Here is a 72,089-nt window from a genome sequence, read left to right as displayed (position 1 = left end):
TGGATTATTGATAGATTTTACAGATTCTATGACTCCTAGTACAGCATTCAACCACTCAGTTGGTCTCTAACTTTGTAGATAATCAATGGAGTGTGGCCTATAGTCTTTTTAGATTCAGCTGGGACACTTGCATGGAGGAGTCCTGGGCTAGTTTGGAAAGTTCAGGGCCCACAGGTATGGTGTGGTTCTAGTCTATACCCATGGATTTATCTGAATGTTGCAGTGATGAAAACTGTAGGCTTTCTGGGTACTAGTTAATCCCAACTGTAATCCTAGTTACTCAGGAGGCTGATATCTGGGGGTCACATTTATAGCAAGCCCAGGCAGGATGGTCTATGAGACACTGACCTGCCATTAATCACCAGCAAACAAGAGGTTGAGCATTGGCTAGAGTGGTACAGCATTTTCCTTCATTGATAAAGCTCAGGATCAGCAATTTGTCCCTGAGTCCAACCCATAGGGTAGGCTCAAAACCAGACAAAAAGACCAGTAAGCATACATGTAATCATAGCTATTCAGGAACCTGAGGACTATGGTTCTAAGCCAGGAAGAGTAGAAAAATCTGTGAGGCTCTTATCTCCAATTAACCAACAGAAAATCTGGAAAGTGAAGTGTGGCTCAAGTGAAAAAATGCCAACTTTGAGAGGAAAACCCAGCAGAGAGTAGAAGACAGCCTGTCAAGGATTCTGAATCATCTAGAATCATCCCCATGACTCGAGATCCTTCATCTACTCACTCCTACAAAATCCTTTCTGCCATGCAAGGGGAAGTCCACTGGTTCTAGGAATTTAGTCACTGATGTGTTTGGGCTTTCTTTTCTATAGAGAAATCAGGAGAATCAGCTTGGGAGAATCAGAGGAAAGCAAACATTAGTTTTCTTCCCAAGTCTAGGGCTCAAGGAGACCTGGTGAGCTGGGAACCATGACTTTGTGATTTCAGATCCTTTCTGGCTGTGACAAGACCAAATCCTAACTGATAATGGATTTGTCTGGGGCCTGAGGACTTGTGGGATTCTCTGCAGTGTGAAGCCAGGCATTCTGACACTGGAAAATGTGATGAGCACAGGAACTTCTGTGAAGGAGGCCAAGAGCTCCACTCAATGGAGCATCTAGGAATCTGTGTATCTGGGATGTGGTGGTGTAGGCATGAGGTGAGTCCAGATTCAAGGTTGTAATTCCAATGATGGTGCCACCGAACCCGGCCTCTGGAGCCCATCATGGATTTTTTTTAATCACCAGAACAATATATGTTTCTAGAGGAAGATTATTGGCAAGGTAGCCAGTATGGGGACATGGAGATCCAGCTTTCATCTAATTGTCCTGGGGATGTGATTTGGTGCGATGAGGAAAGAGCTGGTGAGGTCTGGGGAAAGGAGAAGTGATGGAGGGAAAGTGGTTTGGGGTCTGCACATGCGCGTTCAACCCTCCTTGATCTTTGTCAGACCATGTTCAGCAAATGTAGATGGTGGGGAGCTTGGCCTCTTCAAAGATCCCATATGCAAACTCAAGGGAGGAGTTGACAGTATCAAGGAAAATGACCTTCAAGTCTTTGCACAGTATCCTTAGCCATTGCTGTCATCACAGTCCATGTGACAGAGCAAATATGAGACTATTGATGTAGTTATTCCAGAATGAGAGACTCTAAAGGTGCATTAAACAGCAGGTTCTAGTTTGTTGGCTCTCAAACTGGCTTTTGGGGTCCCTTAGCATGCTAAGGGGTAAGGATTGGTGTCCTGTGCCTCGCGTTTCCACAGGTGCCATCAGTGGTAGTAGAAGCTAAAGTGTTGGGAGGATGGGCAGGTTGCCATGAATGTGGAATCACGTCTGGTTCTGAGGATGTGAATTCTCCTCAACTGCAGTCATCCCCACACATGGGTGTGCCTCTTCATTGTGTGGATCTGAAGGGAGAATTAGGAGTTGTCTATCTTAACCCCTTCCACTATCAAAGACAAGCCCATGCACACCTTCTCCAGGGAACCACAGACTCATTGTAAGCAGGGTTCTGAGAGAAGGCCTCTTCAGAAAGGATCATTTCCAAAGAGGATAGAATGCTTTCATTCTGTGAGGCACTTCACTAGTTAGCTAGGTAAATTTGGAGATGTATACCATATTTGTCTCATTTGGGAAGCTCCCACAGGATGTTGTTGGAAGAGACATGGTGATTTCCCAGTAAATATTACCTTTAACGCAAACTGTTCCTGATAAGAGGAAATGGAATAGATCCTCCTGCCTTCCAGTTTGGGCTTTTAAATAGCCAGTTTCCACTGCTTAAAACTTACAAAACAAAACATACTTTCTTCCTTCAATTCTTCCTTTCTTCTTCCTTCTTTCCTTGCTTCCTTCTTTTTTCTGTCCTTCCTCCATCCCTCCCTTGCTTCACTGCTGTCTACCTATTTTGCTCTTGTCCATCTTTCCTCCCTGTCTCCTCCCAACTCCCCTCCCCCCCCTCTCTCTCTGCTTTGCTCCTTTTCTCTGTCTTCCTCACTCTTCTTCCTTTCTTTTTGATGTCTGTTCTGGGGCTTGATTAAGGGCGTCTTGTTCTTTCTTTTATCAGGGTTGGCCCTTCTTACTTGATCTGTATCTCCACTTCCAACTTGTTGGTGATTACTTGTAGACAAGACGTTCCTGTCTGAGTGGGTTTGAGCCAAGGCCTCAGGTATCAGCCTCCTGAGTAGCTAGGATTTCCAGTGTAAGCCTCCAGCAATTGTGGCTGAGTTTGATGGTGGGGCAAGTTGGCCTACACGTGTCCTGTGCTGTTCTTCATCCTTCACTGAATGGTCATCAGGTCACCTGTTTGAGCATTTATTTGGGATAACTTTCCCGTATATTGATTGCCAGTCCCTAATCTCACTTAAGGGGGGTGGTGCTCTCTTCTTAATAGGAAACACTCATAACACAAGCTATTGAGGGTTTCTGTGAATGGAAGTTCAAAGTCAATCTGGACAGAAAATTCTTGAGAGCCCTTCTTCAATTCATGAGCAAAATGCTAGACTGGAGGCAGATTGAAGTGCTAGAGCAGCGGCTGTGAACTAAGAACACACACACACAAAGACATACACCCATAAACTGAGGGAAGAAGGAAAAGTCTGGTGTGGTGGACTCCTCTGTGAGTGGCCTGGTAGATGTCCTGGTCACCTTTCTCTGGGGATGAAGTACTGGGGATGTTTGGTATCCCATAATGCCATCCTGCCTTCTCCATGCTGGGATCACCTGCTTAGCCCTCTCAGAAAGCACCATGTGATCTCCAAAGCACACTCCTCATCTGTCTCTGACTTCAACTCCTGGAGCTCACAGCAGATGTCAAGATTACTACAGTGAGACTGTGAACTCATACATTGTAGGACCCAACGCTGTCCCCAAAGTCAAGTATTTCTAATATTCACCACATGTGAAAGCCTTTGTGCTCACTGAGATGTTAATTTTAAAATTGTTTATCTCAGGCTGAATATGTTTCTATGAGTTTGTTTATAGTTACAAAACCTTTCATTTCCTAAATGTGTACCTGGATGAGCTCAGTGTGTTTTTGTAGTATATAAGTTCATTTTAGCAGTATAGAACATCCCACGTAATAGTAAAAACTAAATTTCAAGTTTCTATGTTTTTAAAGTGCTCTGTGTGCTGATATAGTAGAAATCCATTCTGACCAGTAATTTTACAAAAAAGACATCACTTAAGCATGGGTTTGTTCAAGTATGCATAGATTTAAACATGCTAAAATCTAACAGCACTAGCATACATAATGGAAGATGGCAGAGATGGTGAGAGGGAATATCAAAATGCCAGCCTATGAGGTAATAAGAGCATAAACAACGATTCTGCATGTTCTGATAACATTTGTTGGATGAAACAGGAGTAAAAGTAAGATAGGTAATTCATTCCTTATCAAAAATAAAGCAGAAGTCAAGTTCCAAATGGTAAGAGATTGTACCAAAATGTTGAGAGATTTTTTGGCTGATAGGTTGCTTCTTTCATGTTGTCCTCACTGTCTGCACCAAAGTCTTTCCCTGGTTTCAGGATGAGTGTAATATTACCTTCATAAAATGAGTTTGGTATTGCTCCTTCTGCTTCTATTTCTTGGAATAGTTTCAAGAGTATAGGTGTTTACTTCAACTTTAAATGTCTTGTAGAATTCCGCAGTGAAACCAGCTGGACCTGGGCTCTTTTGGTTGGCATTTCCAATTGCTTCTGCAATTTCATTGTATGAAATTGGTTTGCTCAATTTGTTTACCGCTTCATTGTTCTATGTGGATAGCCTATATTATTTAAGAAATCATCCATTTCTACTAGATTTTCTTGTTTCTTTGAATATAGGACCTGGTACTATTTATTCATAATTGACTGAATTTCTTGGATATCGGTTGTGATTATTCGCGTTGGGTCTCTAATCTTATTTATTTGAGTCTCCCCTTTCCTTTTTTTGATTAATCTTGCCAGGGTCTGTCAATTTTGTCGACTCTTTCCAAGAACCAACTTTTTGATTTATTAATTTTGTGTATAGTAGATCTTATTTCAATCTCTGATATTTCTGATTTTATTTTTGTTATTTCTGTTGTTCTAGTTGTTTCAGAATTAACTTTTTCTTGCTCCTCTAGGTGCTTCAATTTCTTCCTTAGGTTATTTACATGCTCTTCTGTCCTTTTAATATGGGCTCCTAGTGCGATAAATTTGCCTCTTAGAACTGCCTTTGCTGTGTTCCAGAAGTTCTTTTGTGATCTCTTGATTGTCATTACATTCAAGAAAATTTTGAATTTTTTCTTTGATCTGATCTGTAACCCAGGAGTTATTCAAAGTGTGTTGTTCAGCTTCCAAGTGTTTAAATGTTTTTTTTACTTTTACAGCATTGTTCAGAACTAGTCTGACTCCACTTTGATCAGATAGAACATATGGGATTATATCAGTCTTCTTGTATCTGCTTAAGTTTTCTGTATGAAATATGATCTATTTTGGATTGTGTTCCATGTGCTGCTGAGTAATATGTAAAAAGTTTCGCTGTTGGATGGAAGACTCCATGTATATCTGTTAAACCCAGATGGGCTATAGTGTCATTTAAGTCGATGGTGTCTTTGCTTAACTTTTATTGAGCTGACCTGTCATTTGGTAAAAATGGCGTATTGGAGTCTCCCACTATGACTGTGTTTTAGTCTATCTTGTTCTGTAATTCTAAGAGAGTTTGCTTGACGAATTTGGGTGCTCCCGTGTTGGGGGAGTAAATATTTATAACTGTAATATTGTGGGTATGAATTATACCCTTTACTAATATGTAGTGGAAGTCTTTATCTGTATGTACTGATTTTACTGAGAAGTTAATTTTGTCAGAGATTAAGATTGCGACTCATGCTTTTTTGCCTGGTGCGTTGGAGTGGAAAATTTTTTTTCCACCCTTTCACTTGGAATTTGTTTCTGTCTTTGTCTCTTGGAGGCAACATATGGATGGGTCTTATTTCTTAATCCAGTCTGCTGTTCTGTGTCTTTTGATTGGATTGTTCAGCCTGTTCACATTTAGGGAAATTATGGAAAAGTATTCGGTGTCCTTTGTCATCATTTAATTTTACTTCTGAGTTTCTTTCACTCTTCCCCCCTTTTGTGTTTAGTGATTTATAGGTAATTGCTTCTTGATGGGAGTTCTAGCTGTTCTGCAATTTGTTCTTGATTGTTTAATACTTTTTGTAATGTTGGTTTAGTGTGCATATATTCATATAGCTTCTCTTTGGAATGAAATATTAGTGTTTCACCCTCAAACGTAAATGCTAGTTTTGCGGGATAAATCAGTCTGGGTTGGCAGTTGTTGGTCTTCAAAGTATGGATGATGTTTTTCCAAGCTTTTCTTGCATTTAGGGTTTGCGTGGAGAGGTCTTCAGTTATTCTATTTTTTTTCTCATTGTAGGATAGCTCTTTCTTTGTTTTTGAAGCATTTAAGATCAGCTCCTTGGTATTCAGGTCTAGTGTCTTTACTATGATATGTCTAGATGAGTTCCTTCTAGGATCTTGACTGTTTGGAGTCCTGAAACCTTCAATAATGTATTTTCCCTTATGAGGTTGGGGAAGTTCTCTGCTATGATTTTGGTGAATAAGGGTTGCAGTCCTTTATCAAGGTACTCCTCCCCTTCATAGATCCCTATGATAAGAAGATTAGATTTCTTGGCTGCATCTGCCAATTTCTCTTTGGTGAATTCTCACTGATTTCTCCAGGCTGATGATTCTCTGTTCTAGCTCTTGTGTTTTATCTTCCATTCCTGATGTCCTATTCTCCATCTCAGTCAATCTGTTGCTTAATGCATCCATTTTTGCTTGAATTGTGGACACTGAGCTGGATGTCTGCTGAGAGGGTATTAATCTTTTCTTCCTCTTCTCTTTTGAATTCGAGGAGCTCCTTGGTAATTTCCTGCTTTTGTTTTTGGAATTCTGCTTTAATCTCTTTTTTCATGTCCACAATCATCTCCTTGAATAGAGTCATGTTTCATGTTTCTTCAGGTGTCATTTCTTGAGATGGTGACATCTCTCCTCACTCTTGTTTCCTTTTGCATTTTGTGTGGGACTTTGATTATTTACATATGTCATAATTCGTCGTTGTGCTTTCCGAGGCATCGAGGACTGTTGTTGTAGGTTCGCTCTGTGGTGGGTAGGTGGTAGTCTTTACTTGGTTTGGGACTGGTGGTTCTGGGAATCTGTGTATACATGTGTTTCTCAGCCAAATTAGTTCCACTGCTTACTAGGTCAGAGTTTGCAGCTTTTACAGGTGTTCAGCCTGTTTCCAGAGGCTGTGTGTGGTTGCACGGCTAGCTCTCAGCCCAACCAGTGGCCCCACAGTGTGCCCTAGGATTGAGCTGCGAGCTTTGGTCTCAGCTAGCCCCATGGATGGCTAGTTTTCCTGCTCTGTTCCTAGGGTCGGGGCCCTCCCAAGGCCCTGGTGGTTGGGATTTTCCTGGAGCTCTCAGCTAAATCAGTCCGACTGGTTTCTGTCCTCTTCCCAGGGGCTGGGCCCAGCTGAGGACATGGGCTCTGAGGGAGGAGCTGGGCCTTTCTGGCTCTCAGAGGGCAAGCTCGACCCCTGATGGTCTGCCCTTCAATTCCCTGCTGTGTTTCAGCTGCTTTGGCTGAGAGTCTTTTTGTGACTCTTGGGTTGCCCCTCAATGTTGTCTTGCTGGAGGCACCCAAGAGTAGGGCCCCCCTCTTTGGTTTGGGGCATTCAGATGATTGCTCCTAGATTCCCATACACTGCCACCCATTGTTGGAAGGAAGGGTCTCAGCCCCCCACAGTCTCCAGTTTCAATGGCCTGGGAGAGGAGGCTGTTGGGTAGGTGGGAGCAGGGACACCTCTGCCCCCTTTGGTGGGGTGCTAGGTCTTAGAGCCCACCCAACTGTCAGTCTCCAGTCAATGGCTAGGGGAAGGGACCTGTTGGGGGAATGGACAGGATTCTGTATTCCTTCCCCCCTGCACTTGCCAGTCTTTCTTGGGAAGGGTGGGAGGGGTCTGGGTTAAGTCCTGTAGCCACCAGCTCTGCTTTCCCGATGGCTTTGGGGAACCCACTGGACTGATTACTCATCTCAGTTTGGCTGTGAGCTGCTCTGCTGTGTTAGAGGGTCGTTTACCTCCCCTTTGGTTTCCACTGCCATCTGTGCTGCTAATGTCAGGACTGTGTGGGTTCCTGTGTCTGGATTCTGCTGCTTGCTGGCGTTGGTGGAGGATGGGGCTCCCTGGGGCAGCGCCCTCTGCTGAGGCTTTCGTGGCTTGGAGCTGGCAGCGAGGGGTGGGGGAGTGGTCCTCGTGTTTAGGGTTCTTTGAGAACATTGGATATAAGTTTCATCTGGATGTCTTTTCCAATTTGTGTACTTCTCCATTGCTTCTTGAATATGTAGTTGTGGGTTTCTTAGGCTAGTTGGCTCGCAGGATTCTCTGATTCTCCTTTTTTTGTGGGAGAGAGCTAGGCTGGGTCCCTATTGTCTTGGTGCCATCTTTCTCCCTCCTGACCTTCGTTAATTATGTTTATTAATTGCATTTGTATAGCATTTAAAGGACTCTCCTCTAGTTTTGCCATTGATTGCTCCATTGCCTGTTTATATTGGGTGAGAGATGCTATTCCTTGATTTGCCATTTTTCTTGAGTTTCTTGTTCTGCCCATTTGAAAACAGGTGCAAGATTAATACTGCAGAAGATTGCAACTTTTAAGATATAACCAACCTAGACCTCTTTAGCTGGCCAGACAATAGATGCTCAAATTTTAGATTGGTATTAGCACTCTCTCTCTCTTTTTGTGCACTGACAGGCAAATCCAATATCACCATCCATCACCATTTTACGACCAAAAAAATCAACCCTTCAGTCCAATCTCTATTGTATTTAAGTCCATCTGGACCTACAGTATAATTGAAAACCTAGATATATAGGATTGCTTAACAGGCATCAGTTGTAGATCCATGCACTATAAAAGTTGAATGATGAACACAGAACCAAAGATAGAAAAATAGTATGAAAGACAAGAGGCGAGGTAAGAAAAGAGTAATGTAGGAGTGTAACATTAATATAGTAATGAAGAAAAGGGATAGTGTAAGGATAACTGACCGAAGTTGGTAGAAAATTAAAATAGTTGAGTACAAAATTTAGAAAAAATAAAACTTATGAAAATAAGAAGAGTAATAAGAAGAATATATAGAGAAAAGAGGAAGGTATATATAGGAGAGCTCATTGATGAAAATTTTAAAAAGTAAAAATAAACAAAACAGAAAAATAAAAACATAAAAAAGGTGGGGGGACATCAGACACAATTGTGAGTTCTTAGACAAGAAATGCTAGGGTAAAGAACCAACAGATTAAAAAGCAGGTGACTGTATCAATATAAATATCATTTGTATCCAGTCTCTACCCAGTGCTGTCACTATGTTTCTAGGAACGACCACAATGACGGAAGGAAAGCAGGCAGGGAGGTTTGGGTGGGGGGAAAAGGAAATAATCATAACATTAAAAAAAAGCAGGTGGAGGTAAAATGGAAAAAAAGAACATTAAAAATGCAAATGAAATACAGTAGAAAAAAAGGAAAACAAGAAAGAAAGAGAAAAAAAGGGTATTCTTCAGTTCGTTTTATTTTTTTGGGGGGTGGACAGGGTAGGAAACTTGTGTCTCCACTAAATTTGGGATCCAAACCCTTCAAAAAGTCTTTTTCTATTCCGATTTGGCTTTGAGGTGTTTCTGATCACTTTGCTTGATTGGGCAAAAAAAAAAAAAAGCGGGTGGAGTCACACATGGCTTTGTTTTTTTTATTTTATTTTTCATTTATTTATTTATTTATTTATTTATTTTTTATTGTAATTAGTAAAAGGGTTACATGATATTTGCCAGATAGAAGGTGCATTAATTCACATACATTGATACCCTTTCACATGTCTTGGTACCCATTTCCCTCCCCCCTCACACCCCCCACCCCTCTTGGTTTTCCCACACATGGCTTTGTTTACCAGGACTGTGTCCCGCCCATGGGAAGGAACTTCTTCTAGGACAGATGGTGGCCTGGCTAAGTTGCCTCTGGGAAAACCTTTGCCCTTTTGAATGATGGCATCGTCAGCATACTTCTCAGGCTCCAGTTGTTTGGTAGGGTCTTTGTCAGCAGCAGTCAAGATGGCACTGCTATACAAAAGCTCTGCAGTTTAATGCAGTCCCGCTTATCCAGCATTTCTCTGATTTGTTGTGATTCTTGGTCCTTATTAAGAAAGTTTCGACCTGTGCCAAGGAGGCCTCGTGTGTCTCCTATTCCTTCTTGTAAAGTTTTCAGAGTGTCGGCTTTTACCTCCAGGTCTTTGATCCATTTGGAGTTAATTCTAGTGCAGAGTGACAAAGAAGGATCCAACTTTAGTTTTCCGCATGTGCTTAACCAGTTCTGCCAGCACAACTTGTTGAAGAGGCTATCTTTCTTCCATTCTATTTTTTTGGCTCCCTTGTCAAAGATTAGGTGGCCATAGGTCTGTGGTTTAATATCTGGGTCTTCAGTTCTATTCCATTGGTCTTCAGACCTGTTCTTGTGTCAGTACCAAGCTGTTTTGATAATTATAGCTCTGTAAGAGTCTAAAGTTTGGTATTGAAATTCCTCCTGCGCTGTTCTTTCTTCTAAGAAGTGTTTTTGCTATACGGGGTCTTTTATTATTCCATATGAAATTTTGGGTTGCCTCTTCTATTTCTTTAAAGAATGATATTGGGATATTGATTGGTATTGGGTTGAATTAAACTAAGTAGGAAGCCTACAGAGTGGGAGAAGATCTTCACCAACCATACAACAGACAAAGGCCTCATATCTAAAATATAGGAACAGCTCAAAAAATTGAATCAATCCAAAACTAATCTCCAAAGTAACAACCATCCCATGAAAAGATGGGCCAAAGACTTAAAGAGAGTCTTCTCTGAAGAAGAAACAAAAATGGCCTAGAGACACATGAAGAAATGCTTGACATCTCTGGTCATAAAAGAAATGCAAATGAAAACAACTCCAAGATTCCACCTCACTCCAGTTAGAATGGCCAGGATCAAGAAAACTAAGAATAACAGATGCTGGAGGGGATGTGGCCAGGAAGGATCACTACTACACTGTTGGTGGGAGTGCAAACTCATTCAACCACTATGGAAAGCAGTATGGCAGTTCCTCAAAAGACTAAACATAGAACTCCCCTATAACCCAGCAATTCCACTACTTGACATTTACCCAATCATCCAGAAACAAGGACACACTAAATCCACCAGCACAACAATGTTCATTGCAGCATTATTTACCATAGCAAAGATATGGAACCAACCTAGATGTCCCTTAGTTGATGAGTGGATCAACAAGATGTGGTATTTGTACACAATGGAATTCTATGCTGCTGTCAGAAAGAATGACATTGCCCCATGGAAAGACTTAGAAAAGATCATATTAAGTGAAGTAAGCCAGACTCAAAGGAACTTAGGCTCAATGGTTTCCCTCATTCGTCATAATCAGTAGAAACCTTGGACTCTCCTAGCAGAGATTTGCAATAGAGCAAAACCTTGATACAAAAGGCCATATAGTAGGACGCTAAATGAAAGGATCTGTAGGATATAGAAACATAAGCCATATAATGAGTGATTGTTGTTCTTAAGGTACTATGTTATCTCTCATCTCTTTTGCTGTCCCTTAGTTATCTCATATTGTACAGTATCTCACTTTGTTACCTGATATATCGTATATATTTGTATTTGGTTATTTGAAATTGGATAGGGAATGGGGGAAAACAAGATGAGTGGTGGGGGTTGCGGGGAGGGAAATGGGGACCAAGACATGTGAAAGGGTATCAATGTTAATGCACCATCTATCTTGCAAATATCATGTAACGCTTCTATTCATTACAATAAAAATATATGAAAAAAATTAAAAATTAAGAAAAAAAGATGGCACTGCTCTCCGCTAGTGGGGGAAGGGATTCCTTCCCAATGCCATTCTGCGAGCAAAAGTGGAAACGTCTCCACAGAAGTACTCACAAATTGCTGGATTTTCTGGTTCCGTGAAGCTGGCTGGCCCGCGCCATGACCGGGTGATGGCTCTGGACTCACTCATGCTCTGTCTGCCTCTGGAGCTGGCAGGTCTGCGCTGCTAAGAAGCTCTGTCTGCTCAGGTCCTGGAGTGAGGCTTTGTCACTGTGGCAGCTCCAAGAAGCTGGCGCTGCTCCACACTGTCGCTGTATTCTTCCTCTGGTTTCCTGCTTTTCTCCTCTCTAACAGATCTCTGTGGTGCTAAAGCTTACTTAGGATGGATCTTTGGGTATGAACTTTTTCCTATGATGCTAGAACTTGTACATTGGAGAGAGCTCCGAAAGACTCACACTCAACCACCACCATCTTCCATCGATCCCCTTCTAATAGACTTTTGAAGTTGATATTCCTCCAGCTCTGTCCTGCTAAGGATTGTTTCTGCTATTCTGAGTCCTCTGTTATGCCACATTAACTTTTGGATTGCTTATTCTATATCATGGAAGGATGTTCTTGAGATTTTAATGGGTATTACTTTGACTCATAGAACACGTTGGGTAGGAAGTAATATCATTTTCACAATTTTAATTTTTCCCAATTCAGGAGCATGGAAGGCTTTTTCAACTTCCTTGAATCTGCTTTAATTTCTTTTTTCAGGTTTTGAAAGTTTCATCATAGATATGCTTTACAACTTTGGTGAATTTCTAATATTTTATTTACTTATTTATTGTTATTTATTTATTTGTAGGGCTTGAACTCTAGGCCTGGGTGTTGTGCCTGAGCTCTTCAGTTCAAGGCTATTGCCTTACCTCTTGAGCCACAGTGCCACTTCTAGCTTTATGGTGGTTTTTTGGCAATGAGTCTCATGGGCTTTAACCATGATTCTCAGATCTCAGCCTCCTGAATGGTTTGGATTACAGGCGTGAGCCTCTGCCCCTAGCTTTTATTATTATTAATATCATTGTTTTTTGAAGCTACTTCAGCTTCTTTTGTCTCATTATTCGCATACAGTAAAGCTACAAAGTTTTGTATATTAATTTCTTTATTTTCAAATTGTATTTTATTGTCAGGGTGATGTACAGAGGGGTACATATGTACATTAGTTCTTGAACATTGATACCCCTTCCCATGTTTGTCTTCCATTTTCACTCCCGCCACCCCTGGCAGTCATCTTCTTTTTATCCTTCACTTCCCTATTTCAAACAAACAAATAAACATATACACAATGTACTAGGTACCAAAGACAGATACAATAACAAAGTGAGATAAAGCATAAGGGGAAAAAAGAGAAAATACATAACTTCACATAGTACATTAAGAGAAACAAATAGAAAGACAAACCTCTTGTTTCCATACCTTGGAGTTCATTTTGGGAAGCCTCATTCGATATGGCTGTATATATATAGCTTTTGAGCTGCTGTGATCCTCTGCTGGGAGTGTTGATTAATTTTATACACTGCTCTCTTGTCAAAGTTTCAGATGAGCCCATGTAATTTGGAGAGGAGTCTTTGGGGTTCTTTAAATCCTCAGTCATATCATCTGCAAAAATGGAGCATTTTACTTCTCCTTTTTGTATTTTTATCCACTTTATGGCTGCTTCTTCCCTTAGTGCTCTGGCTAGAAATTCCAATAGTAGACTTAAGAGGAATGGAGGGATTCATCGTCCTTACCTTGTTCCCAATTTTAGCAGAGATGGCTTTTACTGTTCACCTGAAGTATCATGCTGGCTGTGGGTTTCTCATACATAGACTGCACTGTATTGAGGAATGTTCAGGGAACATAGATTCCTAGCTTCTCTAGAGCTATTTTTTTTCGCTAGTCCTGGGGCTTGAACTCAGTGCCTAAGCACTGTCCTTGGGTTTTCTCAAGGCTAGAGCTCTACAATTGGAGCCTCAGCATCATTTCTGGCTTTTTCTATGTATGTGGTGCCGAGGAATCAAACCCTGGTTTTTGTGTATGCTAGGCAAGCACTCTCCCAATAGGCCATATTCATAGACCCTGTGTGTATTTTTTTAATTCAGTTTTATTGTCAGGGAACAGGAAGTTCATATACAGAAGAATTACAGTTACATATGTAAGGTGGTGAGTACATTACTTTTTGAACATTGTTATCCCTCCCATGATTTTCTCCCATTTTCCCTTCCCCCCAATACACACATATTTGCACAGGTTTGCTCTAAAATATGGTCTATTTTGGAAAATGTTCTATGTGATTCTGAGAAAAACATATATTCTGGTGTCTCTGGATGGAATGTTCTGCTGATTTCTGTTAGGTCTAGTTGGTCTATGCAGTTGTTCTGTTCTGAAGTTACTCTGTTGAGTTCTTTTTCCAAATGTGGCAGTGGTGTCTTAAAGTCACCAACAATCACTGCCTTTGGATCTAGGTATGTTTTAGTGTAAATAATGTTTAATGACACGGGTGCTCCAGCTTGTGCTGTATAGATATTTAGTATGGTTATCTCCACCTGTAAGAGAGATCTTTTATTATTATGTAATAACCTTCTTGGTCTATTCTTACTAATTTATATTTGAAGTTAACTTTATCTTATATTAGAGTTGCTACCCTGGCCTGTTTATGGACATGGTTTGTTTGATAAATCATATCCCAGCAATTAGCTTTTATAATATTTCTTTTGTGAGGAAGATATTTCTCTTGAATGTCTCAAGAAAGATATGTCTTGCTTATTGATCCAGCTATTCAGTCTATGCCACTTAATTGGAGATTTAAGTCCACTAATATTGAGAATAGGATTGAAAGTTTATAGTTCCTATCATTTTGTCTATTTTTAAGGGACTGTGTCCATTCTTGGTATAATTAGGTGGTACTCTGCATAGGTGTCGTATCTCTGACGTTTGTGTTGATTTTCAATGTGTAGAACATCTTGAAGAATTTTTTGTAATGCTGGTTTGGAGGAGATAAATTGCATCAATTTTTCCTTGCTGTGGAAAGTTTTCATTTGTCCCTCAGGTAGGAATGAGCACTTAGCTGGGAACAGTATTCTTGGTTGGTAGTTACTTGTCTTTAGTGCATGGCCCAGAAACACACAAAAAATCAAAGAAATGTTCTACAAATGACACTGTATTTAAACTGCATTGCTTCTTTATGGCAAAGGATATAGGTAGCAAGATAAATAGAAAGCCCACAGAATGAGAGAAGATCTTTGCTAGCCATACAATAAATGAGGGTCTCATATGTGAAACATACCTACAGCTCAAAAATTGAATCTCACTAAAACAAATCCAGAACAAGAGAAAGATAAATAACCACTGATATATAAGATAAGTACTTGTATCTTTTATAGCAAAGAAGAGGGATTTCCTATGATGTGCACTTTGCTCTCTACTGTGAGCGGCTGCCTCAGGCTAGAACTGTCATACCAGCACTTAAAAAGAAATGACAGTGATACAGACAGGGACATTTTCTTTTGTAATAGGAATCAGGTAGTTTGCTAGAATATCTTGAAGTTATGTAAGTCCTTATGTTTCTTTGGTATACACATGTATTAGTGAGACACTCAATTACAGACCAAAATGCCAAGAATATGCAAGTGCACAAGTAAACAGAACTCTCCTGGGCAGATCCTCTTCTCCCATATGGGCTCTTGGATAGTGCTGAGCTCCCTGGACATATCTGGGCTGTTGAGAATATGTGACATAAAAGAATGACACAAGGATTAGTTGGAAACAGCAACTACTACATCACAGTACTTATGCACGTGCGTGTGCGGGTGTGTGTGTGTGTGTGTGTGTGTGTGTGTGTGTGTGTGTGTGCCCATCCTAGGGCATGAATCAATGCCTGGACACTGTCTTTGAGCTGTTTTTACTCAAAGCTAGTGCCGTGTTTCTTGAGTTACAGCTTCTCTTCCAGCTTTTGGCTGGTCACACAGATTTTCCTGCCTGAGATGGCTTCACACCTTGATTCTCAGAGATCAGTCATGTAAGTTCTTATGATTGCACACATGAGTATCCAGCTTGCAAACAGAATTTTATCAATGCTTTCAAAATATAGGTTTTTCAACAGAAAGTTGTCAGACTGCTGGCCTAAGGGCCTTTTAGGGCAGATCTCATGACAGTGACTCCTTCTGATTTTAATAACATCACTTCATTGTCTGCAATGACAGCTGAAATGGAGGAGATATGGGAAGGCTGGAGTAAAGAATTCACCGACTTGGAAAGTCAAGCTGTCTCGAAGGAAATGGAGTCCTAGGCAGAAGAAAATCAGTCAACAGTACACAGAAGTTAACATAATGAAATTGAACGGTTCCTGGTGTAATAGGGATAGAGTTCAGTGTAGAGGACACAGAGAATGTTGATGTGTCTACCCAAACTTCTCTCACTCATTACTGTCCTCCTGACTCTCTAGCCCAACTTGTCAAGTTCATTTCTAGTGTCGCTCTGGAATTGGTTCACTCTTTGTCCCAATGCTTCCGTTTCTTTCTGTAAACCATGATTCAGAGGCAAAATCCAGCCTGTTTTGATGAATAAAATTTTACTATAAGACATAAATAATCATTTCTTATGGCTATATTTTCCTTGTTCTCTTCCTCTTCCTCCTGTATGTCTGTTTATCCAAGAAATTCTCTCTTATGTGTCATAAATTCTCTTCCTGCCTGCCTGCCATACTTCCAGTTTTGTTTCAACATATAAGTTCATCCATATGTACATTCTCTTCATTCCTTCACTGAAGAGAAAGGAGTGTTGTCTAAGTTCACTGAAATCTCATCAGAGAAGAAATTAGCAAGGGATGCAAAATGGTACGCAAAAGCACTGCAATCTAATATTCTCCCAATATTTGTCACAAAATGAGGACTCATATTTTAATGAATAATATGAAAATAGTCTTAATAATGAAATTCCTCATATAAATAAGATCATGGAAAAATCTCAATATAAACTAATAAGTATTTTGATCATATATTGATTAACATACTGAGTTACTAGACATACATGCAGTATAATTACATTTTCATTTGTTAACTATATGCCTTCAAAAATAATATGGACACAATATGTTTGCAACATATTCTTATATTTTGTATGACATATTTATTTAATAGAAATATACAGTTTTTTAATTAGAAATATAAACATGAAAAGAGTTCAAAGTCAGCCTAACCTGGAAAGTTCATGAGACTATTATTTCTACTTCAACACAAACAAGCTAGAAATGGATTTCTGGTCATGGTAATGGAGCCTTAAGTGCATAAGCTAAGGCAACAAGTTTAAGGATACATGAATACTTTTAAATAGTAACAGAAGAATCATGGGAACAAAATCCAACAGACAATAAATGATTGCAACTGTGTCCATATTTCATAAATATGTAATTTTGTAGAAGTAGTAAACTCAGTAAATCAACATATTTGAAACAATAACTGTTTTCCTTATCAAATTAAGAGATTTTGAATGTGACGGTTAAAAATGCTCATGCTTCAACAAATTGTAAATGTGGCACCATTACAAGACATGCTCTCATGTATATTTAATGAACACATTTCTATATACCAAATAAGGAAGAGTTATTAAATAACAATAAATTAGAAGGCCTGTCCAGGAAAAGAAGAGCAGTCTATGATGTATTACATACTTTAACCTTAACAGAAATTCAAATATTTTATACATTGTAATCCTAAAATGAAGACTATTCTTGGAGTGTATGGACACAAGGAGATATCCAGACAGACATGCAGAAAAAAGGCCCAGAAAAGACACTCAAGATTAATACAAAAGGAAAATCCATGACTTAAAATATAGAACTTTTGAACAAAACAATCTCTTAAGGACCATACCGAAAAGTAAAACTTTGTGAAGAGGAAAAATTTAAGGAAATGTATTAGATATCTATACGGCAGAGAACTCTGCAGAATGGAATTTGCCATAATGGAAAATTTAGAAAACTGAGAATAGACAACATTGAAAATTAACATAGGAGAGGAAGAGAAGATCAAGTGCAGGGTAAATAGAGGAATAAAAATTATATAAAAGTATTTGAATTTAAATTGTGATCACCGCCACATGTGTATAAAACTGCCTGAAAATTGAGGAATAGATTCTTACTCAGTGAACTAAATATCCCAAAATACAAACTAACAATGGAAAATCCTGAATATTTAAACCGCACAATCTATACATCATGAGTTTAATCATAAGAAAGCTAATGTCTACTACTATGTCTTTTATCCCTGAAGCCATGCAGAGACATTTTATGGGGTATTAACATGATAATGTAACACTTTGGGGCAAAAATGCAGCCCAGGAGGCCTGCCCCAGAGGCCAAGATGGAGAAGACCTCCACAGCCACCATCACTTTCCCCTTGGCACTGTGGTAGACAGGCAGGAAGGTGAGCCACACACTGCAGAACACCAGCATGCTGAAGGTCAGGAACCTGGCCTCATTGAAGGTGTCAGGCAGGTTCCTGGCCAGAAAAGCTGCCATGAAGCTGGCCAGGGCCAGGGAGCCCAGGTATCCCAGGACACAGTAGAAGGCAGTGAGGGAGCCCTTGTTGCACAGGATGATGATGTGGCCATGTTCAGAGTGTGCATCTGTGTCCACAAAGGGAGGAGAGCTTCCCAGACAGAGGCCACACAGACTCAACTGGATGAGGGTGCAGATGGGGATGATGAGATTAGGAGCCCCAGACACCAGCAGCCGCCTCATCCTTCTCCCTGGACAAGTGGCCTTGAAGGCCAGGACCACAGTCAGCGTTTTGGCCAACACTGTGGAAACAGCCACCATGAACACAACTCCAAATGTGATCTGCTGCAGGATACAGGTGACTGTGTTGGGTCGGCCAATAAAGAGCAAGGCACAGAGGAAACAGAAGATGAGGGAGATGAGCAGGATGTAGCTGAGAGCCCGGTTATTGGCCTTGACAATGGCAGTGTCTTGGTGTTTCACAAACATCCCCAGAACAGCAGCAGTGAGCATAGAGAAGCAAAGAGCCATGCAGGCCAGAGCCATGCCCAAGGGATCTCCAAAAGCCAGGAAACTTGCAGCTCTCAGGAGGCACTGATCTCTCTGTGTGTTGGCATACTGATGATCTGCACACATCACACACTGCTCCATATCTGGAGAGAAGTGTAATCTGCCATTAATCAATATTGTGGGCTTCATTTTCTTCAAAGAAATTTGGAAAGTATTCATTAGATATAGTCCTGATATGTCAGTATTTCCTATTATAAAAGCATTTCAGTTTCTTTTCTAAACCATAAACACCCCCCTTAGATATTCTTCTTTTTTCAGAGTTTTTGTTCAACTTGCTTTTTCCTTCATTGACTATTCCTTGTATTTATAATGTGCCTTTGGGATATCCTAATCTCCTAACTGCTATTTTCTACACATTTTCTCACATACTTTAACATGTGGAGCTCTGTGTTGTTCTGCAATCTAATTGAAAATTTTAAACAATACAGATTATGTATATGTAACATGTTAATTTTATCCCTGTGGCACATACTTGAATTCTTCTCATTATATTTTCATTTGCAATTCATTTATGAAGCTGTAGGAACAGAAAAAGTACTCTTAGATACTCTAAGACGTTTCCACTTCTAAAAGTGTATCCAAATTTCCGTGCACTTGCTATGTGGCAAGTGCAGAGAGAAATATACATGTTATATTACAATGATTTGTGAAAACCAAGAAATCAGCTACAGACCTATGGCCACCTAATCTTCCGTAAGGAAGACAAAACAATAGGATGGAAAAAAAGACACACTCTTCAACAAATGGTGCTTGGCAGAATTGGATAAGCACCTGTAGAAAGCTAAACGTGGATCCTTATATGTCACCCTGCACCAGAATCAATTCCAAATAAATCCAAGACTTGGAGGGAAAGTAGAAACCTGAAAACTTTATAAGAAGGAATAGGAGACACATTAGGGCTCCATAGCACAGGTTGAAACTTTTTTAACGAAGGCTAGAAACACAGGATATAAAAGGAAGTTTGGACAAATGGGACTGCATTAAACTGCTGATCTTGTGAAAGGCTGAGGACATGGCTAGAAAGATAAATAGAAAGCCCACCTGATGGGGGAACAGCTTCACTAGCCATACATCAGAGAAGGGCCTTATATCTAAAATATAGCCAGAGCTCAAAAAATTAAATCTCTCAAAAACACACCCTCAATGAAGAAACCATCTCTTTTAAAGGTGGACTATAGACTTACAGACGTCTCTGAAGAGGAAATAAGAATGGCTTACAGACACATAAAGAAATGCTGTATATCTCTGGCCATAAAAAAATGCAAGTCTTACCCATTAGAAATAAGAAGCATTTCTGAATGTAACTTTGCCTGAAATAGACTAGAAAATATTACTAAAATAGATAATTCAAGCCCTTAGTGTATCACATTTCAAATAGCAATAGAACCACTTGTCAATATTGAATTACTAACAGAGGGAAAGAAAACAAGCTGTGCAATCATAATGTACAAATTTTTCATTGACTTGGTTGGACTGAGGAAAACTAGGAAGAAATGCATCATTTTTTCATAAGTCATGGCTTTACCTGTCTCATTAGCAATCTCATTGTGTGGGCAAGAGGTACAATCAAAGCAACAGGCAGCCTTTCCCTCCTGAGGAGATTTCCTGAATCCAAGACCACAACTCTCACTGCAAACAGAGTGAGGAGTCTGGGGAAAATTAGGGTTTGTCAGTAATTGTGCAGGTTTACAGAGCTAACAATCCAGAGATGCAATGTTAGAAAGAATTGGATTAGTAATCTTAATGTTTTTATGTAGCTATGTGCAGTCTGTGTAGCTATGTGAATTCTGTTACAAACTACCTATCTCACAATTACCATAGGCTTATGTATTACAACCTTGATTTCTAGCCTATTAAAATATTGACTAGTATGGTAATTTTAAAAGGTGGAAAATAATGGTGAGGAAGTCAGTGCTAGTGCAAAGCCCTATAGAATTTCTTATATTGCTGTCACTATCTGTTATCACTACACATCTGTGAAGTGGAGAATAGCACGTAGGAAGTCCTCCTTTTCATAGCATTTTGAGAAGCCCAGGCCCATCGTATTTTCCTCTTAGTTTAACCGTGGCCATGAAGTGAGCATCTTCTCAGAGCTGCCTTCTATTTTTTCCTGTCCCCAAAGGTGCCTAAGTCAGAGGTCAACTAAGCATGGAATGAACCTTCCATAGAAGGGAACAAAGTAAACCTTTCAAGCACGTAAAGGGATCCTCGGGTACTTGATCACAGTGTAGGAAACCTCCTAGAAAGATATAGTGAATATTTTATGGCCATACTCTAAATCAGTATTTAGAAACACATTTAATCTTTCATTGCTAATCCTGGGGTTGAACTTCAAGGTCTGGGCAGCTTTTTTGTTGTTGTTTTTCTCAAGGTTAGCATCTACTACTTGACCCACAGCTCTATTTTCAGCTATTTTTTGATGGTTCATTGGAGAATAGAATCCCATAAAAGTGTCTCTTTTGGGTGACAATGGTATTCAGTTCTTATCTCTCTGAGTATCTAGAGATAGAGGAGAAAGTTGCTGGGACTCAGCCAGCTATAAGTTTAAAGGAACATGTTTGTAAAGATAAATAGATAGATAGATAGATAGATAGATAGATAGATAGATAGATATAGATATATGTCTTTAAAATCATTATGATTAGATCAACGCACCTCTGTAGTTCCTATGGCCCACTCTATCATATCTTCAGATATGATAGACCTTTAGGAAAATTCCAGATGTTCAGAATGTCGTACTCTGGCTCTAATTTCTTTTTCTCATCCAAAATCACTTGATCTCCGGCAGGATTGTAAAACTGGATATTCTTCAAAAAAGGATGCAGCTAAAATGGATGGAAAATATCATGGTGAAGAACATTCCAGAATGAAAGCTTAAAACCTGAACTAAGGAAAGCTCCTGCACACCTGTAATCCTAGTAACTCATGAGGCTGAGATCTGAGGTCTGCAATTAAAAGCCAGTCCAGGCACTAAAGATCAGGAGACTCTTACCTCCAATGAACCACAAGAGAACCAGAAGTGGCACTTTGTCCCAAGGTGTACGACAGTAGCTTTAAGCTGAAGAGCTCAGGGTCAGTGCCCAGGCTGAGTTCAAGTCTCACCACTGACGGGCCACCAAAACTGAAGAAAGAAAGAAGGAGAGAAGGAGAGAAGGAAAGAAAGAAAGAAAGAAAGAAAGAAAGAAAGAAAGAAAGAAAGAAAGAAAGAAAGAAAGAAAGGAAGGAAGGAAGGAAGGAAGAAAGGAAGGAAGGAAGGAAGGAAGAAAGAAAAAGGAAGAAAGGAAGAAAGGAAGGAAGGTAGGTTCCTGTTTACCCTTAACTTCTGATTTAGAATTCAAGGATAGTTCAGATATCTAATAAAGAATTCCAGAAGGAAATCTATGGGGAAATGAAAATGTTTTGAATCCTGGTTACTCAGAAATGGACTATAAGGCATGGGAAGGGATAACAATGTTTAAGAAGTAATGTATGTACTTCCTAATGAATGTAACTGTAACCCCTCTGTACATGACTCCAACGAGAAAATGAAAGAAATAAAGAAAGGAATTATAAGGCGTTCTTTGAAGAGAAACTAATGCCCAGTGAATACCAGTGAATGAATCCATTCTGAGTTGTCTAGCTACAGTTTGTAACAACCACTATTTTCACGAATATCTATAGATTGAACCTGGTAAACTCTTAATACCAAAGTTGAATGCAACTAGATGACATGAAAAGATTAAGGAGAAGACATGTATAATTCTGTTCATCAAGACATCCTTTGCTAGTGCTGAAGATATGTAGGGAAAAGCTAAATTTACAGATTTGAAAACATTAGATATAAGTATGTGCAGAATATGTGCAAGTAAACAAATTCAAAATCTGTGTGGGGGTGATTCGCACCTGTAATCCTAGGTATTCAGGAGGCTGAAATCTGAGACTTGAAGTTCAAATCCAGCCCAGGTTCATATGTGATACTCTTGTCTGTAGTAAAGTACTGAGAAATAGCCAGAAGTAGTGCTGTGACTCAAGGGGTACAGTGCTATCCGTGAGCACAGAGTCCCAGAAACAGCACCCAGGCTCTGTTTCACACCCCAGGACTGGCCAAAAACGCAAAAAAGGAGGAATTTATGCAAAGGAGTAGACATTATATCCTTTTTACAAACCTTCTATTTCATGTGAGAAGATATAACCACAGATTTGTAGTATCACACACATTTAAACAAAATAGTTTTCTGGAAATTGGAAAAACATCTCAAATATTTATTTTCACAGAGTGATGAGACACAATCTAGGAAGTATCTTTGCATATAGTGTGTACCTTGTAACATAGACAAATTACCTGTTCAGTGAAAGACACTGTCCCTTCTCTCTTTCCAGTTGTTTGAACTTCTGTTTGATGAAGCAGCATCTCATGGAGAGCCTGGGCCACTGCATACACAGTGTTGTAGATGGTGTAACTGTCTGCAGACATGGTCATGTCAAACATATGCCCTGGCAACAAATCCAAGGAGGCGTCAGGAGGACAACTGTCCCATGTCACACAGTCAGACTCAGAAGCTGAGCAATTAAAAGAGAGAAACCACAGCTTGGCAAGGAAAAAGTCTTCAGGGTATTTAGAAGGGTTAGCTGCCTTGGCAAAATCTGTGAATCCAGAAACATCTGCATGATGGTGTGAAAAAATGAGAGGCACATGCAATGAGCCTAGCATGAAATAGCTTCTTTTCATGGTTAAATCCCACTGTGAGTTCATGATACAAACTTTGCCTTTTATTACATGTTGCTCAATACATATTAGCAGAGCTAGTAGGGACTCATTATCACCATATATGATTAGGACATTTGCTGAAGACTTATTTATCTGATTATATACTGCCATTAAATTGAATATATGTGACAAGTTTTGGGTTAAGATCAGTAGTTCATAGGCCACACAAACTCTGTTCTTGATCATCTCTTCTTTCAGTTCAGAAATAATCCACGAACCATTCTCATCTTGTGAGGTCAGCAGCCCCACCCAGGTCCAGCTAAAGTGGAGCAATAAGGAGACCATGGTGGCAGCGATTGATGTGTCCTTCTTGGCCATCTGATAGAGAGCAGGAAACTTGTTATGGTCACTCAGGGCATGATCAAAAGGCCCAAAGGTTAGCTAAAGTGGAAGAGAATTGTATGCTTTACAAATGAAAAGATTGCCATCCATCACAGTCTCAGTCTTGAAGTATTAAGAACCAGTTGAAGTAGATGGGAGGTAATTTTTATTCCATTTTTTGATTCATTTTTAAGAGTTGTATAATATATCAACTTATCCCTAAAGTGCCTTTTGATTTTTCTCAGTTGCATCAACTCCTCCCATCTACATCAATCTCACCCACTCCCTAGTTTCCCAATTCCATTTTTCACATATGTACATACAATGTTGTGTTGTTTTTCCCATGCATCCATCCCTTGTTCCTCTTCAAACTTTCCTTAACATCTACCTTTGGCGTGTATTCAGCTTTGTGGTGTGCATTATGAAGATTGTCTATAGATCAGTAAGGTTTCACTATGAAGTTTGACCTCTATGTTTACCATACTTCAGTCAGATTGATCATGTCTATATGTACATACTTACATGCATGTTTCCTTTTCAATTCAAACTATTTTTCCTGTTTTAGATTTCACTTTCATAGTGATAGAATACTTGCCTCTATCTTTTTCTCAGCCTAAATAACTTTATACAGCATATCTTGCATTCTTGTGTGTATTGTGTGTATATATATATATGTGCATGCCTGTACAAGTGCACAAACTCAGAGCCTCCTGCACATACTTGGCTTTTTCCATCAAGAGCGCTGCTCTGCACATTCAGCCAGACATCCTCTTCTTGAGTTTTGCTATTTAATTGGAGATAAGACTCTTGAGTAACTAAGATTACTCCTGTCAGCCACCAGTACCATACTCAACATATCTTGACATTTGAAAGTCATTTTCCATTTCCTTGCTTGTGTTGAAGAAAATTTTTGAATAATCCATTTGCCTGACAAATGTTTCCATCTTGCTTTCCAGACAGAAGTAATATACAGATCCCAATATATTTGAGTCCTTACTTGTTAATATCACAAAATTTGATAGGTTCGTAAATTCATTCTCTTCCTATCAATATAATTCCCAAATTGGATTTTTTATATCCATCCACCCCTCCAACATTCACCTGTGGAAACCTGTAGAGTTCCATCACTGTTCCAATCTCAGCAGACATTATTCCTAATGGTCCTGTAATTGCTGCGATAGACTTACTCTCTCTCATATAGGAGTAGTTTGGAAATGTATATTTCCCAAAGAGCCAAATGAAGTGATTCTTAAATACGCCCCAATATGCATGGTGAACATTGTAGACATCAAATCCCAGAGAGAGGTTATATAAAAGATCAGGATTTTTGTTGATCTCCTCAATAGCAAAAGCCAAGGCCAAAACCGACTGGTAGTTCTTGAAGATAACCCTGCATAGTGAGTGAACATAGACACTGAGAAAGAGTATATCAAAGCTCATGACATGGATGAATATTTATTTTTTTGCCAGTAAATTTGCTAGAACATTCCCCTCATTGGGATGGAATGAAAGTGTAGTGTCTTATGCTGGTATATAGGGTCAGGTACAGACTTGAAGGAAATTATGTCTTGCATGAGATTCAAAACTTATTTAAGCTGAGAGAAAGCTTGCTTTTCCTTACTGCCCAATTCACCAAACAAAAGGTTGTTGTCCATTAATTATAGATTAGAATTTCAGAAGACATCAGACATGCTGTTACCTTTATCTGAGGAAAACCAGCTCAACCTGTGGAAAAATTAATCCTTCACTTAAATCAGCAGGTATGTGTTATGTGTCATCTAACTAATGAATGTTCGACTTAAGAGCAACTTCAGAAGCAAAAGTTCATGTAAGGAAGATTCTATAGCAAGATCTCCTCGCAGACCCAGCATATTCAACAACTCTTCCAGCAATATCAACTAGAAGAAGAGCTCAAACACAAGCTGCTGAATTTCTCTCATATTCCTGTAACAAAATCAAAGAGGTACATCCAAGTCAAAGAACTTCACCCTGGAGAGAGAGGCTCCAACTTGGATGAGGAAGAAATATTGTAAGCAAGCTATACATGGGAATTTCAGTGCCAAGGTCAACACACGGTAAAAAGATGCTGAAGAGAATGAATACTAAGGACTAAAAGTGATCAAAGTACCTTTCTTTTTTTCTTCTATCTTTCTTTCTTTCTTTCATTCATTCATAATCCAGGATATGATAAGGATACCTGCTCAGCCATGTTCATCTTTGCACTATTCACAATAGCCTAGTGATGGAAGCACCCCAGATGCCCCAATACAGATAAGTGGATTCAACAAATGTGGTACATATATACAGTGGAATTCTACATAGCCAACAAGATAACATAATAGCAGTCTCTGGCAAGTGGATGAAACTAGAGTAAATCATGTTGAGCAAGATAAGTCCAGACAAAAGGAACAAAAGGCGCATGGTCTCTTTGACATGTGGATATTAGATCCAAACAGTACAAGAGTGATGACTCTATATTCATGTATCCAAGCTTATGGACATTGTCAATAAGCACAACTATACAGACATAAATATCTATGATGGGATATATACTCTATAGATATAATGATATATAGATTGATAAGTAAATATGACATACAAACTCTCAGCTTAACTTCAATTATGTTCTAAAATCTATATACCAGTGATTACATATAGAGTTTTCCTTCTTGAATACTTATTTGTTAAACATGGCATTTGGAATATGATGTAAAAATCAGTGCTAATAAAATCTTTCCAAGAAAAAAGTAACAATGTAGGCATGATGGAATTACATATGTTCATCATATAGAAAAACAGAAACAAGACACAGCAAAACCAGTACATGTAAGGAAATAATTAAAATTAGAGGAAAATTAAAAGAATTAGAGACTAAATAAAAAACCACGCAGAGAATATGCAAAATGAAAAGGTGGTTCTTTGAAAAAAATTGGTAGGCCTTTAGCAACATAACTAAGAAAAAAAGGGAAGCCACCCAAACAAATAAAAATCCATATGAAATAGGAAACATCACCACAGACTCAAGCAAAACTCGAGAATATTAAATGGGAATACTGCATAAGCATCTGTGACAACAATTATGATATACTAGTCTGACAGAGATGGGTATATTACTAGAGAAAATAACAATACCCAAACTGAGTCAGGAAGGCATAAATCAGTTAAACAGACACATCACACGCCATGATATCAAATTGCCAATAACAAACGTCCCTTTTACAGCCAAACTCTTCTTATTTTACTTGTATTATATTGTTAGGGTGAGGTTAAGAGAGGTTTCAGTTACATTTCTCAGGTAGTGGGTACAACACTTGTCCAACACTGATATCCTTTCTGATGTTTTTCTCCCATTTTTCCCTCCCCCACATACCTCTCAGTCATCTTCCTTTTCACCTTCCTCCCCGATTTCAAATAAACAAATAAATGTATGTACAATATATCAGGTACCAAAGTCAGGTACAGTGACAACATGACAATATGAGATAAACCATAAGGAGAGTAACAAAATGAAAGAGAGAGAGAGAAAGAGGGGGGGAAATAACCTCACATAGTAGATTGAGAACAGCAAACACACAAACTAAACTTTTGATTCCAGATCCCAGAGTTCATTTTGCTTCTCCTCATCCTTTATGGCCACATGTACATAGCTCTTTACTATTGTGATCCTCTGCTAGGAGAATCCTGGATATGTGTTACTTACTGCACATGAGGGAAACCAAGAAACCTATCTTCCTTTGGGTCTGGCTTACTTAACTTAGTATGATTTTTTCCAAGTCTTTCCATTTTCTTACAAATGGGGCAATGTCATTCTTTCTGATGGCAGCATAGATTTCCATTGTATATAAGTACCACATTTTCTTGATCCAATCATCTTCTGAGGGTCATCTGGGTTGGTTCTGTATCTTAGCTATGGTGAATAAGTCCAGCCAAATTCTTGGAGACTTTTAAGGGAGAATTATCACCAAATAGTTCTCAAACTCTTTAATAAAATACAAAGGGAGGAAATACCACCAAATTCATTCTATTAGCCAAAAATACATTTCTTTCAACTGCTGAAGGACATATTGAGAAAAAGAGAACATTAGAACTATTTCCTTTATGAGCACTGATGCATCTCTTCTCATCAAAATGCTGAGAAGTGGAACATAACAACTGGTGGAGAAAACCTTACATAAGGATCAAATGGTATTCATTCCAGGGATGCAAACACAGTTTTCATCTGTAAGTTAATTAATATATTACAACCCATCAACAGAAGCAAGGACAAAATGACATAATTATATACAAACCTACATGAAAAACCTACAATCAGCATGATGTTTAATAGTGACAGTCTAAAGTCATCTCCCCCCAAAATCAGCAACATGATCAGGATGTCCACTCTCTCCACTCCTCTTCAGCATATTACTGGAATTCCTAGCAAGAGCAGTGGCAAGGAGAAAGTCATTTAGATAATCAAAGTAGGGAAGGAACATTTAACACTCTTTCTTTCTGACTTAACATAGAGCTCTCCTATGACACTGCAATTCCACTCCTTAGTATTTATCCAAATGCCCAGAAACAAGGACATACTAAATCCACTAGTACAGCAATGTTCATTGCAGCACTATTTACCATAGCAAAGATATGGAATCAACCCAGATGCCCTTGAGTAGATGATTGGGTCAAGAAGATGTACTTATACACCATGGAATTCTATGCTGCCATCAGAAACAATGGCATTACCCCATTAGTAAGGAAATGGAAAGACTTGGAAAAAATCCTATTAAGTGAAGTAAGCCAGACCCAAAGGAACATAGGTTTCATGGTTTCCCTCATTTGCAGTAATTAGTACACATCTAGGACTCTCTTAGCAGAGGATCACCATAGATCAAAAGCTATGTACATATGGTCATACAGGATGAGGCTAAAGAAAATGAACTCAAGGACATGGAAACAAGATGTTTATTTTATTTTTTTGATACTTTTTATTGTAATTAATAAAAGGGTTACATGATATTTGCCAGATAGAAGGTGCATTAATTCACATACATTGATTGTTGTTCTTAATATACTGTGGGAAGTTATTTCTTATCTCTTTTTCCCCATATGGTTAATTTCATGTGGTTATTGCACCTGACTTTATTTCTTGGTATATTGCATATGTTTGTTTGTTTATTTGAAATAGGGAAGTGAAGGGGGAAACAAGATGATTGGGAGGGGTTGGGGGGAAATTGGAACAAGAACATGAGAAGGGGTATGAATGTTTGAGAAGTAATGTACCGACTACCTGATGAATGTAACTGAAGCACTCCTATAATTATCCCTATAATAAAACAAAAAACTCTCTCTTCTCTCTCTCTCTTTTTATAGATAATGTGATCCTGTCTGTAAATATCCCCAACATCTCCTCCTGAAAACTACTAGAACTGATCCAGAGCTGTGGGGAAAGAGTCAGGTAAGAAATCAATCCATAAAAGTTATTAACAAGGGCAGGAATTTGGCCTAGTGGTAGAGTGCTTGCCTAGCCTGCACGAAGACCCGGGTTTGATTCCTTGGTACCACATACATAGAAAAAACCAGAAGTGCTGAGCTCTAGCCTTGAGAAAGTCCAAGGACAGTTTCAGACCCTGAGCACAAGACCAGGACTGACAAACAAAAAGAATACTTTTCTTTTTGAAAAATATCACTCCTTCCCTTGCTTTCTCTATTTTTTCACACATCCCTACCCACAAGTATACAGTTCATTTTAAATATATTGTTCAGTGATTACTGCTGCTACATTTATTCATCCTTTGTCCCACAATTTCTCTGCACCCTTTACCTCCTAAAGACACATGAATGAACAGTAAGGAAAGGAAAAAAGAAACACCATCAAAGAAAAAAAATCTCTTCTTTCCCTTTCAGTGAGTTCATGTTCCTAAATATTATTTTACATAAGATGCACACTGATTTTTTCCTACCTTAGCTAGTTTCAAACCTTGCTCCTCAGATTTAAATCTAATGAATAGTAAGAATATAGAATGATCCACAAGCATTCAATAAGAAACATTATCAATGTCCTGAAAGTATTGCTGCTCGTAAAAAAAAAAATTCTGACACTTGGTCTAGGGGTGAAGAGAATGTGGCTGCAGCCTTTTAGATCAGAACAAGAGGCAGTGACTCAGGTTGATTTTTAAGAATGTCACTTCATTTTCAGCAGTGACAGCTGCAATGCAGGAGATACAGGGATGCTGGAGTAAGGTGAAGAATTTACCAACCTGGTGAGAAGAAGCTGCAGGGAAGGAAATGGGTGTCCTGTCCTTGTAGCATGCAGAAAATCACTGCACAGTAGATGTAAGACAAAATAATGAAACTGAGCTGTTCCTGGTGCAATAAGAATGGAGGTCAGTATAGAGGAGACAGAGAACATTGATGTGTGCACTAAGATTTCCCTCAGCCCTTGACCATGCTCAGAACAAAACAGGAAAAGGGAAGAAAATGATGAGTTACTTACAGCTTGTGCTCTTCTTGACTGGAAGCATCGCTGTTACCACGTTCTGTTCCCAAAGTGTAGAGAGGGAAAAACCCAGCAACCATCACATCTCCATCCATGTGTGCTTTGTTCTTCAGGGTAGAAAAGCAGCTGGTGCCAGCCAAGGACCTGACAAGGTGGGGAAGCTGGAGGAGAAGGAGTATTAAAATCACAGGGCACATCTCTGAAGCATCTGCTAAGCTGCAAGTCTGACTGGGAGTGAGGCCCAGAGTTTCAGGTATGTATATTCAGATATCTCCTTCCATGTGTATAAGTGTCTTTTTATTGATAGAGATTGGTACTATAGCCTAACTTTTATCAAAGCCAGTTATTGGTCTCCCGAAGTTATGTGCAAAACTATTTCCTGGGGTTCTACATCTGTGGCCTTCATCCAGGAGAAAACATGAGCTAGAAAACATGTTTGTGGATTGGAACCTCAGGTGTTATGAGTTCATCCAAGACCACAGAGAGTGAGGCCCCAGAGACAGAGTTAGCTTGGATGATTTTGTTGTTCATCATCTTTGTCAGGAAACTTGGCCTGAAAGCCATTTGGGATGATGCAATTGGATTGCCTCAGCCTGAGCAGGAAAGTGCAGGGTGTTCTCATCTCCAATTAACCACTAAAACTTTGAAAGTGGAGCTGTGGCTCAGTGGCAGAGCACAAGACTTGAGCACAGAAGATCAAGGACAGGTGAATCCTATTGGCCCACCTTCAAGAATGATTCAAATATTATACAAGAGACTAAAGCCAAGTAGTCTCCTAATATCCTCATCAAATATGTCACAGAAATGAGGATTCTTTAATACCAGGAAGGAATATGAAGAATAAGATCATTAGAGGCAAATATTTTCTCCTAATTTGATAAACATACTGAGGATATTGCAAACATAAGAATACATTTTCATGTGCTAAATCATACCACCCAAAAGGCAACATTAATACATTTTCCCTAAAACATTGCTATAGTTCCACAAGAATCAATGAAAAGAAATCCATACTTGGATATCAGATATTTAATCAATCATCATATTAATAATATGAAACAGAAAAAGAGAAAATGATGAATAGAATAGAATTTCCATTATGTGAACATGTGTGATAATCTTAGGATTCTATAAACTAGCATCCAATGAATTTGTTTGAAATGCTTTCCTTAATAAGTTATTTGAGTTGTTGGAGATAAATATTTTTAGGTTATTAGCATAGACTAAAATATTAATTGATAATGTGATAAGCAGTTTCTATAAATGGTATTTAACAAGTATATTTGTGATAAAATAAAGGGTACTTTTTGAAGTATAAGTTGAAAAGTTTCCAATCATAGTTGAGCAGATTAGTACTATCTTGCTTGAATAACTTTCATCAAGTAGTAATCCATAAATTCATTTTATTGTGTGACTGAATTTAGGAGAACTTTTGTAGAATGTACCCGACACGGCTGGAATTCTATTCTTATAATGTATATTTTATTGTAAACGTGCTGAACATAGGGGTTACATCTATGTCAGTAAGGCAATGAGTACATTACTTTTTTAACATTGTTAGCCCTTCCCTCAGTTTTTCCCCTTGTGCCCTGTCTCCCCTAACCCCAAGTGTCAAGTTCATTTCTAAAACAGTGTCCAGTGACTTTCACTGTGGAATTGGTTCACTCTTTGTCCCACTGTTTCTGAGATTCCTTTGCCTTCCATAATTGATAAACCTTTTTACATGGCAAAAGGAATAGAAATAAATAAAGTGACAACAGGGAATAAACCAAAGGAAAGAAATGAAAATTAAAAAAGAAAAGAAATACCTGCACAAATTACAATAAAACCCCTCTTGTTTCCTTTTCTTAGATTTCATTTTGGTCTGCATCATTTTATATCATCATATGTACATAGCTATTGAGCCACTGTGATCTCTACTAAGAATACCCTAGACATAATTTTGTTATTATAAATGAGGGAAATTGTAGATTTAACTTCTGCACATATATAACCGATTCTGCCACTATTATTCGTTGAAGAGGCTGTCTCTTTTCAATCCTATGGGTTTTTTTGCTCCCTTTGAAAAGTTTAGTGACCATACATCTGTGGGTTCATTTCTGGCTCTTTTATTCTTACTGTTACTCCTCCGGCCTGTTCATGGGCCGGTACCAAGTTCTTTTTATAACCACAGCCTTCCTATTGACTTTTGAAGTTAGTATTGATATTCTTCCAGCTCTGTCCTGCTAAGGATTGTTTCTGCTATTCTGAGTCCTCTGTTCTTCCACATTAACTTTTGGATTGCTTATTCTATATCATGGAAGGATATTCTTGAGATTTTGATGGGCATTATGTTGACTCATAGAACATGTTGGGCAGGAAGTACTGTCACTTTCACAATTTTAATTTTTCCCAATTCAAGAGCATGTAAGGCTTTTTCAACTTCCTTGAATCTGCTTTAATTTCTTTTTTCAGGTTTGGAAAGTTTTCATCATAGATGTGCTTTACAACTTTGGTAAATTTCTAATATTCTATTCTATTCTACTTTATTTATTTATTTATTTATTTATTTATTTATTTTGTTTGTTGGTCATAGGGCTTGAACTCTGGGCCTGGGTGTTGTGACTGAGCTCTTCACTTCAAGGCTATTGCCCTACATCTTGAGCCACAGGGCCACTTCCAGCTTTCTGGTGGCTTATTGGCAATAAGTTTCATGGACCTTAGTACCTGAAGTGGCTTTAAACCATGATCCTCAGATCTCAGCCTCCTGAGTGGTTTGGATTATAGGTGTGTGCCTCTGCCACCACCTTTTATTATTATTATCAACATTAATTTTTGAGGCTACCACAAGGGTTTCCTGATTTCAGCTTCTTTTGTCTCGTTATTTGCATACAGAAAAAGCTACTAAGTTTTGTATATTAATTTCTTTCTTTATTTTTAAATTGTAGTTTATTGTCAGGGTAATGTATAGAGGGGTTACATTTATCAGGTAGTGGGTACATTAGTTCTTGAACATTGATACCCCTTCCCATGTTTGTCTTCCATTTTCCCTCCCGCACCTCCTGGCAGTCATCTTCTTTTTACCCTTCACTTCCCTATTTCAAACAAACAAATAAACATACACAATGTACTAGGTACCAAAGACAGATACAATAACAACTTGAGATAAACCAAAAGGGGAAAAAAAGAAAAGACACATAGTACATTAAGAGAAACAAGTAGAAAGACAAATCTTTTGTTTCCATATTCTGGAGTTCATTTTGGGAAGCCTCATTCAATATGGCTGTATATATACATAGCTTTTGAGCTGCTGTGATCCTCTGCTGGGAGTGTTGATTAATTTTATACACTGCTCTCTTGTCAAAGTTTCAGATGAGCCCATGTAATTTGGAGAGGAGTCTTTGGGGTTCTTTAAATCCTCAGTCATATCATCTGCAAAAGTGGAGCAAATTACTTCTCCTTTTTGTATTTTTATCCACTTTATGGCTGCTTCTTCCCTTAGTGCTCTGGCTAGAAATTCCAATAGTAGACTTAAGAGGAATGGAGAGATTCATCGTCCTTATCTTGTTCCTGATTTTAGCAGAGATGGCTTTTATTTTCATCATTAAGTATCATGCTGGCTGTGGGTTTCTCATACATACATTGCACTATATTGAGGAATGTTCCATAGATTCCTAGCTTCTCCAGGGCTTTTTTTCTAGATTTTTTTTCGCTAGTCCTGGGGCTTAAACTCAGGGCCCGAGGACTGTCCTTGGGTTTTCTCAAGGCTAGAGCTCTACAATTGGAGCCACAGCACCACTTCTGGCTTTTTCTATGTATGTGGTGCCAAGGAATCAAATCCTGGGTATTAGTGCATGCTAGGCAAGCATTCTACCACTAGGACAAACTCCCAACCCCTCTCCAGATGTTTTAATAAAGGGCTTCAGGATCTATCTTGTCAAAGGCTGTTGTTTATTTTATTTTTTCATCTATTATGTTATTCATGTGTTTCTTACGTTGAACCATTTTGTGTGCCCAGAACCAATGTTTTTTGATCATAATGTATGATTTTCTTATGAGTTGTTGAATTCAGGTGCCCAGAATTTGAGAACTTCAGAATCAATGTTCATTAAAGAAATGGGTGTACAGATTTCTTTCTGTGATAAGGCACTATGTGTGTGTGGTTCTTGGCCAGTCCTTGAAGTCATGGTTTTGAGCTTTTGTAAGGCTCCTGTACTACCAGTTCATTCACAGCACCCCTTCTGGCTTTTTAAGTTTATGTGGTACAAAGGAATCAAATTTAGGTCTTTGTGCATGCTAGGCAACCACTCTTGCACTAGGACACATTGCTAGCCCCTGTGTGTATATTTTTAATTCAATTTTATTGTCAGCGAGCAGGAAGTTCATATACAGAAGAATTATACTTACTTAAATAAAGTAGTGAAATGTTCCATGTGATTCTGAGAAGAATAAATAATCTGGTGTCTCTGGGTGGAATATTCTGTTGATATCTGTTAGGTCTAGTGGTCTATGCAGTTGTTCTGTTCTGAAGTTTCTCTGTTGAGTTCTTTTTCCAGATGTGGCAGTCTTGTGTTAAAGTCACCAGTCGGAAGAAATGGAAGAGTTCACGTAAGGCAGTCAGCTAAGCAGCAATGGTGTTTCCATGTGTGATACCACATATCCCACATACAATTTATAAAGAGTTGAGCCAGGCGCCGGTTGCTCACACCTGTAATCCTAGCTACTCAGAAGCCTGAGACTGAGGACCATGGTTCAAAGTCAGCCTGGGCATAAAAGACCGTGAGACTCTTATCTCCAGTTAATCACCAAAAAACTGGAAGTGGCACTGTGGCCATATGATAGAGCACCTTGAGCTGAAGAGGTCAGGGATGATGCCCAGATCCGTAGTTCAAGCCCCACGACTGTAAAAAGAAAAAAAAGCATGAAGTCGTGGTGGTCTGGTCTTTGTTACTTGATGAAAATAATGACAGAATTGGCTATTGAGGTACACATTTTTGGATGTCATTTTCTTTTCCTCCAGTAGACTAAACTAAACTAAAATTATATTACTTCTAAGTTTAAAATAGTAAGTATAATTATAACAGTACTTTGGGACATTTTTATGTTAAATAGATATTTGGAAGTCATCCATGCACATTCACTGAGTAGTTAGTGAGCTACCATTCTGTAATGCAGGCTGTGCTAAGCAGTCAGAACCCAAAAAGAATCTGTGGTGTTGCCATTAATAATGGGAATGAATCTGAATCTTTTGGTTTTAGCTCATTCATATATAAAATAAGAAGTCAGACCCGGTATTTTATGAGATTCTGTCTCGCTTTAAAATTTGTATACTTAATAAGTGATAAATCTTTTTAATTTTACATTAGAATCCAGTTCTTATATTCATCTAGAAAGAGTAAGTAGCTTAGGAAATAACTCTTCATCATTTTTCCTTTACTTTTAGTTTTATATATGCTCTAAAAATCTGGCATACACAATATACAAAAATGTTCTATATTTGCTTTCAGAAATCTTACATCTTCAACTATTTGTGTGTCTTTGTGTGTGTTGTTGTGTGTACGTGATGTGTAAGACAAAAGTTTGGATTTGGTACTTATTTTGCTTTTATTTTTTTCTCTAGATATCTGGACGTAATCATGAGTTTTCTTGGTACTATTGATATCAATCAGTTGACTATATATGTGGCACCATCTTTGAAATTTTTGGTACATTTTCTATGCTTAATACATTATCTAAGTCATCATAGCATCCTGTAAGATATTAATAGAATCAGGAAAGGTCCTAGAAGGCAATTATTTCTACTTTTTCTTTTTTTAAATTTTATTGTCGGGATAAGGGATAGAGGGGTTAAAGTTACATTTGTCAGGTAGCAGGTACATTACTTCTCATACATTGATATCCCTTCTCACGTTTTTGTCTCCATTTGCCTCCTCACTTCCCCTCCCAATCATCTTGTTTTTCCCCATTCCCTTCTCTTATTTCAAATAAACAAATAAATGTACATACAATGTACCAGGTAACAAAGTCAGTTACAGTAACTACATGAGGTTAACCATAAGGGAAAAAGAGAAATAACGTATGTACATTAAGAACAACAACCACACAAGATAAACTACCTGTTTCCATTTTCTACTTTTTCAAAACAAGTTTGGTTATTCTTTGTATTTTCAAATAAACACAGACACTTGCAGACTCATCCCTTTAATTCCAATTACTTAAGAGGAATAGGAAGTGACAACTGGAAAGATCAGAAAAAAATAAGACTTCCTTCTCTGCATCTCAAACAATGAGGAAAATGTAGTGGTATACATTTGTTATCCCCATAATAGGAGGCATAAATGGAAGATTTACAATCCAGGATGGCCTAGCAAAGACATGAGACTCTATTTCAAAAACCATTAAAATCAAAAGGGAACATGCATGGCTTACCTGGTAGAGTGCCTGCCTCACAATTGTAAGGCCTTAAGATTAAATACATATAACACTAAAACAAAAGCATATTATTACATATTTCACCAAGTATATTTTAGAACTAGGTAGTCAGTTTCTATTAAATAAGTCTCATTGTTTTTCTTTTTATCAGACTTGGGTTGATTCAGTTGATCAGAACCAATAACACAACAATGTAGGTCCTTCCAATAAACATTTCTAATATTATACTGATCTTTAATTTTTCTCAGTTTTCACTATGGAATTCTTGCTTATATTTTATTAATCTAATTGCTAAGTGCTTTTTTTCATAGTATTCTAAAAGGTTTTTTGAAATTCGATTGAATAGTTATCATAATATATAAAATACAATGAATATTTCATATATTGGCTTTACATTTTGTGGCATTGATAAGTTCAGTTATTATTTCCAATAGTTTTGAAGACCTTTAAAAACTGATGTTTCCTTAATCATATCTTTTGTGAATAGAATTTTACTATTTGATGATAATCTGCATTCCTCTTTCTTTTTCTTCCTTATTGCACTAGCTGATTAAATGTTTGCAGAAACATTTTTAAGAGCAGACAAACTGCCTTATTCCCGAATTTACACAGGACATTGATCACCACTGAATATGTGGTGTATATTTTTCTTTGATTTTATTTATCCAGTAAATAATCTTCCTTTCATTTTTGCTCTCTCTCCTCCCTTTCTCTCCCTCTCCCTCCCTTTTTCTTTTCTGGCCAGTCATGGGCTTGAACTCAGGGCCTGGGCACTGTCCCTTAGCTGCTTTTGCTCAAAGCTAGCACTTTACCACTTGAACCATACTGCCACTTCCAGCTTTTTCTGTGTCTATGGTACTGAAGTATCTAACTCAGGGCTTCCTGCATGAGCACTCTAGCACTAAGCCACATTCTTAGCCCCCTTCCTTCCTTCTTGTGCCAGTACTTCACATTATTGCTTGGTATTTTTTTGCTCAAAGTTGGCATGCTCCCATTTGAGCTACAATTCTACTGGCCTTCTGCTAGTTAACTGTTGGTGAGAGTCTCAGGGACTTTCCTGCTTTGGCTTGCTTTGAATTGTGCTTCTCAGACCTCAGCCTCCTAAGCAGGTAGGATCATAGGTATGAGCTACCAATACCCAGCAGAAATTTCTATTTTAGTGAAAAAATTTATTATAGATTATTGATGAATTTATTGAAGATCTTGAGCCAATCACATACATTTGTCTTTTATTTGAATTCTATTTGAATTGATTTTTAAATATTAAAAAGCCTTATATCTCTGATAAACATGGCATGGTTATCATATATATGCATATATATTAAACATTTATTACAGATGTATATAACATATTCCAGAACTATATTCCACATTATATACATATACAATTCATATATGGTACATGTCCATATATAAATATTAATAATGCCTGAACTTTATGCATACATTTTGTTGTTGTTGTTGCCAGTCCTGGGGCTTGAACTTAGGACCTAGGGGCTGTCCCTGAGCCTCTTTGTGCTCAAGCCTAGTGCTCTATCACTTGAGCCACAGCACTACTTCTGGAGTTTTCTGAGTAGTTTATTGAAGACGAGAGCCCCATGGACTTTCCTGCCTGGGCTGGCTTCAAATATCAGTCCACAGATCTCAGCCTTCTGCGTAGCTAGGGTGAGCCACTCAGGGTCCTGGACCTTATGTATAAAATTTTGAGGATGATTGCACACTTAAATTCATGGTTTGTAGATTTTTGCAATGCATTTGTACCAGGGTAGTGCTCCTTTTGTAAACTGAATTAGAAGAATTTTCTCATCATCCACTTTCTGAAAAAGCTTATAAAGAATTAAATCACTTTATTTTTTCTTCCTAAGTATATTTGGGTTTTTTTTCTTGGTTAGAAGATTTTCAAGTATAAATTCTCCTAGTGGTGAGACTGGAACTCAGAACCTAACACTCTAACACTGAGCTACACCCTGAGGCCTTAGGGTTTTTAAATTATTTAATTAATTTACTTAATAAACTTTTTTACTTTATGTATGGTGTAGTCACATATGCATCCTCAGGTGATTACGGGGAAGATACAGAACAGGGAAAAGGGTAAAAAAGTACAGCAGTGGAGATCACTGATCAATGAAGAAAATGACACTGGTAAACAACTCATGGGTAGGCTGGGAGTTTGGCCTAGTGGTAAAGTGCTTGCCTAGCATGAACTAAGACCCAGGGTTCCATTCCTCAGTACCACATATATAGAAAAAGCTGGAAGTGGTGCTGTGGCTTAAGTGGTAGAGCTCTAGCCTTGAGAAAGCCCAAGGACAGTGCTCAGGCCCTAAGTTCAAGCCCCAGGACTGGCCAAAAAAATTTCAGGACAACTCATGGATACAGATGGGAAGGAGGGACTGGGAGAGAGCAAGGAAAAGAAGACACTGCCTGGAAGGAAATGGACTCGTTATCTGACCTGTGTAACTGCTCCATCTATCGCCTTTATAATAACAATAACGTAAATTAATTATAAAATTAAACTTTGCATTTAAATAAAAATCTTGTTTGTGAAATTTGAATCAGTGGTCTTATCTACCCTTTCTATAAAGGTTGACTCATCAACAAGTATTTGTTACACACAGAACTCTACTTAAATATTTGTAGAATCCATGGTGATTTCTTTTATCTTTGACAATGAAAATTTTTGTCTTTTCCTCCTCTTACCTGTAACAGATCAGTCTTAATAAAGGCTTAACAATTTATTGATTTATGTTAAGAGATTGAAACTGGCTTCAGTAGTTTTCTCCTTTTTTATATTTTACTTTTCTGAATTAAAAAAAATAATAAAAAAAATTGTAGGGAGCCAGGAGTTTGGCCTAGTGGTAGAGTGCTTGCCTAGCATGCACGAAGACCCGGGTTCAATTCCTTGGTACCACATACATAAAAAAAAAAGCCAGAAATAGTGCTGATGCTCAAGTGGTAGAGCTCTAGCTTGAGAAAAAGTCCAAGGGCAGTGCTCAGGCCCTGAGCTCAAGCCCAGGACTGGCAAAAAAAAAAATTGTAGAAGGAAATGTATCAGTGGAGGCAGAATTACGTTTTAAAAATAGATTGGAAAAACAAATGAATAAACAATGAATAAACTTTAATTTTCTCTTCTTTCCTTTTGCCCTTTAAAAACAATAAAATTCAATTTCTGTTAGTCATTTGACTTGGAATATCATATACCAATTATTGCACAAATGTGTAGAGAATGTGTTGCTACATTGGACACTGCAGTATATCTAGTTTTTTTAAAAAAATTTCTTTTCTTCTCTTTTTTGTTTTATTTCCTTTACCTACATTGGATTTAACTTTTAAAATAATAACTTGAGTTGTCAGCCCAGAAAGTGGCCAATAGTCCACAAGCATTTAATATAAGGATTGTTTCTTCTGTGTCTTACACATTTTGATATTTTTCATTTTTATGAATTGGGGCACACACTCAACCACTTTCCAATCCATAGCACTCACACATGTGCCTTGCAAGACCATCGCGGCCATGACATCAGCCTCAGCCTCTCCCTGCATGGTGCCATCAACATAGTGAACCAATGTACATAAAATCTGTGGGGTTGTGCAGGAGAGAGATGACAGGAGATGGCAGTCTCTGATGATTAACTTGGGTATGACAGGGAGCTATCACTTGACATGGATATGGGAATGAGAATGTATGCAGTGGTACTGATATTTTAGAGTAGTGAAGAATTGGATTCTTGTGTTTGCTGATTATTGCTACATGAGAGAAACCCTTCTTCCAGGTAAAGAGCAGCTTACAACATCTGGTATTTATGGATTCCCTACAGGAAAGATATCAATAGGGGAAAGCAGATGCATTTGCAATTAAGATCTAATCGAGTTTATGATAAAGCCACTCTATTATTCAGGACTTTGCAATTAAAAATGCAGCAAAATTTTGCTAGATTGATTTTATTGGCAACATCGGGTTGCATTTTGTAATTGATTCCTAGGAGATGGAGGAACTTAACTATCTGTAAGGACCTGGAGGAGCGACTGTTGTTAGGTAGTTTAATCATTGTTAAGTGCTATGAAGCACTGTTAGATACAGTGTTCAGCTTCAATTCTTGACTGTAAACACTCTTCAGTGTGTGTGGATGGGTGTGGGCACACAGGTAGATGTGTGCCCATGTAGATGTGCGAATGAGCAAAACAGCATGAAACTGGTCGGTCAATTCTTTTAAAGGCAGAGACCCTTCCCCTCAGCCTGGCACTGGGAAATGTCAGCTGTGAATCCTCTCTTCTGTCCACAGCAGGGTTTGCCCTTGTGTCTTCACAGCTGTTTGGACACTATGCCTGTCATCAGTTTGAAAACTGCCAGGACTCCTGCCAGTGAAGCCACCACACCAGCTTCGGAGGCCTTGTCTTTGTTTCCTTGCTGGACTTCCTGCACCAGCCTCTGTGTTCCAGGAAAGGCAGTCCCAGAGGACATACGATGACCTTGAAGCTACTCTCAATCAAGAATAGGGCAGGGGACTCAGGGACCTCCCTCGGGGACTCAGCCTAGACAGTGAGCCATTGGTGAAACCTGGGCGGGGGGAGGGGGGAGCTGGGAATCAAAGATGCCAAAAAAATCAAGCTCAGTTAATTCTTACTTGTTGTTAGCCTCAACATGCATTGACAATGTAAGTTCAGATCTAAGCAGATAGGCTTAGTGACCGTGGACACAGTTTCAAGGCTTCCTACTCCACTGTGGTCACCAGCCTGGCTTCTCTAAACACTTGCTTTGTGCAATTCTATCTTGGTAAGCACTTTCCTATGGGGCAGCTAAGATGCCACTCATCCATGCATTGACCCCACACTGTGCAGAAATCCTGCAGAGGCCATTTCTCAGTCACAGTATGGTTCCTCTAACACTTTTTTGCTTTAAAATCACTCGTAACAACTCCAAGGGACATCAGCGTAGATAACACCTTGGGACCTCACAAAAAGCATTGCCCTAAGGGTCTCTCTGTTTGTCTCCATCTGACTGGATATGTATGTGTCTGCCAGTTATATGTCACATCATCTGTTAAGGACAGAAGGGGTTCTAAGGACCACAGTTTATGATACCCAGAAAGCCGTGGGTAGACCTATCATAACTGGGCAGTGTTGTTAATTCAAGGTAAACTGAAGACTTTTAACCTACTAACCATCTTGACTCAGCAATCCAGTACTCTGTAGGCTCTCATGGCTGACTATGGCTGGGTGCTGGGACTTACTATTTCTGTCCAGTAATGTGACAGGACTGGCATTCCTCTACTTACCCTGGGGTAAAACATCACAAGTGAAAATTAGAGAGATAGTTTCTGTTTAGCATTTGTTCCTGTCATACTACTGTAAAATTGAAAAGTGGAGCTTTTACTGGAACCATGAGGCTGGAGCAAGGAGGCATCCTACCCTGGAGGGTAGGTGTGGACCTGACCCTCGGGTGTTATCTCTGAGGACAAGATCTTCAGTTTTTGGAGTCTGCAACATGAGTCGATGGAGACACATTAGTGTTGAAGTAGCCGAGCAAGGAGTTTCACAGAGGAAATTGAACGAGCAATAATGCACAATTAAGGGAACTGGTGGGTTCGAGCCAGGTGGCTCAGAGATGCTGAGAATGGGCCTCTGTAATAGGCTCAGGGAATGTGGGAGGAGTCTGAGGCATGGGAACGAATTGGTCTTAGGGAGATGAGGGCTCAGGATTCAATCAATACTTAAAAGGGATCTGTGCATGTACACTCCCATAATTTTCAGTATATATGCGAAAGCTCTCATATGCAAGAAGACATAAGAAACTTTTCTGAAGAGGCAAGGCTAAGGACACACCAGTCTTCACTGAGTTAGAATCTGCCTGACCTTTGCTACAACCTAGAAAAGAAGTTCTAGCCATACAACTGCAAACTAAATACAAGGAGGAGGGTAACAGCTTGTTCTATGAAGGAGACAGAAACTTTCGGGTGCACCCCAGAGTATGACAAAGATAAAGGTGGGTTGAGATTTACTGGTAGCTAACCTGCCCCCAAACCAGGTTTGGAGTATTGAGTGTTGTCTCCTAAGGAATTCAAGGGATCATGACTCAACCTAAATAATAAAAAAAAAGAATAAGGACACAGCAGAGGTAAACACCAAGAAAAATAAAGACACTTAAGACATGACACTAAAAAAAAGCAATGAAAGGGAAAATGGAATGTATGAGGAATGGGTCTGGGCATATCTGAACAGAGGCTCATCAATTGCTCCAACACAGAGGTGTGTTCAGTGCACAGTGGGTCAGGGCTTGGGTAGGACTCGCTCCAATGAATGCTGGTCTACGTTCTGTATGCCTGGTACAGTTAATCATCTCGCTAATGCAATTGCTTTGACTGTCAGTTGGATTTAGAGTTATAAAGTGTTGCCAGTTTGCTAAATTGAGGTCACTGCGACATAGATGTCTATTTCTTTCAAATAACTATTTCTTCTCAATTAATCTGCCTTAGTACTTTTGTCATAAAGCCATGGATATAGATGTAGAGTTATCTCTAGGCCTTCTATTAAGTGTCATTGATCATTTTGTCTATCTTAAGTTTTATTTTTAATAATTATTCCTTGAAATTAAGGATGTAACTTCTCCACCTTTGTCTACAACTTGCTTGGGTTTATTTGGTATCGATTGTTTTTCCCCTGTGAATTTTACTATTAATGTGACTATTCCTATCAAACAAAGGGCTTGCTTATGTTTATTTTGACTAAACTTGCATGGAATTGATATATCATTTAGACAAAACTGGAATGATAACAAGGCTTTCCTCCAACCCATACACAAGGAATACATCTCATTTCAGCAATATTTACAATATTCAGTGTGCATTTCTTATGTAGTTTTGTATTTTTCCCAACACATTTTATATTACCTTTACTATATATAGTTGTTTTTCAATTTATGATTGGTATATAGGAATACCACTGAATTTTTGTCATTGTTCTTTATATCTATGGGTGGGGTGAGGTGGGGCATGTATCCTGGGACTTGAACTCACAGCCTTTCCTGCCAAGGCTGACGTGGAACTGTGACCCTCATGTCTGGGCCTCTTGAGTAGTTAAACACACAGTGGCTCAGCCTTTTTGTCATTGTTCTTGTATTCTACAACTTTCCTAGCTTTATTTTTTATTCAGAGAAATGTAAAAATACAATTTCAATTTACTGCCCAGGAATCAGATTTTTCTTATTCTTGAGTAAGCCCTCACCTACTTTTCACTATTAATATGTTGGAACAGTCCGTGTGCCTCTGCTCAGGTGTAAGAATTGGTATTATCTCTTCCTAAAAGATGCCTTTTAATTTATCTCTATCACCACAATGTGAGAGTCGTATAGTCCTCCATATCCCACCCCCCTGTCTCCTTTCTATTCAGCGTATGTTCTAACAACAGTAAGGGCTTGCTTGCTTTTTTTTTAGATCCCTCCCCTCTTTTTTTTCTGTTAGTTGTAGGATTTGAACCCAAGACTTGGGTGCTATCCTTAAGATAGTTTGCTCAAGGCTGGAGTCCTACCAAGTTGAGTAACAGCTCACTTTTTGGTTTTCTGGTAGTAAATTGGACATAAGAGCTTCACGAATTTTCTTGCCTTGGCTAGTTTTGAACAACTATTCTCACATCCTAGCCTCCTGACTAGCTAGGATTATGGGCATGAGATATCAGTGTCCGGCTTTTTTAGACCCTTTGAAAATCTTGGTCTTTTAACTGGAAACTGTTTACATTTAATGTGATTATTAGTGTGGCTAGGTTTGTGGCCATGATGTCCTTCTTTTATAATCTTATTTGCTTCTTATCTGTTTTAAAAGTCTTTTATCTTGTCTTTATTCTTTTATCCAATTTGTTAAATGGTTTGTGTATTGTTTGCCTTTTTATGTTATATACTTTATTGGATGTAACACAAATTGCTTAATGGTTGAGTTAGGATTTATAATATATATTCTAAACATATATGTGTTATATATATGTATATATACATACACACACACACACACACACACACACACACACACACACACACACACACATAAAGATCACCATCCAATACTCAGGTCTTGGGTGCTGGGAAATGATCCTGAGGATTTCAAGAATTCACTCTTTTTCCTTTAGAAGTGAATTAATTTGTTCCATATGAAGTTACTTTAAATAGCTGATCTTTATTTAGTTCAGGAGACATTCGGTGGTGTCCATAGGAAATTCTTTCCATCCTGTTGCTCCATTTGAAATTCAGATGCAAAATATAAAGAAGATATCAAGCCAAGGAGGACTTTTAAGTGTCTCATCCAAAGTTAATCTCTTGCCAATGCCACTTGCCTTCCAGAGTAGTAGACTGTTATTAATATGTCAAAAAAGACAAACCTTCAACACATCCAGGATGGTTTAGAAACCAAGGCCAGAAAAACTAATTGAGGAACAGCTGCTTTTGCTTTATCAATTTTAATTAAAAATTCCAAAGATGTCCATCTTAATTTCCCATTTTTTTTGCTAGTCCTGGGGCTTAAACTTGTGGCCTGAGAACTGTCATGGGGCTTTTCTCAAGGCCAGCTCTCTACCACTTGAGCCACAGCACCACTTCTTGTTTTTTTTTTCTATATATGTGGTACTGAGGAATTGAACCTGGGTCTTCGTGCATTCTAGGCAAGCACTCTACCAGTAGGCCAAACTCCCAGCCCCTCTTAATTTCCCATTTTTAACTTTTGGCATTCCAAATTTAGAGACAATAATAGTTTTCAGGTTTCCTCCACTTCCATGAGGCCAGGGTGCATGCTCGCTCACAAATGGAAGTTAGGTGGAAGAACATGCTGAGAAGAATTTTCCTCAGTAAGTATATGTGTTTACCAAGAAAGAGAATCAAACTATTAATGATCATATCTGTGTACATGTATAACAATAATTTAATTCATCACTAAGTATTCACAATGGAATTTTATGCTTCCATCAGAAAGAATACATTGCCCCATTCATAAGGAAACAGAAAAAAATCATTTTATGTGAAGTAAGCCAGACCCAAAGTGACATAGGTTCCATGGTTTCCCTCATTTGTAATAATTAGTATATAGCTTAATAGCTATGTACATATGGCCATATAAAATGAAGCCAAGCAAAATGAACACCAAGATATAGAAACAAGAGGATGTTGTTTTAATGTACTATATGAAGTTATTTTGTTTTCTTTTGTATTTTTCCTCTATGGTTTATCCCCTGTTGTCACTGTATTGGATTTCAGTACCATATGCATACATCCTTGAAACTCCTCTATACATCACCTTGACAATAAAATTAAAATAAACAATCTTATCACATGTACATGAAGATAATATTTTACATTATTTTAAGATAATGAATAGGTATTTTGAGACGTTAAGGACTTTGCTCAAGATTAAGTGGTAAAGCTAAACTTATAAAGATATGCTATCAAAATGTACAATATGGACCAGGAATTTGGCCTAGTGGTAGAGTGCTTACCTAGTATGCACAAAGACCTGGGTTCAATTCCCCCATACCACATACATAGAAAAAGCTGGAAGTGGTGCTGTGGCTCAAGTGGTAGAACTCTAGACTTGAGAAAGCCCAAGGATAGTGCTCAGGCCCTGAGTTCATGCCCCAGGACTGGTAAAACAAGAAGATGCACAATATGATGTCATAAGAGCATCAGATAAAATGGTTACTAAATGGACACAATTAACATAGCTGTAATCTCACATTCTTCTCTTAAGTGCACATTTAACAAAAGTCCTGAATAGAATAAATACACTGTTAATGGCGTCAGTCCTACTATTTTAGACATTTGTGTTTCTGGCTGTCAATCATACACATTTACTACTCTGCATATTTTGACTTACATATTCACAGTTTCTCCCCAGCCCCAATCCTGGATTGGGATTTTATTCTCTATCTCTATATAGTTGACTTTACAAATCCACATATAATATGATTATTACAGTATTTTCTCTTATTGATCTGACATTTAACTTGCATGCTCTGAATACCCATTCAGATGTCAAGTTCTCTTCTTTTTCAAGTCTGAGCCTTATTCACATGTGTGTATATAATGTATATACATATGTATACACACATGCATATATGTAAATATATACACCTGCATATGTGTACATATATGTATATATATGCATGAATTTAAAATTGTACCAAAGTATCCTCATCAATTCGTCCATTATGGAAACTTTGGTTGTTTTGATATCTTGCCTTTGTGAGTAACGCTATCAAGAATGGAAAGGGAATATGTCCTGACAGGGATCCTCACTTCCTCTGTGTACACATGGAGGCAGTTGTTGAGCCACAAGGAGGCTCTGCTGTTAATTTCTCGAGTTTCCTTACTATTTTCCGGAATGGATGCACCAATTTGCATCTCCAGTGTCATAGCATGAGACTCCCCTTTATTCCCTGTTTTCATCAACACTGGTGATTGTTCATTTGTGTGTGTGCTTCTCCTATGAAGTTAAACTTGTGTCCAATTACATCTGAATGCCAAATCTATTCTTTTATTACTATTCTATATTCCCTGTAATTAATACTTCGAACTCAATCTCCCGTGACTGAGAAGTTGCCTGACATGCGTTAGCTGTGTTCTCATCACAAGGGAAGCCTCGATGACTGTTGGTGTGATCCGAGGGCCTGTAGCAAGATCCAAAATGTCTAAACACTCCAAGAAGTTGTTTCTGGTAAGAAATTGAACAAGGGGGAAGATGGTAGAAAATTAACAGTGGACCAACAGAGCTCCCTCTGCAGAAGTAGAGTTATGGGGTCCCACTGAATTTTCTGCATCTAAACAGTCACACCGAATACAGAGATTTATATAAAAAATTTACAGTCACCCTGCTTAAAGAAGACCTATTTAAGAACCCACTGGTGGTGGAGGTAACCAAAGGTAGCCAGGAGAAAAGCAGAAAAGACAGTGTGTGTGCTCAGGCTTTCCACTCACTCTCAGCTTAAACTTAAAGACCAGGAATGGGAATCCACATCCCAGCCTACCCCAGACAGATATAGAGACAGCTTGTTACACCACAGATTGTCTGAAACACCCCTAAAAGACTTTCTCATTCCCTCCCAGAGAACAACATCTGGAAGGAAACCTTCCCTCTACCCAAGAAGAAAACCATTTTTGATAATGGCATAGAGCCTGCCAGAGCAGTTAGCTAGTAACACGGGACAGAGAAGTCAATGACATTTTTCAAGAGGGCAAAAGATCTGATAACCTAGAACCAACCCTCTCTGGCAGAAAATGAAGAACTGAGCCAGAGAGAGGCAGCTCCAGCCAGTGGAAGGCAGCTCCACTCAGGGGGAGAAAGCTCCTTTCAGGGAGAGATAGCTCTACCCAGGGTGGGACATCTCTGCTCAGGGGGAAATAGCCTTGTCCTGGAGGATGCAGCCTTAGAGAGATACCTCTCTTCAGTGAACAAAGACAAGCTCAATGCTCTAGACATATAGCAGTTCAACCTATAGCCAGCCTGGACCCCTGGAATTAAAAAACCAAAAGTCTGTAAAAATTTCACTGGGAAAATAAAAAAAAAACACTCTCAACAGGATGTAAAGCTGAGGGCAGCTCCAGGCAGGCTAAAAGGAGAGTCTCTAGAGCTAGTTCCTCCGTGAAAAGCCACTGATTCCCAACAGGCCACAGTCCAACATACACTCAAGATCACTTACAGAGATTCTAACCAACACAGTACAATCACCTCCTTCCTGATGTACCACACAAAGCAAATCCCTTTTCCCACTAAGTTAGGCTGGGAAGAGTAGTAAGAAGACTCCAACTTTGTAAGGCAGACCTAGGCCAGGATATAGAACCAACCTAAATGCCCCTCAGTAAAAATGGATCAAGAAAATTTGGTAAACTACACAATAGAAATCTATGCATCCATCAGGAAGAATGACATTGCCCCATTTGTAAGGAAATGGAAAGACTTGGAGAAAATTATATTAAGAGAAGCAAGCCAGACTCCAAAAACAAAATCATAGACTGCATATTTCTGTCATTTGTAATCATTAAAATGTGCCTATAAATTGACAAGTAAACCCAAGGGATAGTAAAGGACAAAAAATTACACTTGGACATGAGTAAATAGGACTCTGAACATTCACATAGTAAGAACAAAGGAGGATATTCTTAGGAGAGGATTGTAAAAGCTCAATATCTATGTTTCCTGGGAAACCTGTTCTGAAGGCCCTCCTCTTACCAGACAGAGTAAGTGGTGCTCACATGTATGTCATATTACAGTGTTTCTGGTGCACAAAGTTAAGCAAGAGATCTAGACACAAGTCCAGAGTTTACATGAATGAGGCACTTTGAAGTGGTTTACAGAGTTTTGTTTTTTGTTTTTGTTTTTGTTTTTGTTTTTGTGTTTGCCAGTAATGGGGTTTGAACTCAGGGCCTGAGCACTGTCCTTGGACCCTTTTTGCTCAAGGCTAGTGCATTGCCACTTGAGCCATAGCACAATTTCTGCCTTTTTCTGAGTATGTGGTTCTGGGGAATAGAACCCAGGGTTTCCTGAATGCTAGGAGAGCACTCTACCAACTAGACTACACTCCCACCCCACAGTATTTTTTTTGGTAGAGGAAAAGTTAAAAAGAAGGGTCAACCTAAGTCAGATTAATTATTCATGGATTTTATTGTTCCTGCAGAAGTCTCCAGCCCCGTCTAGCTCAGGAATGCTTCCATGAATACTTAAGGGAAATAAAACAACATTACTCATGCAGCAAATGGCTCCTGGAGACTGGTTCCTGTAGCTGCTTTCTGAGTTGAGAGTGAGCTGACTGAAGCCTGCTGTTAATGCATGGGAAACTCAGATCCATTGATGGTTTGCATACTCCCGTCTGAGTTATTGCTGAGCCTGTGCTTTATCTTGTAATTGATAAGTTTCCTTACATTTTCATCTTCTTATTTAATACACAAGAATTTAAAATCAACCCTTTGATACAGTCAAACTATCACTGCCAATAAGAAAGTTTCCTTCCCATAAAGGGATGGAAGTAGAACAATCGAGTCGATGAGATAAGCCAAGACCAAAAGAACAAAAGGTACATGGTCTCTTTGATATGTGGGTATTAGAATGAAACAATACAAGGGTGATGGCTCAATATCCAGGAACTCCAGGTCCTTAACATGAATTTGGAGATATACATATATCTATATAGCCAGGCACTGGTGGCTCACTCCTATAATCCTAGCTACTCAGGAGGCTGAGATCTGAGGATCTCCGCTCAAAGGCAGCCGATCACTAAAAGACCAAAAGACCATGAGACTAATTTCTTTTTTTTAAGCTTTTGTTTTATTTCAATGCATAAGGCATTACAGTTATATTCATCAGATAGAGGGTGCATGACTTCTCACATATTGATATCCCTTCTTATGTTTTTGTCCCCATTTCCCTTCCCCCACTGCCTCCCCTCATTTTCCCCTCTTATTTCAAATAAACAAGTAAATATCTATATAATATACCAGGTAACAAAGTGGGATACTGTAACAATATAAGATTAACCAAAGGGCAACACAAGAGAAGAGAGAAAAACATAATACATAAAGAATAACAGTCATTTATAATTAAGCTCTTGTTTCCATATCCTGGAAATCTGTTAATTTGGCCTCATCCTATATGGCCTTATGTATCTAGGGTTTGAGCTATTGTAATTCTATGCTAGGAGAGTTTTAGATATGCACTAATTATTACAGATGAGGGAAAACATTAAGCCTGTGTTCCTTTGGGTCTGACTTTCTTCACTTAATATGATTTTTTCCAAACCTTTCCATTTCCTTACAAATGGGGTGATGTTGTTCTGATAGCAGCATTGAATTCCATTGTGTATAAATGCCATATCTTGTTGATCCAATCATAAACTGAGGGGCATCTGTGTTGGTTCCATATCTTCACTATGAAAAATAGTGCTGCAATGAACATCCTTGTGCTAGTATATTTAGTGTGTCCTTGTTTCTGGACCAATGGGTAAATGCCCAGTAGTGGAATTGCTGGGTCATAGGGGAGCTCTAGGTTTAGTTGTTTGGAGACTCTTATTTCTAATTAACCACCAGAAAACTCAAGTGGTAGACTCAAATGGTAGAGCACTAGTGTTGAGCTGAAGAGCTCAGGGACATTACCCAGGCTCAGGCCCAGTGTTCAAGCCCCATGACTATTATATATGTATATATATATATATATAGTGCATATATAATGTATATATAAATACACATGTGCATATATGTCCATATGCACACTATATGTATATGTGGTGTGCATATATAGTGTATATATAGTGTATACATATACTATATAGTACAGGGCTCCTCCACTGGTCTTTGCACTGATTGGTGAATGGCTCCTGCATACTTTGCCCTCTTTCCATTGGCTGAGCAGGCACCCACAGCATGATGGGAAGCAGCAGCTCAGCAGGCACCATAGGAACAAGAAATGTCACGATGGATCACAGTATTAGCTATGTGTTATGTTAACCACTATTTTGCCCTATCTCCCTAACAGTTCCTCTTCCTCTTGCTGTGACTGTGGGTGTTTGCTTGAAGTGATGTGGGTACTGTACATCAGCTCAGATGTATTGTTGCTTGTTGTAGGGGACCTGCTTTGCTTGCTCTCATTTTTTTGGTTCCTGTTACAATGTTACATGGCTTTTGTTTTCAGTCTTCTTGGAGAAATGGAAGTGGACTCATAGGTGTAGACACCTCGGCTCTCATGGAATCAGCAGGCTCTCTCCATGCCATTTGTTTTCATCAGCATTGTGTGAGTATCTCCGACAGCCCTTATGTTGCTGTGCGTTGCACATCTACAGCTGCTAGAGAATTGAGGGCTCTCTAATACTTGCCTAGTAGCAAGTCAGGATGGTTTGGTGTATGGTTATGTTAAAGAATGACAACCAGAGCATCTTTCTGAGCCACCACCACCTGTATTGGTTTGCTTTGTATTATGAAATCATTTCTCTTAAAATAAATTACAGAAAACCCACAGCATCTCCAAGATCCCATTGGATGTGAGTTTTCAACAGAACTTCAGTTAATGGGCTTTCACTTTATTGTTTGGTTCCATTTGTTGTGGTGGTTGTTTTTCTTTGGCACAATGACAGATTACCTTTCCCTGCAGCTCCCACAGTGGTGCGCTTGGGCTGAGTCCCTTCCTGTGAGGGGCTGATAGACAGTGAGCTCTAGAAACTGCACTTCTCTCCAGAATTACAGCCAGCTCTCACTTTCCGCTTTGTTCAGAAAAGAGTTGTGGAGAAACCAGTTATTTGGAGTGAGGCCAGTGACCGGTGTTCTTGATTTTGGAGATTTTTTTTCATTTTTGGTTTTTAACTCAAAAATTCCCTAGAGACACATGAAATCATATTTCTTGAAAGGTTGTTTCCTCTACCAAAAAAAGAAACTCAAATACAAAACACAGCCTTTCCAATTGTTTTGAACCTATGTTGATGACATTTCTGATGTTCTGGAGACAAAAACAAGTACCAGAAGCTCAAAAGTTGACTTTTAAACAATTTATTGTCAGGGTGATGTTTAGAGGGGTTACAGTTACATTAATCAGGTGCTGGGTACATTATTTCTTCAACACTCTTACCCCTTCCCGAGTTTTCCTCCTACGTTCCCTTTTCCTACCCCCTCCCAAGTTAAAAGCTTTTTTTTCATGTATTTTTATTGTAATTAATAGAAGGGTTACATTATATTCACCAGATAGAAGGTGCATTAATTCAGATACATTGATACCCTTTCTCATGTCTTGGTCCCCATTTCCCTCCCCCCCCCACCCCTCATCTTTTTTCCCCCTTCCCTATCCAATTTCAAATAACCAAATACAAATATATCCAATGTATCAGATAACAAAGTGAGATACTGTAACAATGTCCCTCAGTTGATGAGTGGATCAACAAGATGTGGTATTTGTACACAATGGAATTCTATGCTGCTATCAGAAAGAATGACATCGCCCCATTTGGTAGGACATGGAAAGACTTAGACAAAATCATATTAAGTGAAGTAAGCCAGACTCAAAGGAACTTAGGCCCAATGATTTCCCTCATTTGTCATAATCAGTAGAAAAGCTGACTTTTAAGAAGATATTCTTTTCTCTTTTTCCTACGTTCTCTTTCCCTGCTCTAGGTGATTCAAGTGTTATCAATTTGATGCTGTCCAGATTTCTCAAAGCAACCACTAAGAGTAGTTTCTATGTTCTATGCGTGTAATGAGTTCTAAGAAATGATATGCTAGGGTGTCAGTAGCTCTCTTCTGGATTTTGTCAATGAGCAAAACAAAGACCAATGATGGAAAATAGAAATCTGCCAGTGGCTTGTGAGATTACATGCTTTGGGAACTGGGCAGTTTTTAGGGCTAAATTTTAAATGTGATTTGGGGAAGAAAGTGATTGGGGATACATTGGGGCACTAAGAATACAGACAGGAAACCCTAGAATATGGTGTTTTGGGGGAAATCTTTCCTCCTCTAAAGCACTCTAGAGAGATGTGGAAAAGGAAGGATTTTGAGTATTCAGGTTAGCAAAATAGGGAGGCCATGTTTTTTTTTTCTCTCTCTATCCCAATAAATTGAAGAGAAGGGTTTCAAAATGTCTTCTTATGCTATTTTCTTTTGCAGTGTATTTTCATAATATAAAGGAATGCATTTACCTTATGTAGCTACCAGTCATAGCCACGATTATTTATCACAGGATCCCACCAAGATACATATACATTTCACCTTCCCTTCCTTTCCCTTCCCACTCCTTCTCCCCCTTCCCCTCCTTTCCCTTCCCCTCTCCTCCTTTCCTCTCCTTTCTTTCCCCCCTCCCTCACTTCTCCCCCTCACCCCTTACCTCCTCTTCTTCTCTTCTCATTCCCATTTCCCTTCTTCCTCCTCCCTCCTCTCCCCTCCCTCCCCTCCCCTCCTCTCCTTTCCTGTCTTCTCCTCTCCCTTCCCTTCCTTTTCATTTCCTTCCCTTTCTTTCTGCTTTTGTGTGGCTGATTTTCTGCCACTTTAATTAACTGCTGTAGCCAAGAATTTTACTGGCCAATTAGAGCTAGAGTCCTATCTGGCTTTGAACAATGACCCTGTGAATCTCAACCTCCTGTATTTAATTTAGCTCAAAATTCACTTGATGAAAATATCTTTGCCAGCAAGGCCCTACTGAGGGCCATTGAGTCCATAATGGTTTCAGATCCTAAGATCCTCTGAAAAATGAGACACAGTGAACATTTTAGTTCTTCATAAAAGTAATCCCTCCCCCTGCTAGTATCAGAGATGAAACCCTGGGTTTTGTACATACTAGACTGGTGCTCTACTATTGAGCCCTCAAATAAATATTTCTAGTTTCAGATTCTTCACCATATGAGCTGAATGACACATATAGTCAGTCCTGTTTGTTTCTGACATTAAACTTTTTTTTCCTAGTCCTGGGGCTTGAACTCAGGGCTTGGGTGTTGTTCCTAAACCTCCTAGTGTTCAAGGCTAATGCTCTACCACTTAAGCCACAGTATCACTTCTGTCTTTTACTGAGTAATTTATTGGAGATCAGAGTCTAACAGACTTTCCTGCCTGAGCTGGTTTTGAATTATGCTCCTCAGATCTCAGCTTCCTGAGTAGCTAGGAATGCAGGCATGAACCATTTGCTCATAGCCTCGCTATGAATTACTTTTTGAAACAGTTAACCTGAAGAACTATTTGATATAGATTTAAATATGTTTTAAACAGTTCTTCATTGGCACATACAAATTAAATTCAAGTCTTCACTTCTGGCCAGTTTTCTATCTCTTCTGGCACTTGTAAGTTGAGGGGCCATTAGTCTGGCATCACTTAGGCTCAGAGATTTCCATGAGCCATCCCATCAAGGTCACCTTGGGATGTGATGCCTGCGTTGATGTCAGAAATCAATTTTCCCTGTGTGGTCTGGACCATACTGCTATTTGCTGATCAATTGGTTAGCTGGAGCCTTGGGAGGGATCTTCCGATTTCTTGCTGGAATACATATCACCCCACTCTCACTGGGCTGGCAGATGCTTGATATTGAGAGTCCCTCAGTCCTAGGTCCCTGCCGCCTCTGTCAACCCCCATCTTCCCAGCTCAGGGAACATAGTTTGCAGCTCAGTGAGTATGCTAGGGCTTCTTCTATTCTTTCTCCTTCATACTCAACTCCCTACAATAGCTCACTACATTATCCAATGTTCTTAGACCTGGGTTTCATTATTATCTGTCTCAGTTTCCTATATCCATTTATCAAAGGTTAATATATCTCATTAAATAGGAGTTTTCCTCTTCTTCTCTGTGCCTGGCTGCACATGGAGGTGGGGGTGGGGAAGCTACATGCCCCCACAGAACTCTCCAAATAAAATGTTTTGAAGCCAGGCACTGGTTCCTCATGCCTATAATCCTAGTTATTCTGGAGGCTAAACTCTAAGCAACAAGGTTTAAAAAGCCATCTTGGGCAGAAAGTCTATGAAACTTTTTCTATAAGTAACCACCAAAAAGCTGGAAGTACAATATTATTCTATGGATCCATGGATCCATGGATCCATTCATCCTGGGCTTAGTCCATATCTTGGCCAAAGTACACAATGTCGCAATGAACATCATTGTGCTGGTGGCTTCAGTGTGGCCTTGTTTGTGATCTATTGGATAAACGTCCAGGAGTAGAATTTCTGGGTCATAGAGAAGCTCTGTGTTTTAATTTTCTTGAGGCACCTCCACACTGCTTTCCAGAGTGGCTGAATAAGCTTACCTTTCCAACAGAGTAATAGAATTCCCTTTTGGCCATATCCATCCCAGCATCTCTTATTATTAGTAGTCTTTGTATTGACTTTCTAATTGCGATCAGGTGGAGTCTCAGTGTTATTTGGATCTATATATCCTTTATGGCCAGCGATGTTGAACATTTCTTCATTTGTCTATTGGCCATTTTCCACTTCATTTTTTCTGAGAAATCTCTAAGTCATTAGCCCATTTATTAATTGGGTTGTTTTTTCTTTGAGGGTTTCTTTGGGGATGGATAATTCTTGAGCTCCAAGTATATTCTTGATATTAGGCCCTTATTTGAGCTAGTAAAAAAAAATCTTCTCCCATTCTCTGGGCTTTCTATTTAGCATGTTAGCTATGTTCTAAGTCCTTTACCATGAGTTTGATGCAATCCCATTAGAAAGAGTGATGTTGTACCATTTGTAAGGAAAGAGAGAGAGAGAGAGAGAGAGAGAGAGAGAGAGAGAGAGAGAGAGAGAGAGAGAGAGAGAGAGGGAGTCTCATGTTCTGTAGTACCTGGCCTGGCTTTGAACCTTGATCCTCAGATCTCAGCCTCTTGAGTAGCTAGGATTACAGGCATGAGTCACCTCACCTGGCTAGGCAGTCTAATTCTTCAAAAAGACTAAGTCATAGCCCAGAAAAATAAGTACCAAGAAATGGGTACTTATGGGAGAAAGGTGGGGCCAAGGGAAGAATAATCAAAACATAACCTATAATTAGGAGAAGTAATGATAGGGGAGGGGTGGGTGAGAATGCTGCAAGGAGTGACATGGTTCAAGCTTCACTGTGTCCATAAACTGCTTTGGTGAATGATAACTCCTCTGTACATCTTCTTAAGGGTAATAAAAATGTTCAAAGTAAGAAAAAGCTGGAAGTAGAGACTTGTGACTCAAAATAGTAGAGTGACAGCCTTGAGTGACAAAGCCAGGCAAAAGCACAAAGCTCAAGCTAAACATACATGCTACCCCCCCAAGTCTGATCTTATGAAGCCAGGCCCCTCAGGAAAGCCAGAAACTCCCTCATATCACCTCCCCCCACCAAAAAAATAGGGCTTTCCTTCTGTCCTCCTGGAGTGCTTCAACCAGTGCTCTCGAAGGACACACAATCCATAGAGCACAGTTCAGCTTTTCTCCCAAGGTACACAGCGGGCAGTGCATTCTCCCACAGTTCCGCGGGAAGGACTAGCCTCACTCCTCACACAGAGCTGATTTCCCTCTGTTTTTCTCTGTCTTTGTCTCACTGTCTTTCTGTGCCTTTGCCTGCCAGTGTCTGTCTGTCTCTGTCCTCTGTCTGTCTGTCTGTCTGTCTGTCTGTCTGTCTGTCTGTCTGTCTGTCTCTCTCTCTCTCTCTCTCTGTTGTTTTTGGCTTTAGCACTTAGAGCAAATCTTATCTCACAAATGAAAACAAGTAAGCTATTCTAAATTACAGCGTCCTCCATTCCTATTAGATTTCCTCTGTTGCTAATAAGCTGCAATTAACCCTAATGATAGTAATAACAATAAAACAATCTTAATTTCATTGTTTTAAGAACAACTGCCTCATCAGAGCACTCCTTATTTCAATTAACTATACAAAAGAAACAAGTGAACGGATTAGAAATGAGCTCCCTTGGAGTGGTGATAAATGCTAGAAAACAAATCAAGAATAGCAATCTTTCTACAAGGGATTGGTTCTTACTAAAAATAAAAATTAAAACATTAGTATAATTCAAGTGGACTTGGAACAAGGCTATCTATTTATAGCTTTCTGTTTAGATAAATATTTGGATAGGCTGAAGTTTGAACTCCAACACCCCACACTCTCGCTTGGCTTATTTCCCCTCAAAGCTAGTGGTTTATCTCTTCAGCCACAGCCTCATTTCTGCCATTTTTTCTGGCTGATTGGGAGTTAGGAGTCTTCTAGCCTTTCCTGCCTGGGCTGGCTTCAAATCTTGATCTTCAGACCTCAGCTTCCTGAGAAGCTAGGTGTGAGCCACTAGAACCTGGCATCTAGCAACAAGAGTACTTTTTTTTGCCTGTCCTGGTGCTTGAACTCAGGATCTGAGCACTGTCCATGGGCTTTCTCAAAGCTAAAGCTCTACCACTTGAGCCACAGCACCATTTCTGGCTTTTTCTATGTATGTGGTACTGAGGAATCGAAACCCGGGCTTTGTGCATTGTAGGCAAGCATTCTGCCACTCGGCCAAACTCCCTGCCAATAAGAGTATTTTTAAAGGGTTACCCCCCCACCCCAAATAATGGGAACCCTTAGTTTGGGATTTAAAATTCAAGTTCTGAATCTTACTTAAGATCACAGAATCATTGCATTTACAGTCCTGCCACCTCCCTGGCTGCCTGGTTAATTTACCCCTAATCTTAGAAACAATGCTTCTGCCTGGGTAAGTCTCCTCTCTTTTCCCCATGGCAGCTTCATGAAGACAAATGTTCTCACTTTTCTTTTTAAAATTGACACATATTTATTGACCTTTGTGGAATACAGCCTGATAATTCAATGTGTGTGTGTGTGTGCAATGTGTAATCAACTACCAAATCAGAATAATTAGCGCTTCCTTCGCAAATGTGCATAGCTTCTGATTATTGAGAACCTGGACTGCAGTTGGTCTGAGAGTATCACCGCAGGGTGGGTGCAGCGCCCTCCAGTGGTCTCTTTGGTTACGACCATGAGATATGGTCATGCATTTTTGGAAAACTGGTGACTCTCCTGCTTATTCCTCTGAAGAGAGGGTCAGTCCATCTGCCAATACTCCTAGGTCAATAAATACTATGATGAATGGATTTTTCTGAAGGGAAGCAGATATTTTTCTTTTATCCTAGAACTTTCCTTGAGGCTTGACTGAACTGGCCAATCAGTTTGGTAATCCTGCAGCCTCACCTTTTGCTTGATGAATCAACCCATGGGTTTAATAATGAACAGCTAGAAGCCGACTCACAGAGGGACCAGAGCTAGAACAAGCAGACCTGGGCTTGGTGCATGATGTTTGCTACAGCATTTGCAAGTCCTGTTGTGGTCCATGGGACAGTTGAGGGTGTGAGCAGCTCTCACTCCAGCTGGAGTAGAAGTCTCCTTGGGGCTAATTGCCTGGCCTGGATCAAAATGTAGCATGGCATTAGAAAGATTGAGGAAGCTTTTCCCCACCTGAACTCATTGGTGGTCTCTCATGGTCCTTAGGCAAAGCTATCTTTGGGGCTAGGAATTTGTCACTGGGTGAACTACAAGGACACATGCCTTTTCTTCCCTGTACCACCCATGGCAGGAAGCCATCATGCATCTTCAGAGGGTGGTTTCGGCACCATGCTCTGTCTGCCTGGGACAGGCCCTGATTTGCTGCCTGGCAAGCAGAGCCCTCTGGACAAGACTTCATTTGCATACATACACAGCCTGCCTTTGGCTTCCCCTCAAGCTGTTGTTTGTTGCGCTCTGAGTTTCCATGGGCACACAGTACAGAAATGCTCCCACAGCCTTAGCATTCACTTTCTGGTCTTTCTCAGCTCTTGTGTGGTATCCTTAAAGAAAGGCACATTCAACATGTCTCCACCATCTTTGGGGGAAGCTATAATTAAGTGTCTCCAGTATTACATGATTCAGCATCCTTTTTCTAAGGTAACTGAGCTACCCCAAATTATCTCCTGAATTCACCAAGTGGTACATTTCTGACTTAGATAATGGAGAAGTGAAAATGTATTCTGTGAACAGATTCATTGGAATGCATTTTTGTGAAGAAGAAGAAGAAGAAGAAGAAGAAGAAGAAGAAGAAGAAGAAGAAGAAGAAGAAGAAGCAGCAGCAGAAGCAGCAGCAGCAGAAACTTGCTTGCTATTCAGGCACTTGGAGATATCATCTATTGGCTTCCCTATGATTTCTACCTGTCTAGATACTATTTTGCAGTCTGTCACCACTTATTTGAAGAAAAGGAAAGGATTCTATAAGAAATGGATGAATTGTGTTCTGCCTCATTTTCACATACATTATTTCAGCAAATGGGGTGATGTGAATGGGGACAATTGATATCAGTGTGCATTGTGAATGCTCTATTGCTCCCAGCAGAGTATCATGGGCCTGGGCAAGATGTAGACATGTAGGTTGACATTTGTGATGAATGTCAGCTAAAATAACACAACTTTACTGTTTCTCTCATTGCATTGAGATGAATGGCTTAACCTAACAGTTGATCCTGAATCAAATGCATTTGAGTTCAAGACTCTCATTTCTATATGTCTTTCTGATCAGAAAGTAAAGCTTGCCTGGTACTAACTTCTTGCTCCTCTTCCCACCCAACCCTCTTCCCTGGAGCTCCATAAATGATTAAATCTGTCTCTTATGATATGCAGGAAGTCAAGTTCACATAGGAATTGTATGTTTTGGAATGGATTTCTGAGACTCATTCATGAGGCTTCAAAAAATGGAGGTATGCATGAAGTTTAGGAAATTAAATCTTCTACTGAATCACTGAACAAAAAATACAGTGCCTTATTCTGAAATAAATGCTTAGTTTCACATAAAAAAGAAAACATTCCAAATAAACACAATTTGCATCACAGGGTCAATTTAAAATGACAATGCTAATTTTTAAAAATTCCCTACAGAAATACTGATAGTTTGTGCATGAAAATGTGGAAGTGTAGAAATGGAATTGTGAAGCAGGAGTATGAACCCCTGTCTTGTCCCTTCGTCCTGCTATCTGAAAGCTCTGAAGTTGCTGGACCAGAGATGGTGGCATTTTATGGTCCCTAAATGCTAACTTACTTGGTGTCCTTTGTCTTCTGTTGCAGTTAGCTTCCCAGCACATGCAACTAATTTCATAGACACAGTCATGCTAGTAGATGTACATTTTATCTTTCATGAGTTCAGAGACTCCTCAAGGATAGTTGGGTTCCAAATGAAGTACATTAAGTTCAAATCAAGTTAGAGAGCTATATTTTAAGAACACGACTCATCTGGAATTAACCATACGATTGCTATTGTGTCACACAAGCCTGAAGTAAATCATAAGACCAGTTCAAGAGCAGATACACATAATCCCATTTTAATCTCCATAACTATCTCCTGAGTTAACAGTTTGAATTCCAGATCCAAACCATAGCATGCATTTTATGGTTTGGATCTGGATTCTTCTCAAAAAGCCATGTAGTAAGACTCTATTGTCAAAGACTGGTAGAATACTAAGGGCATGGGAGGTCTAAAAGATATTGAGGACCCTGGGTGAGGTTAGTGGGGTGTCTGATGCCTTCTTCTTCCTTTTTTGCCAGTCCTGGGGCTTGAACTCAGGGCCTGAGCACAGTCCTTGGGCTTTCTCTAGGCTAATGCTCTACCCCTGGAGCCACAGCACCACTTCCAGCTTTTTCTGTGTACATGGCACTAGGGCTTTGTGCATGCTAGGTGAGCATTCTACCACCAGGCCACACTTCCAGCCCTCTACTTCCTTTTTGGTCCCTGGATATGAGGTGAATGGCACTGGCTTCACTCAACAACATGTTTCCACCTGATCTGCTGCCTTGCCTAACTTTGGGAAGCAAAAGGGGCAAATCAACTGTGGACTAGAACCTCCAAAACCAAAAGTCAAAATAAACCTTCTCTCTTTATAAGTTGGTTATCTCAGGAATTCATTACAGTAATGGAAAACGGACAAGGGCTGTATTGAGGCTCAGAGAATTTGACAATTGGCCCAGTTAAACATCTAGGTAAGAGGTCATGACCTTTTCTAGTCATCATCTAAACTCTGTGTGCTCTTGCACTATTTACTGTGGTGGTCTGAAGAGTGAGCCTTTGAGGGGGCGAGGGAGGAGCCCCCGGACTGATGCATGCCTCTTCCTGGGCTTACCACCCAGCCAGATTTTTGTGGTCTTTACTTTGAGGGTTGTAATTGTCCAGTTACTTGCTGCTACTCACTTGAAGCAAATATAGCTTAGATTTTTCTAGCAAATAAAATACCCAGTTGGTTAGAGTCAAAAAGTCATCTGAGTCATTTCTCTAGTTACAATTTAAAAGAGAATAAAGAGCTCTGTGTGCTGAACAAAAATATCCTTAAGAAATATAAGGGTAGGAGTGCCCGTGGGTAATTGTAGTTGTTTACTGGCAGAAGAAAGCATGTTTACATTGTTTGACATTAAAATTTAAAGAGGCATACATGATTGCATAATTTTGATTTGGGGTGTGAATAATTTTTAAAACCCTATGAAAAGGAGTAACAAAATTACAACTTCCATTGACCGCAAAGCATCTTTCTTATTATACTATGAAATTGTCATGCCTCCGCATTAATTTGCACATTTCTTTGGCATGCTTGTTACTCTACCTGACTTTGATACCTGGTATATTGCGTATACATTTATTTGTTTATTTGAAATAGGGAAGGTAAAGGAAAAAGAAGATGAGTGGGAGAAGGTGGGAGAAAAACATGAGAAGGGGGGACAAATGTACATGAAGTAATGTACCTCACCCCGACCAAAAAAATCTATTTTATTGTAGAAGGAGGTTATTATCAGAAACAAGAATGGCTGTGAGTGAGATATCAGTACAGCCATAACAGCATGGTTTTATTGTTTTGTCTTTTCTGGAAAGAGAGGAAATGATCAAGGGTTTGAACTCAAGATCTTTGATCTTACTTGGCTTTCTTGCTCATAGCTGGTGTTCACCCACTTGAGTCATACGACTAGTCCAAAATTTTTCTGGTTAGTTGGAGATGGAGTCTCAACTTTTTTGTCTACTGAAGTTGACAGACCTCAGTCTTCTAGGTTTCAGCCTTTTCAAATACTAGGGTTACAGGCTTGAGCCACTGGCACCAGCTATCTACATCAGATCTAGTTGAGCATTTGATGAAAAGCTAAATTTTTGAAGTCTCACAAAAGACCTATTGGATAAGACTTTGGGGTTATTAAGCATGGGATTTAGCACTCCAGATGGTCCTTGGAAGACCAATTTATTCATCAGGATTCAACAGTAGAGACATGAAACAAATATCTTGTAAGTGGGCACAAGCTTTCTTATTCCATTAACTTCTGTCCAGAATCATTTCCCAGCAGTGGATAGAAGCTCAGAGAATAGACAAGTAATAGGAACCTTACTGAACGGGAGAAGGTGGAAGGGAAGGGCTCTGAGTTTCCAGTACTAGTGGCAACTCTATCTATTTATCCATTTATCTATCTATCCGTCTATTCATCTCTCTCTAACTCTATCTTCTATCCATCTATCTACCTGTCTATCTACCCATCTACCCATCTCTAACTCTGTCGACCTATATACCGATCACTCTAACTCTGTACATCTATCTATCTATCTATCTATCTATCTATCTATCTATCTATCTACCTATCATTTCTGTATTTGGTATTAAATAGCAATATTGACCACAATTGAAATAAGTCTATGACTATATTTAGAGATGAATGGAGTTTAGAATGAAAAGAAATAATGGGAAAGGATCTTACAAAAGCAGAAGAAATAAATTAATATTCGTTGTTAACATAAGTCAAAGAAAGGAAATATAGCAGGATTGGTGCAAACATCAGGGGTATATTCTGAAGAGAAAAAATATTTTAAAAAAGCAAAAGCAAAAAGTACATAAGGGGAAAATGAATACAGATGATGTAAGAAGTGGGAAAAGGAGGAAATAACTAGAACACAGCTATAAAAAGTGGGTTAGGGCTAGGCATTTGGCCTAATGGAAGAGTGCTGGCCTAGGATGCACGAAGACCCAGGTTTGATTCTTCGGTACCACATACACAGAAAAAAAGAAAAAGAAGGCCAGAATTGGGTGCTGTGGCTCAAGTGGCAGAGCTCTAGCCTCGAGAAAGTCCAAGGACAGCGCTCAGGCCCTGAGCTCAAGCCCAGGATTGGAAAAAAAAAGTGGGTTACAGATATCTGTTCAAAACAAGGCTAAATGTAAGACAAAAAGTAAATATAACTGTAAATCAGTGAAAATGAATCAGATGTTGACCTAATCTCAGAAGCTTTAAACGGAAATTATTTCAAACTTAGATGAAACAGATGGATTTTTCTCTACTTTTGGTTGCTTTAAAGGTACCCAATTGCTTTTACAACATCCATACAAAAACTGCAGTAAAGTTAGCATATAATATAAAACTATAGATCAGTATCATTTATAAATATTGATGATACATACATAAAATATTAAGAAATGGAAACTGGCAGTACAGTGGAAAGCTGCACATTAAAGGTAGTAATGGATTATAGCTTTTGCAGGAAAGAGAAAGGAGGGATGGAGGGAATAGATAGGAAAAATGTGATCTCATACAGTAAAATAGCAACAGATACACATTAAAAGAAATGCCAAAGTATGAAATGTCATGTTAGCATCAGCATAATAATTTTTGATTGAGGTAAAAACCATGAAGTCTAGAGGTGAAAAAGATGCTCTATAGATTCCTTATCAGATCACTTCCAATATATTTTGCTTACTTCGCTTCCAGAATTTGAACACAAGGTCTAGAACATACACAGTGTTGAGCTATATCTGAAGTACTGTGGTTACTTTTTAATTAAAATGGAAAAAGTGGTATAATCTAGCAGACATTGTGGTTTCAAAGCCAAGCATGTTAGTCAGTTTTCCCTCGCTTTAATGAAATGCCAGAAGCTGAGTATTCTGTAAAGAAAAGAGGTTCATGTGTGTTTTAGCTTTAGAGTCTAGAAGTACAATGTCAGGGCCCCTTGTTCTTCCCTCTGCTGAGTGACCACATTAAGGAGAGTCTGGGAGGACAACCAAGATAGATGAGGACAGGAAGCCAGAGAGGGTAGGGATCTAGGCCTAAAATCAAGACTAAAGCCAGTTAAGATCTTGTGATGTTATGATTTTATTCCTTGACCATATTTAGAGAAAATAACAAAAATGAAAAACAAAAGGATGAAATCTTACTGAAGACCACAAAGGAAATTTACTCCTTAATACACTCTGCACTAATTTTATGGGGAAATGTTTTTTTCCTGAAATCAACAAGTTTCAGACCAATCCTAGGAAAACTCTTTTGAACATCTTATGATAGTCATCATGCATCCACATTGAAAACAAAAATCCAGGAGAAATAGGAACGTATGTGCTATGGAAGCTTCTGTGTACTTTGAGAAGGCTGTGGTTAGCACAGCATCATCAGTGAAATGCTAGACCTTGAATGTGTGGGGCAGAGAATCCAAAACTACAACTAAGATACCTTTGAGCTGCCATTTAAGATGACAATTTAAATTAGTAGATGACATTAGGGCAATAGCACTGGGATTTGGACAGAAGGCCTGCAGTCAGTCTCTCAGCTTGCTTGGCTCATCACTAGAGTTCTACTATTCAAGCCATGCCTCCAAACCTTCTTACTGCTGGTAAAGTGGAGAGGTAGTATCCAAGGAACTTTTCTGCTTGGTATAGCCTCAAACCAAGATGCTCCAGCTCTCAGATTCTTGAACAAGGATTATAGATAACAAGAATGACAGGGGTAAGCCACTGGTAACTGGCTCTTAATATTTATTTTTTGAAAACACAAAAGTATATCCTTAACTCATTCTTAAAATGAACTCTATATGTACAAATATTTGTATTTAAAATGTTACTAGAAAATACAGCTAGTAAAATTTTACAGGTAAAGATGAAGCCTAATAGTAGAGCCTTTTGCCCGGGACTCTCAAGCCTAGCACTAGCCAGCATGGCAAGAAGGCTTTATTACCCTGTGTACCTGTGCTGATGCCAGAGAACAAGAGGAAACCAATTTAGAAAATTTCTCTTTGCCAAAGAAAACTTATAGAAGTAGAAGAAAACTCCTTCAATGAGAAAAAATGCCTAGAACAAAACCCACATTGCATGCACTTACTGTTAAACTAAGACAAGTTTTTCTTCCATATATGTTTATTGTAATTAATAGAAGGGTTACATGATATTTGCCAGATAGAAGGTGCATTAATTCACATACATTGATACCCTTTCACATGTCTTGGTCCCCATTTCCCTCCCCTCCACCCCCACCCCTCATCTTGTTTTCCCCCCTTCCCTATCCAATTTCAAATAACCAAATACAAATATATCAGGTAACAAAGTGAGATACTGTAACAATATGAAATAACCAAGGGACAGCAAAAGAGATGAGAGATAACAGTACATTAAGGAGAATAATCATTCATCATATGGCTTTTCTAAGACAAGTTTTTTTAATAAGAATAATATCCAAAGGATATTCATGGGAAGTTGTACAAGAGTGAAAATGACAAGCAAAGATGAAAAGCTTATTAAACCATTCAAGTCATTAAAATAAAGAGACCTTTTTCTCCACCATCATTAACGTTGTGTGTGTGTGTGTGTGTGTGTGTGTGTGTGTGTGTGTGTGTGTGTGTGTGTGCTGACACTGTGTCTTGAACTCAGGGCATAAGCACTGTCTCTTAACTATTTTGCAAAGCTAGAGCTATACCAGTTGAGCCATACTTCCATTTTGCCTTCTTTTTGTTATGAAATATAACTTTTATTGATGATGATGATTACTGTATACAGAAATATGTGGAAATACAAAACCACACATACTATTGACAAAATATTTCAGGTTGCAGAGATACCATTTCACAAATGTTGTAAAAACATTGCAACTAATTCTGCTATGAGGGCTTCACTATAGAAGAGTAAAATAAGTATACTCTTCAATCTCCATGCTGAGTTTTGTAATTTATAATACCAGGAATCAATTATTCTTTTTTTAACTTTTCAAAAATACTCTATTGCATTAATCAGTTATGCAAAGGAAATTCATTTTGACATGTCTTTCTGTATATATGTACCTAAAGTATCTTTGCTAATCTTTTTTCCATATATTTTATTGTAATTAATAGACGAGTTACATTATATTCACCAGACAGAAGGTGCATTACTTCACAAACATTGATACCCTTTCTCATATCTTGGTCCCCATTTCCCTCCCTCCATCTCTGCCCCTCATCTTGTTTTCCCCCCTTCCCTATCCTATTTCAAATAACCAAATAAACATATATACAATATATAAGATAACAAAGTAAAATACTGTAACAATATGAAATAACCAATGGACAGCAAAAGAGATGAGGGATAACATAGTACATTAAGGACAACAAACATTTGTTATATGGCTTTTGTTTCTATATCCCAGAGGTCCTTTCATTTAGCGTCATATTATATGGCCTTATGTATCTAGGTTTTATTCTATTATAAATCTCTGCTAGGAGAGCCCAAGGTTTCTACTTTCTTAATGCTTACCAGTTCCACAGATTTTCTTGTCCAAGCTGGCTGTTAACCACGATCCTCAAACCTCAGTCCCCTGAGTAGCTAGGATTCCAAACATGAGCCGTGGGTCAAAAACACATTCTTTTTTTTTTTGCCAATCCTGGGCTTGAGCTCAGGGCCTGAGCACTGTCCTTGGACTTTCTCAAGGTTAGAGCTCTACCACTTGAGCCTCAGCACCACTTCCGGCTTTTTTCTATGTATGTGGTACCGAGGAGCCGAACCCGGGTCTTTGTGCATGCTAGGCAAGCACTCTACCACTAGGCTAAACTCCCAGTCCCCCCAAAAGACATTCTTATCTGTATACTGAGTGTTTTCCTTTGAGCTGACGTCCCACTTTAATAGACTTTTCTTAATATTTTCATCACTGTCTTGCTCAGAGTCCATGAACAATCCCCCTCATCCTCCCACCAAATTTCCATTTCAGGGAACGGCTACATGTGCTTGTCATGGTCTGGAATCCAAGTAGGAGAGTGACAGTATAGGTAGCAATTTTGACAGGAAAACAGGATTATGGCTGTGGTTAAGATAAACATTGGGTCCACATCATTGGCACCAGGAATGTGGCTTAGTAGTAGAGTGCTTGCCTATAGCATGCATGAACTCCTGGGTTCGATTCCTTGGTACCACATATACAGAAAAAGACGAAAGTGGTGCTATGACTCAGGGGAAAGGGCTAGCCTTGAGAAAGCCCATTGCCCAAGCCCTGAGTTCAAGCCCTAGGACTTGCAAAAAAATGAAAACAAAACAGTGTTACAGGACAGTAGGGATAGCGCAAGCCTCAATATGACAAACTACTGTCTCTACTGCTTTCTCCACAACTGCTTATATCTATCTAGAAGGAGAGAGACTAGCTACACAGGCATCCATCAGAGCCAGAAAATAGTCCCCATTAATTTGTGAAGGAATAAGATGGCTTTGTGTCATTTTTTTTTCTTCTCTATATTGTGTAAAGTTGGTGGGGTTCTCTTTTGGACCCTAGGATTGTTTTCTCAATAGCTAAAAGATGGAAATAGCTTGTGTCTACCCACTGAAGGATCCATAGAAGAGCAAATTATTAGACTGCTTGCACACAATGGATATTATTTGGATTTTATAAAAGGAGGGGATTTGCATGAGCTCTGAGAGCTTTCCTGTAGGGACCATAAATACTTTTCTCTTCCATCCTACAGAGTTTTTGGCAAGTGCCCCAGTAACCGCAAAAACAAAAACAACAAACCAGAGAAATATTGTTTCAAAAAAAAAGCACACACAGACGTTTACTTAAGTTTTATGTGATGAAGAATTTTCACAAGGAAATGCAGAGTCCAAAAAGAGGCTAACCATATGTGGTTTTATGCTGGATTGACTATGAACAGAGGGCTATGGTTAAATGTGATGAGACAAAGGATGTGAGCCAAAAGGAGACCAGTCGAGGAAGCCATAGACGGGCTCTTCTAGTTCTTCCCTGTGTCCTCTGGCCTAAGATTCTCCTTCTGTCCACCAATAGGAAGCTAGCTCTTATGTTAAGGTCTAATAGCCTACATCTGGGAAGGTCAGAAACTCCTTCCACACAGGCTATTTTGGAAGTTCAGTTTGAACAATTCAATATGCCAGGAAGGCATGTACCAGGCAAGTAGGTCCTGCTCTCTTACGTGAACTTAGCCAGTCACAAAAAAAAGAAGATCGTATGATCTTTGTGATATGAAGCACCCAGCAGAGTCAAACTGATCAGGATGAAAGTTGAATGACAGCATTCAGGGCTGAGGTAGTTTGTGAGTGGTGATGTTAATGGAACAGGCTTCACTTTTGGAGACAAATAGAACTCTGGAGAAGGGTGGAGGCACAGTAATTTTAGTGTACGTCCTCTGCAAAGAGGACAAACACTGCCTTCCACCTTTTTAATTTTTCAACTTGTTGAGCCAGTGAGAATAGATTAATTAGAGAAAAAATAGAAAGTTGCTATGTCACTCATAAATACAGAAAGAAACTAGGGATGAGTAACTCAAAAAGGAGGCCAATGACCCACTATTACAGTCCTTGCTACTTAGAAGCCTTCTAAGTCTGGGTTTTATTTTTTTGTCAGTCCTGGGCTTGAGCTCAGGGCCTCAATACTGTCCTTGGGTTTTTTTCTCAAGGCTAGAGCCCTACCACTTGAACCACAGCACCACTTCTGGCTTTTTCTATGCATGTGTACCGAGGAATTGAACCTGGGTCTTCGTACATGCTAGGAAGAACTCTTATCACTCACCGAAACTTCCAGACCTGTAAGACTCTTACCTCCAATTATAACTACTAAAAGGAAACTAGAAGTGAATCTGTGGCTCAAGTGGTAGAACACTAGCATCGAGCAACTGAAGCTCAGATACAGTGCCCAGGTTCTAAGTTCAAGCCCCAGGACACACACACACACACACACACACACACACACACACACACACACAGTAGCTTACAATCCACTCTTCAGTTGAAAATAAAAATATTGGAGAGGCTCCCTACAAGAAGATGGCAGGAAAGAGAAGGCAGAGGAAATCTATACTGATGTAACCCTAGTCTTTTCTTTCTGGCTATGAGACACTGTTCACTGTTCTAGATGCAAATTTCCTTTAGAAATAGAAGTTATCCTTATAAAAGGACTTCTCTCTGTTTCAGAGCTTCTCCTCCGCATGCTATTTCTCAAAAGAACCAGCTCAGAAAAATTCCTCATGACAAAGAATCATATTTTAGGAGGATGCAACAAGAACACCTACAAGTAACATGTGACATGTGTCAGTTGATCCAAAAGAAATTCTATGATGACTATTAATTTACTGGAAGATTCAACAGTTAGGGAAGTTAATCTAAGGGACATTAGAATGAGCAGAGGAAAATAGAATACTATGTTCTAATTTGGTCAAGTCCCCATAGGGAGAGAAACTTTTGCAGAGAAATGTCTTTTCTTTTGTTTTGTTTTGTTTTCTACTGCTGGGAATTCAACTCAGGACTCCAGACCCAGCCTCAGGGAGTTATAATTCAGTACATTCGTTTAGATGTTTCTATGGCTTGATCAGAGTCAGAGTCTCATCCTTCTCCTCCCTTCCCATCTACCCTTCCCCTACCAGTCACACTCTTTCCCATTTCCCTCTTTCACACGGGCCCATTGAGTGTTATGACAGCATTCCTCTACTACTCCTTTCTTGCTTTGTCTACATTCGTCCCACGATTCCCTGTCCAAAGCATGTTCACATGGTAAGCTGAATTTTGAGCCTAGGATCCACAAATGAGAGAAAAGCATGTATCATTTTTTTTTCTTTCTGGGCCTGGCTTATTTCACTCATTATTACTCTCCCCCACCATTCATTTTCCTGCACAGTACATTTTATTCTTACTGATGGCTAAATGCAATTCCTCTCCATTCCTCCTCCTCCTTCCTCCTTCCTCCTTCCTCCTCCTCCTCTACCACCACCTCTCTCTCTCTCTCTCTCTCTCTCTCTCTCTCTCTCTCTCTCTCTCTCTCTCTCTCTCTCTCTCTATCTCCATGTGTGACTACCAAGTTTTCTTGATCAGATTTCCTATTGTATAGCATTTGGGCTGTTCCCATAACTTGGTTGTTGTGTTTCAGTGAACATGGGTTCAGGTGCTTTAGTTGTAACCTGTCTTGCAGTCTTTCAGACAAATACATGTATGTGGTATTGCTGGGCCATAGCATAGCCTTTGTTTTAATGTTTTGAGGAATCTTCATACTGATTTCCATAGTCTTTGAATGGCCTTACATTCTAATTCGGGAAACTTCTTTTTTTCTTTTCTTTTTGGTTGGTTGTGGGGCTGGAACTCTGGGCCTGGACCATGTCCCTGAGCTCTTCAGCTCAGGAGGTAGAGATCAGGAGGATTGTCAGTCCAAGTCACCACACATAGTCAAGACCACTTCCTGAACTAATAAAACCTGAGAGTGGTGGCATGTATCTGTTATTCCAGCTATGCTGAAACCATAAATAGGATCCTGACCCAGGGTGGGAGGGTAAAGTGGGAGAGTGCCTTCCTTACAAATGCAAGGCTCTGAGTTCAAACCCCAGAACTGCCAAAAGTGAAATGAGAAAGGATTGTAAAAGATGAACAACCTTCAGCAAACTCTCCAGTAAAATGATACCTGGCAAAGTTTTCCAAAGAGACCGAGAGTGAGCTGGGTAGGGGCAGGAAGCAGAAGTTGCTGTGGTGGTAACAGAACCTGTAAACATCTTTTTTTTTTATTGGAGAAAGTGAAGAATGGGAGAAACAGTATCTATTATTTTACTGACTGAAATAAAGAACTGGCTTACTTTCCATAAGAGAACTAGACAAAAGCTACTTGATAGCTTTGGTCCTTCCTCCCTCCCTCTCCCTCCCCCTCTCCCCCTCCCTCTCACTCTCTCCTTCTCCTTCCCTTCCTCCCTCCCCCCGCCCCTTTCTCCCAAGGCTACTTTCTCCCAAGGCTCCTTTCGCCCAACTCCTGGAGCCACAACCATACTTCCAGTTTTCTAGAGGTTAATTGGAGATAAGAGTCTCATGGACTTTAGTGCCCAGGCTGGCTTTGATCTGTGATCCCCAGATCTCAGCTTCCTAAGTAGCTAGGATTACAGGCATTAGCCACTGCACCTGGCTCCCCTCTCTTTTTTCCCTCTCAACTACTCATCCTGGACCCAAATCCCTGGGTTCAAATGATCCTCTTATCTCTCATACCTGAGTAATAGGATCTACAGGTATGAACATTCACATTTGCTCCTTTATTGTTTTTAAAGGGAACATCGTGATGTGGAGATAACAATTTGTACTCAGTCTCACCACTGAGTTCCTCCAGGCCCAATGGCTCATCTTTCAATTCTATTCTTTTCCTAAAAAACTCACTACAAAAAGCAGGACTTTTTACACCAGCTGAGAATGTTGAACAGGAAATTTACAGTGGGTATTGATGCTGTACAAATAGAAAGTGATCTCACAGGACTGTGCTTTCCAGTGGTGACCTCTGTGGGAGGCCGAGGGATGACTAAATGGAGTATAGGCATTTGGGGGGAATAATAACAGAGAAAATGACTTCTGTAGTTTTTCCTGTGGATGGAAAGAGCACAGATATATAAGAGAGAAGGCAAGTTTCAGGGTTTGCATTGTGCCAAATGCCCAGGTCACTGGAAAAGATGACTCAGGCTCACATGGTGTAGCTGGATAAGCAGAAGGGGGTTGGGAGGATATCTTGAATCTTTGGGGAAAGCAGATTACAGAGAATAGGATTGTGCAGTGATCCTACTGGGGATTAAACCATATTAAAAATTGTCGTTGTTCTTCATTCCATGGAATTCCCTCTTGCTCTGGGGTTTAGTGTTTTCACATGGCCATCACTAAAGGGAAATCAAGCATTCGATGTCTCTGACCGCAAATGCCTCTTACCTATGTCACTCAGCTCAAGTCTGGTGATTCAGTAACTCAAGGTAAAAATGGATGAGAGGTAATTGTATACTGATAAGATAGTTTCCTGGGAAGAGATAATAATTGTGATTTTTACTAGTTAGTGTCAAAGCATGTGATGCACAAATTTCAAAATTACCACAGAACAAATCATAACATTATGTTAATGGGATTTGTAGCTCTTTTATTAACAGGTTGAAAAGGCAGCATAAAAAGTTAATAAGAGAGGGGCCGGGAGTTTGGCCTATTGGTAGAGTGCTTGCCTAGCATGCACGAAAACCCAGATTCGATTCCTTGACACCACATACATAGGATAAAGCTGG

General features: G+C 39.2%; 1 pseudogene; it reads right to left on the bottom strand.

Annotated features, from left to right (window-relative positions):
- Positions 1 to 17,620: 17,620 nt before the first annotated feature.
- On the bottom strand, positions 17,621 to 59,951 carry LOC150039452 (vomeronasal type-2 receptor 116-like; annotated as a pseudogene).
- Between the last annotated feature and the right edge of the window lie 12,138 nt (positions 59,952 to 72,089).

The sequence above is a fragment of the Megascapheus bottae genome, unplaced genomic scaffold, assembly GCF_031878675.1.
Source record: "Megascapheus bottae isolate mThoBot1 unplaced genomic scaffold, mThoBot2.hap1 HAP1_SCAFFOLD_40, whole genome shotgun sequence".
NCBI classification, from domain to species: domain Eukaryota; kingdom Metazoa; phylum Chordata; class Mammalia; order Rodentia; family Geomyidae; genus Megascapheus; species Megascapheus bottae.
The sequence above is the reverse complement of the archived record's forward strand: the minus strand, read 5'-3'. Positions and strand labels throughout refer to the sequence as shown.